This window comes from Scleropages formosus, chromosome 21 (genome assembly GCF_900964775.1).
Source record: "Scleropages formosus chromosome 21, fSclFor1.1, whole genome shotgun sequence".
NCBI lineage: Eukaryota > Metazoa > Chordata > Actinopteri > Osteoglossiformes > Osteoglossidae > Scleropages > Scleropages formosus.
Genome location: NC_041826.1, coordinates 16,005,437 through 16,077,525, shown reverse-complemented (window position 1 = coordinate 16,077,525; position 72,089 = coordinate 16,005,437). Strand labels below are relative to the sequence as shown.

The 72,089-nt window shown below is 41.9% G+C and overlaps 1 protein-coding gene across 1 annotated transcript; it reads left to right on the top strand.

Moving 5' to 3' along the window:
• Nucleotides 1-24,285: 24,285 nt before the first annotated feature.
• LOC108920784 (chemokine-like protein TAFA-5) lies at nucleotides 24,286-70,530 on the top strand. Its single transcript, XM_018729825.2, has 4 exons — nucleotides 24,286-25,244; nucleotides 44,331-44,480; nucleotides 62,940-63,067; nucleotides 69,476-70,530. Exons 1-4 carry the CDS (start codon nucleotides 25,154-25,156, stop codon nucleotides 69,482-69,484), a joined length of 378 nt encoding a protein of 125 aa, XP_018585341.1. The 5' UTR covers nucleotides 24,286-25,153; the 3' UTR covers nucleotides 69,485-70,530.
• The last annotated feature ends 1,559 nt before the right edge of the window (nucleotides 70,531-72,089 follow it).

The following is a 72,089-nucleotide window of genomic DNA, read 5'->3' as shown; positions in this document are numbered from 1 at the left end:
AAACTTCTTCTCCTCCCGAGTGCGATCGCTGCGTTAGGAGAATCGGAGCGCCCCGGGCCGTGCCGCGCCGCTCCAGGCTCCTGCGGGGTGAACGGCTCGAGCTGCGGGCCGCTCGCGATGTGATGCGCGGGACGCGGCCGCGATGCGTCCAGGTGGCGCGGCGCCACTCGCTCGGTCACGGTGACACTCGGCGGCTCCTGTTCCGCGTGCTGTCCGCGGCGGGGAGGGATCGGCGCCTCTCCATGGCTCCGCGCGCCGGGCGGACCGAGGGCGGGGATGCCGGCGGCCGCCCCACCACCACCACCATGTCCGCGACCCTGTGGGCTGCGCTCGTGCTCGCCGTCCTGCTCATCGCCTGCTGCAGTGAGTAGCGGGGCACGAGCCACACTTGCCCAGAGACACACACACACGCGCGCGCGCGCGCACACACACGCAGACGCACGCACGCGCGCTACGTGTGGCAGGTTCGCTCAGTGGACACGCTGCGGACACAGTGGACACACACCTGTCCTGAGAGATGTGCGCGCGCTTCCTTGGCTCTCCTCACTTTCTGCGCGTTTGGCGCATCATCATTCATTGCAGACTCTTGCTCGTATTTATGGAGTTTAGTATTCATTGCGTGATTTGTGTTTTTACTGTGTTGTAATTTCCAAATAAATATGCAAATTTGGGGCTGCAGCGTCTGTGCGTGGAAATGATCGAGACTGGGAATAGTGTTTTTGAGATATTGATATTAATAATTAATATTAACTGAAATGCAATATTAATGCTGCGGGGTAATTGCACTGTTAATCATAGCTGAGGGTGTAGTTCAGCTGTTGCATGGCGTATCCCCCCCCTCCCTCCTTCCACGCCCACACACCCCCTGACAAACACACCTTGGCTGGTCGCGCAAACCACACGCTGTCCTGGCTGGTGGAACAGGTCCAGGTTGGAAATGGCTGTTGTACCAAAGTCGAGCTACAAAGGACATTTAAATGGATGCATTCATACCTATTTGTTGCTCTTCCTGAGCCAGACTGTCAGTACAGCGACTCCAGGTTCTGAATGAGTGAAAGTCTCTTTATTCTAAGGGCAGGTGGGCTCTACTGGGCACCAGAGGACATTTGTGCCTGTGCTTCATGTGATCGTCTTACTACGGACTTCCTGCTCTCTGTCTCTCTCTCCATGGGACAGCTCAGTCTCCGCTAGGTGTCCTAATGAAAAACACTGTCCCCCGTTACCGTGCGACTTCTTCCCGTACCCAAATGTGGAGCAGTGCTCCGGACACATCGGAAGTGCTTGGTATAACTTAGTGCGTTGGCTGTCAGCAGCGCTCGAACCGCGGACTCATGTTTACACTGGTGCAAGACACCGCTTTACATGCCGTGCTGCTGTTTGCAGAGTCCTTGACTTGATTTAAGTGAAATATCCCTCCAGAGAATGGAAAACGTCAAGGATGCGCACATGACTCCGGGTGAATTCCTCTGACTAAATAGATATCGTAAAACAGCGTTCGGTGATTCTTTGTATTGGAGGAACAAGTTATTGTTATTAACTGCGATTTCATTCACACTTTTCTCCAACGTGACCTTCGGTGTGAGGTGTCTATACTACGCTCCTTGTAATTATTACCCGTTTATACAGGTGGGTAGTTTTAACAGAGTTATTCAGCATAAGTACCTCTTTCAAAGGTACTATAGTGGGAAGGGATTCGAATCCACTGCCTTCCAGTTTGAAAGCAACAGCTCTATCTACTATGGTTCCCATCGTCTCACTTGACACAAACTTTACTAAGACGAACAGTCAAGAGACGTTAATTGAGGTTGGCCTGTGGGTTGGCACAGGTACGATCAGAGCGGGTGGTTTCATCCAATTAGGTCCATGTGTAGCTGTAGAGCTCTTAAGGAGAGAGCGCTGATTGTGTGTGTCCAGATGATGTGCCCAGACCCTGTCCTGCTTAGCCATCGGACACTAACAGATATGTCCCTTTCCAACTTGAGTTTGTCTCTTTCAAAGACATCTCCTCTGGATCCTGCTTGGGAATGCACCTCAAGCTTCCCTGTACCTTACTTCTGACCTATAAAACACAGTAAATATCCTTTTCCATCAGAAGATACCCTGTTTGTTCGAGCCATCAGTTTATTCTCTGCTTAAAGAAAGGCCATCTTTCTTTTCTGGATATTTTGTTTCTTGTGGAAGAACATAGAGATGCTACGAAGCACCTTTCATCCTGTGAAAAATATGCACACACGCATATACGGTGCAGTACACCGTTCCCAGAGCTCAGCGTGTTCGCCGTAAATCTCCGTCACGGGCTTTGCCTGCGATGCCGTGGGAGTGCGCGCAGGGGGATCTGCAGCTGCGTCCTGCATGCTTTCCCCAGCCTAACTCGTGGTGCTTCCGCTCGGCGAAACGAGCTTCCCGGCCTTCTGTCTGCGAAATCCTTCTTCCCTGCAACGGTGAGCGGCTTCGCAGGGCGCAGGAGGAGATGGCAGAGGAAGATTTCCCCTAATTCCCAGCCCGTCTCCGGGGAGGGGGTGCTGCGGAAAACCAATCGATGACCTGATAACGTCCTAAACTGAGATTCGGTGATAGGTGTCCATCATCTCTCAAGTTTAGCAGATCATGTGAGAAGATCCGGCGATGACTCGCAATATTTCTATGCAGTGGCACCCTCATCTGGATGGCACTGGATATGCAGTTGTAACCGAATTGTGAAGTTGGAAGGCAAGATGACATCCAAGACGCATGCGTTTCTGTCTGCATCTCTCATTAGTGCCGTCGCATTTTAACAATGTGCCGACTGTGCTTGCCCTACCATATTTTTCCAGAGCTTCATTGTCTGCTTCTGTAATACGAGTCTGCCTGGGTTAGAAATGTAAAGAAGATTTTGTCGCAAGAGGAGCGAGTGTTTGTTAGCTTGTAGTTAAACAAGCGAGATGACTGCTTCTGATGCTTTGGAACACTTGGCTGTAGAATTGATTGCTGTCAATGAGGGGTGTTGTGGTGTTGTGAGAAGCTGCTCTGCTCTATTGTAGACACTAATTGGCCCATTGATCAAATGGTGCTTTTGTAAGACGTGATTCTTTAAAGAACGTTGCACACGGCTCCCCGGGAGACAGAAATGATTCCCCGTCTTCATCACGCGTGTCCTCGCTCGGGGATCCGAATTCTTCTGCACCTCTTTCTCTGAGCCGGTTTTTGCCCGCAGTAGATCATATAGCAGCTCATCTCAATACCGCAGTGCATTTCTGCACGGAAAGAGTGACCCTATGGATAAAAACACTCCCGTCCTGTAGTCATGTCACCTGTAGCTCACGCAGCAATCGGGTTTGTACGTGACATGCATGGTTCATTGACTGGTGAGGAACTAATTTTGGATTTCTCCATGCTTGTACAGCTGAATCAATGCAAGTTGATTAAACAAGGGAACTTCAGTGTACTTTCTGATCATCCGCACCGCAAAAAACACTGTTTGGGAACTGCGAGGTTGGTAATTTCTCATTTAACATCGCCAGGCTTAGAAATGGATGTTTTTTTTTTTTTGTCTCTGTCTTATTTTAATGAAACAAATACAGCCACTCATGCATACATATTAACATTCTGAAATTTCGTATTTAGTCTCCAGTGTGGTCAGAAGGGTGTTTAAAGTAAAAATGATTCTGAGTTACTGCCCGCATTAAAAAATGTTCCAGTGTAAATTCTTTATGGCTTGTAGAATGGGTAGAGCCGCTGCCTTTGGAAGCACCCAGGTTTCAGTCATACCTCCTGCTGTATCCTTGACTAAAGTACTTAGTACTTGCCCTAAATTACTCCAGTGTAAATTCCCCAGCTGTATAACTGGGTAAATAATAGTTGGTTTGGGGGGAGACGTCAGCCGAATGAATAGATGCCAAAGTTTTCAAGGAAATCTGAAGAGGATGTGCCATTTTTAAGAAAGTTTTATAACCTCTGAGAATATATGACATCTAATATTTTGTAACCATCAATTCCAAATTTGTTCAGTGTTTACATTATGATCCTTACAAATGAACTTCACTGATTCAGCTACTTCATATAGACTGATTGCATATATACCTCATTGCTCAGTAATTGATGAGAAATTCACAACAGCAGCGACATTCCTGGGACGTGAGCTGGTAACCTTCCGGTTAAAAGACTGGGTCCTCATCCGTTGTGTTGAAAGTAAGAGGCGGTCGGAATATTAAAATACGTAAAGTATGTAGCCTTAAGGGCAGAGTACTGTAGTTGTGATCATGGTTTTTTTCTTTGTTGTGATTTTGCTTGATTAAAATGGATATTTGCAATGATTAATTTAAAACAAAAGCTTTGTCTGTGCAATAATGTTTTTTTTTTTTTTCTCTTTTCCAGCATAAAATTAGTTATTTGAAATAGATGGGTTTTAGCATCTGAACTGTGTGTGTGTGTGTGTGTGTGTGTGTGTGTGTGTGTGTGTGTGTGTGTGTGTCAGTCACAAAGGGCTGCTTACAGGCCAGGCACCATGGAGAAAAAAAGCTTTGTTTAGTTTTAGGAGTGTCAGGTGGTGCGTTAGCGAGAAATGACCACCGTTAAACCAGGTCTGGGAGAACGGGACTGGCCCCGCAGGGCTCATAGCACATCTCATGAACTCCGTCAGTGTTGCTTTACTTGTTGTCGACTTCACCGTGTGCTTTTGATCACCTGTGCGTACAGTACATGCAGGGCCTCCACCACCTGTGGTAAGAGGCTTTCGGTGAGGAGGTGTGTGGAGCCGGAGATCGTGACCCCTGACCCGAATCAGTAGATGACCGCCCTGTTGGTATCAAAGTGGTCTCATGCTCTAGATCACAGGCAGGTACCTTCCATCACTCTGACTCGGCTCTTCACTGATTTAGTAGTAATCGTTCGGAGAACGGCTCTGCTGACTTGGTGTTTCAGGGATAAATTAGGCGCTGTTTGAAGTGTATTTTGAAACTTTCGTGCTTCTCTCAGAAAGATTAGCTGCTATTGTGCAGCAGGTGGCGTAGTAGTTAGAGCGCTCGCCTTGCAATGGAAAGGCCCAGAGTCTGCATCTTTGCTCCTGCTGTAGTAACCATGATGAAGGTACTTATCTTCAGTAATACAGTAAAAATGATGCAGTATAATAGACTCTATAATTGGTAATGAACTGTCAGTAGCTGAGTGTACTAAACTCAATGTGTGTGGTGCCTTGGAAAAAGGTAGCTAGATAGATATGTTTAAGTTTAGAAGCTATATATCGCGCCGTATTAGACGTGTGAATGCATTTTGATGAGTAACAGAATGGCAGATGATGCAGAAATGTATACAGGCATCCGCCAATTTATGGAATTTTTCTGTTACCAAGAAAGGTGCAGATATCGAAATTCACACATCGAAAGCCTATTTCTCATTATTTAAATGGGGAAAAATGATGCATTCCTAGCCCATCAAAAATTCCAAACCAGTTTTCCTAAATATCACTAGAACATTGTGAAACGCCTATATAGCTATCAACCCATGGTTTCATGACAATATCGAACACGTTTCACACTACTGCTCCAGGCTATTTTCCACTTTTCTTTTTAATTGATCAGGTCTACACAGGATGTTCTACAGCAATAAACCAAACAGGGATCCACTGAGCATGTCATTTATTGTGAACAACTTTCTAAAACTGCACTGCTGTCAAAATGCCTATCACCATCAGCTAAAATGTTCCTCGTAATTGCTCCGTCTCCACAATCATTCCATTAAATAACACACCCAATATGGTCGACGGACACTCCTGTGGAATTTCATACACTTTCAGTACTGCTCCATTTTTAAATAAACACTCTCACATTTCTAATACATCAACAAATGGCATGACCTGGATGCAGAAGCGCTATCTACAGTGCAGCACTGCATTTCCGCTTCACTCGCACTACACGCAACTTCCAGTTGTTTTTTTTTTTGGACACGCTTTGGATTATTTTTTTTTTTTCTGTACTGATTTTTTTTGTTCTGTAAATTGAAAACTGGATATCAAAAGCCGTTATCCGGGGAGAGCCATAATCCGGAATTTGGATAAAGAGAGTTCATAAATCGAGAGATACCTCTATATAGTAATACATATACCTAAGGAATTGAAAGCCTGTTTAAGTTGCTGATTAAGTCAGAATGTTATTGAGTACCCCTCTCTAGGTTCCCTCTTTTCCCCTCATTCCACCAGGCACACACACATATAGACACACACCTGTGGGGTCCTCCTCGGTGAAACAAACCAATAGTAAATGTGTTTGCGGGGGACTATAAACACGGGGTTTTATTCTGTTGAAAAAGCAATAGCTTGGAAGGAGCTTCATGGTGGCATTTGGAATTCCTGGAGGGGCACAAAAATGTGAGGGCAGTGCTCTGAGCCGCAGCGGAGGGCGTCTGCAACGAAAATGAAGCAGAGCGAAAAGACAGGAGAGACGAGACAAAGAGGCAAAAACAGATGGATGAAATTGCTCAATCTGCCCGTCTCCAGTTGAGGGAATAAACTGTTTTAAAACAATGAATAAGTCGGGAGGCCAGGAGGAGGACTTTAAAACTGGAAACAAATATTGAATTAAAAGAGACAGGATCATTTATCTTCAAGTGTGAGCAGGAGCAGTTCTCGCGAAGAAGAGCCTTACTGATTTGGTGGATGTCGGCGGGGAGTTAATGGCGTTGAAGCCGGAGACATTCAGCCACCGTATCGGTCGTAAAATGAACCGCGTACGTCCCTTATCGTGTTACAGGCCTTCTGTGCTCCTGTCAGTGACACGGCTTCCCTGCACCCCCCCAAAAACACACTTCCGAAACTGGAATTCTGCCACAAATGCAATATTATAAAACAAATAAAACATGTAAAGTACTGGCACATTAAACTTTTATGAAACTCTTTTTAGCTTATCACACCAGACATACCCTGGAGTGAAGTCACTAGGCAGTGAAACCCCAAGAAAGTCATCGCAGTTGCAGTAGAATATAGGTTGCATAAAAAAGTTAAAATGGTAGGTTATAAAGTCACTATTTTTCCATTTTTCTAATTAAAGTTTTAACAGTGTTGGAGGCCAGTTCTGTCCTGTTGTGCCATTATTTTTAATTAATTCCATTATGACCCACCTGCCATCGATTTGCATATCATTAAGGCTCATGTTGCATATGATTATGGTTTATGATTGAGTGTCACGATGGTTCACAAACACAAAAACAAACTGTAAAGAGAGAAAGCAGTGTGTCACCTTGCGATATCAAGAGCATTTTGTGTAATGACGGCACTGTGGATATTTTTACATTCTGACAGCACGATTGTGTTAATGATTGTTTTTGCTCTGTGGTCAGTAATTTTCAGCAGCTGCAGATGGTTTGAGGGCCTTGTCCAGGTCTCGGAGCGCCACCGTCACTGCGAATGCTGCGGATGACGTACGTCTCTATGGTTTGCGCTACGTATCATGGTAATGCTTCAAGGCTCCTTACATTTTAAGCATATCGACTGGAAATTACAGTGGCTTCCAGTATTATTGGCACCCACGGTAAAAGTTAACAAAAGAGCCGTGTAAAATAAACAGCACAGGTAAACTATTCTGCCATTAAAAAAAAAAACCTCTGGCTTTTACTCATGTACATTTATTTAGCTGATGCTTTTCTCCAAAGCGACTTATAATGTTAAGGTTACAGTTATCACAAGCATGCGATTATTTACCCATTTATACATCTGGGTAATTTTACTGGAGCAATTTTAGGGTAAGTCCCTCGCTCAAGGGTACTACAGCCAGAGGTGGAGATCGAACCTGCGACCTTTAGATGCAAAAGCAGCAGCTCTAACCAGATACGCCTCTCCACTCGTTCATATGTGACTAAGACGGTGTTTAATTATGGCTGCTCATCATTCTTGAGACCACTGAACTTCCAATTTCAATACCATTCTAGGACCAAATGACCACCTTTGGCAAACTCTTATTAATGCCACTTGTATTGGCTGCCTCTCCTTCCTGCATCTTCATGTATCACAGTTTGCAGTAATGACACAAGGGCTCAATTAACATAGACAATTCCACTGATTTACAGTTGTATTACCCTAATGAGCCTCGAAGTACACAGGAAGCGGAACCAAAAATACCTGTAAAGAATAACAGTTGGAGCACAGCAGGAGGTTAAGTGCAGCGTGCCAGGTAAACAAACCCCACCCCCCCACCCCCCTCCGCTCCCAATGGGGTGGGGCAGCAACTTGCACTTCCTTGGCCCAGAATCCTGCAGGTGCGGGTTGCTGTGAGTTGCACCGGTATGTATGTGTGAACGTGATGTGTGATTTATTTTCCCGGTGAACAACAATCTGTTTCTGAGCGCCTCCCCCGCCCACCTCTGCTTGTTTGTCCAGTAAACACAAAAAAAGAAGTCCATTTTGTTCTTCCTCTTAGTAATAATAATAAGTTACACGACTTTTCCTGTGTGCCCAAGTAATATTAACATTTATGAAAAAGCCTTTCGAGGAGAAGTCTGGAAGTGGCCTCACTAGGCCCAGTTCCACAGACTGCATTATCCCACAAGCTTTTATGGCTCTTATTACCCAAGGCGCTAGCGACCTTTTCGCCGTGCCCATTTTCACCGTGCCACTTCCAGCCGTGGCAGCCCAGCTAACAGCGGGATCTTCCCCATCTTCAATATGCCAGCCAGGTATCAGAGCTTAGCAAACGGCTTCACGTAAACATTTTCGTTCATTGAACACGGTGCAGGTATTGTAGTGAGGAAGGACCTTTACATTTATTTAGCAGATGCTTTTCTCCAAAGCGACTTCCGGTGAGCTCACGCACCTTATTCACCGCAGTGACTTACACTGCTAGATACACTACTTACACTGGGTCACTCATCCATACATCAATGGAACACACACACTATGGGTGAACCTGAACAGCATGTCTTTGGACTGTGGGAGGAAACCAGAGCACCTGGAGGAAACCCACGCAGATATAAGGGAGAACATGCAAACTCCACACAGACTGAGCAGGGATCGAACCCACATCCTCTCGCACCACCCGGGTGCTGTGAGACAGCAGCGCTACTCGCTGTGCCCTCAAGGTACAAGTGAAGGACATGGACGTGTAATGTAGACATTGGTGGAGGCTACTCTAAGACTCTTGAGCCAGATGCTTAATGTGCTTTACTTTTTTCTTAACCTTGCCGCACCTTTCTTACTAGTTTCGGTATCCTGTGATGTTCCAGGCATGAGGAAAAATTCTTAATTTTTTTTTTCTGAAATAATTTCACTTTCTTTCAAGTCTTGGAAGAGGAAACCTTTAAAGTGTCTGTTTGTAATGGAAATTATTTTAATTAAGTGCGCCATTCGTAGAGACTCTGTAAGCTATTACTGTTACTCATTTGGCCGGAGCCTCTCTTTTAAAGTTGACCTTAGGTATTAAATAGCACTACAAAAAGAATTTTATTACCGGTGAAATGTATTGCATTGCAGAAAAGCAATCACAGAGGTGAAATCGCACAATTGTTCGCTTTCAGAGATCCGATTTCCTAATGAGTTTATGAAAGCAGAACTCAAAGACAAACATTTCATAAGACCTTTGCTGCAAGAGAAGAGAAACAGAAAGAATGTTTTTGTTTCTCTTAATTACAGCTGCTTGGCATTTTGCTGGTTTTAAATGTTAATGAAAAATGTAGACTAATAATTTAAAAATGTATGCCCTGCTACAAAATTGAAAGTGGGGGAAAATGAGCTATTAGAGGAAAAGTGGTCTGTACTAAAGGTCTCATTGAGCACCGTGTCTCTGCAGAATCTCGGAAGTGATTTTTGAGACTTTGTTAAAAGTCTTTATTCATGGTTTTGGGCTTCTCACGAAACTCTGAATATTCTAATCTGCAAGCTTCACAAATAGAAACGAAGAGTGTCCTTTGGTCACATCTGGAGCTGAGACAGCTGTGTATGAAGAACTTCACCAGTGGTGGCTTTCAGATGGCTGCCTCATTGGCCGTCTCGTGGTTAGACCCAATACCCTCTCAATGCGGCATCAGTTCCAGCACCCTTTAACCCTCCAGAACATTGTCAGTTAACGTCGGGGAAGCTTCTGGAACTCCTTCCATTCAGCGTCTCAGAACCGGTCCTGCTGAGCCCACCTCTCCCACCACACCGCCCCGCAGCGAACCAGCTCACATTTCATGCCTGGGACTAAAAAGGCAGGGTTCCGAACCCAGTACGTACAGATGGAGCACCTGGGGTCTTTCACACGCAGGACGCACATTGGAGATGGCGGGCTGCTGTCAACACGGCGCCGGGCTCAGGGACGCGGACCGTGCGTGACGGCGGGAACCTCTTAGGCGCTCGTTCCGACAGATGCCGCGACTAACGAACCACAGAGATATTTATTCAGCTGGAGCCGCGGAATTCCAGCCCATACATTTATGCGTGTGAAGCGTGGCTTTGTTAGGCCTGGCAGGCAGCTTCTCCTGGGCTAAATCCTGCTCTCCGCACGCAGCCTGTGATAAAGTGCCATACCAGTGTGGTGACGGCGCTGTGTGAATCACAAGAGGGCCACTTCAGTTGGGAAATATGTACAGCAACACACCCAGAATCGTTTAATACCCGTTTTATATTTTCTTCCAGCAAAATTCGCGAACGTAAGCGTAATCTTATTAAACGAGGTACCGCAAGCCCAACGTATATTTTACTTTAATTCACGCACTTATCACAAGCAGCAAAACAAGGGAATGTATGTACGAATTATTTTGGAGAATAGAAATAGTGCCATGTTTTTTATAGGTTTCTTTGCTTTTGGATAAACCGAGGAAATCTGGTTCTGTATCAGTGTGAAATAAACATATGCATTATTCATAATGTAACCCCATGTGTAGGGCACACAGAAGTAATGTATTTTGATCCATTTTTCTATTAATATTGATGAGGTTTAATTCTTGAAGCAAATGTTTTGACATCTGTTGTCAAAAAATTTAGAAAGGAGGAGGCAATTTTGAAAATTGCTTTCATTCAAACCTAATCGGATTCCGCACACAAGGGTACATGTCAAAACTGTAATTGCTAACTGCTGTGGTATTTTTACAGAATATTCTAAAATTTTGTGCATTGTAATGTCTTGCATTTTTGAGGCGCGGTGTAATACATTTCCTAGACAATAATAATTTAGAAGAACAAATGCTTATTATAGGGAGCTTGTTGCAGATGGCCATCTGAAAGAAAAATTATTTTAATATGACACATGCACTGGTCTCTAGGTTGAATGCTGTACCCCAAAGAGAGCAAGCATAAATAAGCCATATTTCTGCAAAAAAATATTTATGAAAAAAAATTTATACTTATCTTGTGTTGCAGTTTAAATATTTTCACTGTTTATGAGGGAAATTATTTAAAGCTATTTAAAATTCAAAGGCAGGCTGAAGGAATACAAACAGAGCATAGTGTGATTTTGCCTAACTTTTTTTTTTTTTTTTTTTTGTCTGTGTATGTGAGTTTCTGCATGTGTGATGTAAGATACACATTTTCTTTTGCTGTTTTTTTTTTTTTTTTTTTTTGCCATTCGCATGATATCGCCCGCAGTTCAAAGATTTAATTTATATTAATTAGCGACTCTAAATTTCCTGTAGCGCGTGGGTGATGACCCTGCAATAGAGTAGCATCCCATCCAGGGTATACCCTGCTCAGCCTGCAGCCTTGTGTATCCAGGGTAGGTTTTGGACCACTGTGACCCCGACTTGCTCACTGACAACAGCTGATGTGGTGCAGTGGTTAGAGTTGCTGCCTTTGGATCGAAAAATTGCCAGTTGGAATCTCACCTGTGAGCAGTTTATTTCCCCTTAATTACCCTGTAAAACAAAGAATTGCCTGGCTGTATTGATAGATAAATAATAGTGGGTACTGTATCTTATCATTGTAAGTCGCTGTGGAGACCGAATGAATAAATGTAAATGAGCGAGTGAATAATTCAAATGTTGCTGTGCTTCCATCAGTTACAAGGCAAGTGTTGTGAGATTTCTTGCCATGGTGTAACTGTATGGTAAGATTGGGCAAATGACACTGAGCTGCAGAAATAATTATGTATCGTACAAAAAAAATTGGTTGAGATACTTCTTGAAATCCCTGAAATCCAGGGTTTAATTTAAACATCACTGGTAGTCTTCCACAGGCCACTTACCAAATTGTTTGGTGTTTTTTTAATCAAATGAAAGCAGTGGGTGTTTTCTTCTCACTATTTTAAGGGTTAGGATGAAAAATGTGGAGAATGTGAAAGTGCTCCTGAGATTGAACACTGGTCGCTCAAGTTTTTGGGGGGTGGGGGAGGGGGTCCCCTGCTGTGTTAGCCGCGGGCAAGACCAACTACACATTAAAACTGACAACGACGAAAGTACCGGGTTTCAGAGTATTGCTTAAATGTGGATAACACCAAAATTTGTTGCACAGTACTCATTGTACCAGAACCCTGATGCATTTTCAAGCGTAGACATTATCGCACTTTTCTTTTGGTAATCGAAAATTGCTGCATTTTTCTACAAATGTGTTACATCCCATGTCAGCAACAGGATTTCGAGTTCAGCCACAAGCTGGGAAACCAAAGCGCGAAACTCGTCAAAGTCCGTTAGAATATTCTACTTAAATACTTTAATTAAACAAAGTCTGACCGGTTTGGCTGTTGCATGAAACACAAAAATGGCAATTTTGAATGTTCCAAAAAAAGTCACAGTGAAACTCAACCGTCTTTCCACCTGAACAATATCAAAATGTGAATTGTGCGCACAGACAGAATCTAACTTCATATCCAGAACTGGAGATCTGTTTTTCTCTTTATTAAAGTCATCTGATGGAGCATTGATTCAAAGAGCTAGATCAAACTTTAAACTGAAAAAAACTTGGGAACGGCCAGTTTAAGTGTACCCTAAAGCGCTCCTTGGTGTCTGAATGACTCACTTAGTGTCTGAACTTCTATCTTCTTGCCTAGATTACAAATAATGGCTATTGACTAATCTCACAAATAGAAATTAATAAATGTGGCCCATCTTGGGATGTATCTCATACGATTGCTCAGTTTCCACCCGCTGACAATTGAAATGAAAACTGTAACTCCAGAAAAGTCGCCTTCATGTACAAGTACGGTATTTCCCCGTAACTCCTGTCCTCATACTGTGTGTAGTAGTGATTGCGGAACGAGGCGCTTTATTCAAAGTGTCGCTATTCTCCGCAAGACATCCAACGACAGCTGAAAATACTTGCAGCATGCGGAAACTGTACGCAGGAAGCTCTTTACAGGCATAGTGGATGTGCTGGGATTTATTATGTGAGACAACTCTGTTAATAAAATTGTATTTTATAGACATATATATGAGGAGAGTTAGACAGCGGATAGCAGCGAGGTCTCCATTGTAACCGCTGCTCCAAGCTTTCCCTGCTTAACAAAATCGAGTTAAGTGTGAGATGCATGCCAAACCGCAGCCTTGTATCCCCTGAATAATGTAAAGAAATTGCTCCTTTGGCTACCCTGAGAATCTGCTGTGGTGAACTAATTTAAAGAATGCTTTCAAAACCGTTATATAACCGTAATGGCCAAGATTTTGCTTTTGCATACTCCCAACTCCATTACTCCTGAAACAAATTGCAGGATCTGGAATTTGACCTTTCGAACACTTTGATTCATTTATTTTTATTTAGAATCCTTATTTTCCCACCCAATTTACAACGGCAGATTACTTTGTAGGTTACTAACGCCCTGCAGCGTCAAACCTTGCGTGTAGAGAAGGGCAAATAATACAGACCAGGCACTTCTGCACAAAGATTTAATCCAACGAAAGATTCACCGCTTAGGGATCATGTTGAGGTTTAAGATATAAAGAGACAGCTAGTTTGTGGTATATATTCATGTCCCTGTGTGCTTTGCATCAGGACTTAGAACCAGGACTCTTTTTTTTTTTTTTTTAAAAAAAAGAATATAGGGTAAATATATCCCTGCTTCCCCACTGGCCCAGTAAAATTCTGGTAAGTAAAAAAAACAGTGTTTTATCGCCACATTAACTGTCCTCTCTCACGCAAGCAGTGCTATGGTGATTTCTTGATGTGTTTCATGAAGTGGTTATCCTCCCTGTCAGTAATGTCTTTTGCCACAACAGTACTTCAGCCAAAGTATTATTCTGTGCTTGTTTTTTGGCCTCTGCTTTCCAAATTCTGTTGATTATCCTCAAGCTTCTAAATCTTTGAACAGATTGCCAAAAAATGATTCATTTTTATGCGGGCATGCATATAGATTATGAGATTCTTGCCGGGTGGTCTGGTATTTATACCGTTTTCTGTTACGATTTGTGGAGACCGTTAGAAGGGTTAAGAGAAGCTGTCATTATGGCTTGTAGTTTGTCATTCAACAACAGGATGAGAAATATTTCAGACATGTAATGCGTGTATCATTTTGCCCTACTTCTTCTGTTGGGGACGTGTGCTCCTGTTGAGTGATTGACTCTTCTCTCAGTGGTTCTCTGATGAGCTGCACAATCTATAGATCTGGTTTGACCAGTTCTCTCGTGGCTTCACGTGATACCATCGGTCCCGCATGTTTGGCGTCGCTCTGTAGGAGGTAGTGTCGCAGTAGGAGAAAGCATGGGCATAGCTAGGGCACAGCTCGACCTTCAAATCTATTTCACAAAGTTTATCAAAACATCTAATCTCATTTTGTGGATTTTATTATACGACTCTTAATGTTTGTTTTTTTCTTGCATGTATTTTCCCCCATTTGTTCCGCGCCGTTGCTGAACAGATGCATGACCTGAAGGAGATAATGAGAAAATGAGCAGAACTTTGTATAACGTCGCAGAAGGAGTTGTTGGCTCTGATCTGAACTATGACGGGGATCATGATCGCATCCCCAGCTCTACCTCTTTTTGACAAGAGTGGGAGAGCCTGGGACCTCCTGGTGAAAAAATGACTGCCGCATCTGCTCACAGCTTTTGGTGTCAACAAAAACATGTCCCAGAAAGGGCTAACATGCAGGGTTTCATCTGACCTACAGCGCTGATAAATCTGAAAGCTGGATTGCTATATGTAGTACACTGAGTGCATTTTTCAGATTCGGGGCTTTAATATCTTGATGCCATATATGGCTCCATCTCATAGATTAGTCTGTCAGTAAAGGTTGAGGGCCTTGGTGTTCAGTCTTTTGTAGCTTACAGTAGACTAGCTCACGCAGCTTTGCCACACTCTGTAATGAGCGGATGGTGTAGGAAGTCACAGATCCGCTCTGGAGCCCTGTCATTAGCATTTTCCCCGTTTTTAAGCATCTCACAGAGGCCTTTACACCGTTTTGATGCAGTGGGTTGTTTGTTCCATAGGAACCGAGGGGTCCCGAATACTCTCCCAGTGACACTTCTGATCTACTGGGCCATGAGGCACCTGGCCCTGTGTTGATAAAGAAAAGCTTGAATCTCCAAAGATACACCTGGTGCTGCATTGATAAAGGATACCCTGGAACTCCCAGCATGCTGTGTGGCCAAGGCGAGCTTGCAGATGATGGCACTGGCCAAATATCATGCTCTTGCATGGTGCGTAGAGCAGGCCATGGAGGCTTGATGTATCCTGTCGGTTTCTGAGCTACTTTCGAAGATGCAGCTCCACACAAACACCTCAAACTGGCCATGTTCTCAAAAATATACTCTTACCTTTCTTATCCAGCAGAATTAGACCAGGTGGACTGGTTTCCAAGTCTTTGTAGTTGGAGAGTGGGAAGAGCGAGGCCCTTATAAAATCCTGAAACGCATCCAGTCCTGTCAAGAAAACTTCATCAAAGTCTTTGCTTGGCCTTTCTTTGTGATCCTCTCCATCAAGTTGGTTCTCCAGTTCTGGCCCGATAGCGATATAGCAAGAGCTTTTTCAGCGATTGCCTTTTCAGGGCTTAGCTGATCTTCGTTCTCGGCTACGGCGGTTACACCTGCCTTGTACTTCATGTGGACTGGATACGGCACCACACTGGGCTGTCATATCCTCCCTCTTGAAATCGTGCAGTAGGTAGTGTCATATATCCCCTGAGCGCTGACAGCATTTGCTTTCATCACACAGCCACGTATGAGGAACATCACCTGCACAGCACAGTTTATTCATTTTCCGGATCTAGTAAAGTCATTTTTGGATTATACTGATAGGAAGAGAGGAAATAGTATAGGAACTGATAGCCACTGGTTCTGTTTACATTAACATAAATTTGTAAATGTTTGTCAATCTACTTTGGCTCTATAATGCAACCCTCACATTTGTTGCTTTGGAGGCATCCTGGATTTTGGCCCTGTATTCCGATGGTGGGTGGATAGTCACGGTTCGACAGCACAGCACTTTCACTAACTGAAATGGAAATGAAACGTGCGCTAGACCAGGATCCCATAAACCTCTGCCACGGAACAGGAAATGGCACAGTGGTGGAGTGCAAACTCGCCAAAAGAATGCAAGCCCCATAAAATATATGTAAATATTTGCACAGACAGCGAATTAGTCTTGACTGTCTGCGTAAAAATGGATTTACTTAAATTATGGGACTTTTCTATTTATTATAGGTATCAATCAGTGGGGCTTAGTGTAGAGTTAAGACGCCGAAAGCAGCGGCGCTACACAGTAGATTAGGACATGGATTTCCTCCTTTACGCCCCGTCCTCCAGGAACTCGCCAATTAATTTGTACAGCTCCGAGCCTCCCCTCAGCTAATGGCACATAACTGGCAAGTGGTTTTCAGGCAGGAGGGGCTGCTGTCGACAGCGCTCACCTCGTAGCGGGAGGGGGTACGGAGTCGAAATAATAATCTCGGAGGTGCTCCTCGGTTTTTACTGAGATGTAACATCATAGATTTTGTGCGGACATCAGCCCCGGAGTCTCGCAATTACTCTGAGTGTTCGTCTCTGGATGGACCTGAAGCGGGGGCAGGTGGGCTCGGGGGGGGAGCTGGGGGGTGGTTTTATCTGGTTTGAACTGACTGCCAGGCGAATGTGTTCCCAGCACAGATGGGGCCGGCGCTTTGCTCTGCTTATGGTTCTCTGCCTGCCAGCCAAGCCGCCGACCGGGGGAAAAATCTGCATACAAATGTGCTCTTAAAAAGGCAATTTACACATCAGCACGGTTTGTTTACGTTTCATGCATTACAGCCCGGGAATAAATAAATACATAAACAAAAAGCAGACTAGCATATTTGAGGCAGAAAAGTGCTGAGCCGCATATGTAAACGGATGGCACTCCGCGAGACACATGCCGTCCTCGAGAAGCGTTTCTCCTTCGGTTCCCAAGTCCAACGGGCAACTTATCCCCAAGAGCTCGAAAGGGTGGCTCCGGGCGCTGCGATTGCCCGTCCTTGCTGTTGAACGGCCCTTTCTCAAACGCCCTCTTTTCCGTCAAAGCGAGCGATTGTGACAAAGGAAGGATTACAGTACTGAGGCACGTGCCTCGCTGCCCGTCGGCCGCCGTCCAAATGACACTGGCGCTCCTGCGTGGCGAATGATGACCAGGGAAGGCAGCAGAAGGCTGTTAAAGAAGCACGATGCATATGTTGAAGCCGACTTCTTCGAGTCGAAGTGCCGATACAAGGCGATAGCAAGTCGGTGACCTTGCGAGTCTTGACGCTCCGGCTGGCGTAGATGAGTATTTGCGTTGTAAATCCTCGCTGCGTGGAAACAGAGCGTCGGAGACATGGCGAGGGGCTCAGTGTGAGTTTGCAGCTCTTCCTGCTGCTAAACTGAGCATCCTCTGGATTTTTATTACCGTTGAAGTGAAAGGCTTACTGGAGCATGTTGTCGCTATTATATTTACTGTATGTTTTTTTTTCCCCATGTTTTTCTCCTTCACTCACTCACTCACTCACTCACTCACTATTCATAAATGCTTATTCTCAGGTTGAGTTGTGGTAGTCCGAAGCCTACATCGGAAGCTCGGGTACCAGTCAGGGTACACCCCGGATGGGATGCTAGTCTATCAGAGAGGATCACACACACACTCATTCATTCACACATACACACACCAAGGGTAATTTAGAGTCATCATTTCACCCTGAAAGGCATGTTTTCAGACTGTGGACCGGAGCACCTGGAGGAAACCCACGCAAACCTGGGGACAATATATCAACTCCAGAAACACTGAGCTGGATTCAAACCCGTATCTGAACACACAGCGCTGGCATTGTGAGGCACCAGCGCTATCTGCCACAACACCATACGCTTAGTTCCCAAAATACGAACATTTGAGTAAGAAACTTCTCGCCAATACGAGCCTTTTTTCAAACGAGTGGAGAAAATGTGAGAGAAGCAAACAGAAGGTGAAAAATCTGTAGATGATCCTCTTCCTTCTACTTAATCCAGAAATACGTTTCACAAAAGATGGAGCGATGCGGTTATGATCATGTCATTCGTCAAATCCAGTCACTCAGTCCAGTACCACCTTTTTGCCAGTGTACTTTGCGTGAGTAGCTGCCTACAGAGCTGATGCCGAGCCCCCCGTGGGGCTCCGTTTTACATTCCACTTGCAAACGCTTTGAGTAACAAACCAGCTCTCGGTCTCAGTGAAGCAAGTGAATAGGGGATCGCTCCATGCCTTGATGTGTACGCTATAAACGTCACCTGCGGAAAAAAAACGGTCCGTGTGGCAAAATACAGTGAGAAAGTGCCGAGCTGATGGCACCATCTGTGCGGAGCTTCCACCTGGCTGTACCCTGCTTGTACCATTCTTTTCCTTAACACACATCCTTATTGAGGGTGACTTACTTTCTTGCTCCTTCCATTTTTGCACATTCGGTAACCCATTTATACAGTTATATATTTACTGGAGCAATTAGGACAAAGCATCCCGTTGATGGAAAGCAACAAGATTTAGAATCGCAAGGCATGTTGACAAACCCCGGGAACTAAAGTACTCAGAGATTCTGTCATTGCTGTGAGCATGTAAGCTTGGAGTGAACACACAGCGTCAGACACTCGAATGATGACGTTCCTGATTTTGGAAACTTATTGGCTGTATCTCTTTGAAGACGTAGGGCAAATCAAGGTTAAACGTGGTTATATGTCATAGGACTACAAGAATCACACGTGCGAGTGTATAATTTTTGCGGCATCACATACGTAGGATCTTCTCGTCATGTGGATACCAGTTGATTTCTTTAAGGACCGCTGCGGCTCCATGTTATATATTGCACAAGGTGGCTTATCGCTCGCACTGAAAGCCTGACAGTTTAAATTGAAGGCTACATGTTTATAGAAAAATTGAAACAGAGTGTTGTGGGAATTAATGTAATATGGGCTGTCAATCATGCCACGGGAGTGATGGAGTGACCAGTAGAGGCAGACCTTGTTCTGCTCTCCAAAATGAAATATCACACAACCGAATTCCCTGTGCTCCCACATCATGTTTTACATGCCTTTTCCGCTTTTCAGTATCGAGCCATGTGATTTTTTTTGTCAGAATATTTCAAGCATTTCTTTTGACAGTTGTTGTTACAGGTATATACAATAAGACAGAATAGATAATGTACAAAAAGATTTTTTGGCAATGTAGGTAAACAATGTAGGCAATGTGAATGGAAGTGGTTTAAGACAACAGATTTTTGTCCTTTTTACTGTACCTACATCTTAAATCATGTCAAGAATTTTTTGGGTAGCACGTCCAACTTTTTGCAGCTTAGCGGAATATAACTCTCTCTCTCGCTTTCAGTAACTGCTTGTCCTGGTTGGGGTAATGTGCCTCCACAACTTGTCCCTAGGCGCTTCTCTACGAATAGCTCCACCCTGGGTGGGACGCCAGTCCATCACAGGGTAGCCACACACCTTGACAGTATATCCTTCTAGAAAATCTACTCTTCTTCAGTTGAATGCGAAGAATACAGGCTGGAAACTATAGCTTTTAAGGCCTAATTTCAATTTCTGCCAAAATTAAAGTTATTTAATCTATTTTTCACTCTGCTAAGATTTTTCCATGTCCCCATGCATAATTAAAGACTATATGAACTGGGTTTTTGGAGCTTTCTGTTGTCTCATGAGCATTTTGTAGACAATGGAACCGTGTGCCGTTGCTTTTGTACTTTTTTCCCTTCACAGTGGGTCATTTGAACTTTGAAGTCTGGGATCATGAGGTTACTGAAAGTCTGTTTTTCATGAGTGTCAGTACTTTCTATTGCCTTGCATTCTTTGAGCAGAATATTAATATATTCCATGTCAGAATTATTGAAGTATATAAAACATTATCCTCATGCTCTTATTTCTAATGTGGAAGCCCACTATTATGGCTATATAATGGTAAACAGCCTTTCCCCGAGAGGTGCTGTACTATGTTTTCACCTTCCTCAAGGCCTCATCATACTGTGTTTGAGGTCCATCAATTCGAGGGTTGTGGTCTCCAGTTTTGTTAAAGGAAGGCCTGAGGAGGGCTGGTGTGGTCTTTTGGTTTTTCAGACATAGTTTTGCGTGTGGCTGGGCTGTGGTTTAGTGTAACCATACGACAGCTTGGGACTCAGCGTGGGGTCCTGTGATCTGGTCAAACTACATCATTTTGTAAAATGAAGTAATTACAACTGGCAGAGAATTTGAGGGGGGAAAGCATTATTATTTGCAATTTTTAAAGAAACAAATTAAATCCTCAGATATAAGTTCACCTTAAGTTGCAGCTGCAAAAAATCCTGACCTTGACCTACACCAAAATAAAACTAATTTTCTGTGCAGGCAGACTCTCCTGATGAATTGTATTTCAGCACAGAAAAATAAGAATTCAATTTTTTTCATAAAATATTTCATTCTAGTGCATGTTGCATGCAGCTAATTTTGTGTCAAGTGATAATATTATTGTGGTTTGAAATCTTTCAAATTTCAAAGAAATCTGTAAAAATGTAGTTTAAAAATATGTGGGGAAAAAGGAGTGTAAGTTAATAAGTAATTCATAACTGGAAATAAGAGTCATGATCTGCCAGATTTTATTTTGTCCAGGAGTAAATTTGGAAATAGTTATCTGCATTTCACCCCAAGAGAACATCACTACAATATGAGAGAACAGAACTGACAGAATGAAACGGAAGCACTAACAAAATATAGGCTTCATAATTGGAATCACATCCGAATTTAATTAAAGTATTCCCATTCTAATTTAAGGCAAATTTATCCAACCCTTTTGGCATATTCAATGTATGAAAGACCATCTGGTCATTAGAAAGTTTGAGAAATATTTGGTTCTGTGGCAGAAACTTTGTAGTTCAATTTTTTAAATATAAATAATAATATAATAAAGCTTGGAGAATGATTAAACAAGGAAACATAATCCAAATTAAAAGCATCTGTCTTTGTAGATCAAAGCTTCATATTTTATACAGAACAGAAAAACTGGATCAAACCGATACAATTACCTAAGGATTACCTTAACCCAGCACTTCAGAGAAGGGGATCCATGGTACTGTACTGCGAAATGCCTTGGCTCGCCATTAAATTTGAGTTCACTCCATTGTTTCTCTGAACACTCTTCTCCTGCAGCTCTGATAGAACCAATTTGCAAATAACTTGGCACGGGAGCCGTTTTGAAGGCCAGATCAGACCTGTAAACAATGACATTCTTTGGCTGGACTCAATTTTCCTTTTTCTTCTTTAATCCTCTGTCGTTCAGTGTTTATTCATCAAAGGTTGGGTTTCGACTGATTTCGAAATCAGTGACCATATGCAGCGGTCATTATAAACATATGGTTGTCATTATGCTACTTGACATAATCTCGTGGGCATCATTTTATGGGGTTTATCTAAATGTTTCAATGCCAGCGTGGAAATGTAATGTATTTCATAATCTTCCTCACATATGTGCCGTTGCAGCTCTCTTTGAATTTATTTTGACTGCCTTTTTCTTTCTACCTAGAAAGAACTGGGGAGAAAAAAAGGCAGTCAAAACCTGCACAATTTTTAAGTTCTCATTTCAAGTTTTCACTGACTACATGCCATAAAAAGCAGGTGCTTTATTACAAAAACAACTAAAATTAAACTCAACGACAGCATGAAATCTGTGCAAAATGTGGACTACAAATCTTCTGCAGCGCAACTTATTTTTATTACTCCAACATCTTCACCTCATTGCTGAAATATTTTTCTTTTTCAATGGTTATATTGTCATTGACTTTTCATATCTCTTTATTTAAATGGATAAATTCTCTAAACTGAGTATTTTGCTGAAATTTTTAATTGACATTCTTTTCTCTGCTCTGTGCTGTACAGTCAATGACAGAAGAATTCATTTACTTTGTCCAAGTAAAAGCTGAAAGTTCTCGTTCAGTGTAATTGCTTACAAACAATAATGCCTTTATATTTGAGCTGAAGCACCGACTGCGCACATGGATAACACAGCGCACTTCTCATCACCGGTGTAAGTGCAACCAACGAGGTATGTAGGCTTTTTCAGTATAAAATTAGTTATGTTTTTATTAAAAGAGTCCATGGTGTGCCTCTACATGCTGTTCCCATAGAAACCATCAGTTGTGTATGAAAGAGTAGATACTTTCACCTTGTGAGAGTTAATCAGATTTTGTTGTTGAAAGTTTAAGCAGCATTTCTTGGGTAAGACAAATTATTTAAGAAAAATGTTGTTTTTTTCCCAGAGGATTCTTTATTTGACCAGTTGCGACTGGTAATGAAGGATGTTTTTAGAGGGAAGTTTGGGGTCATTCATGGATGGGATTCTTCATTTGGCCTCTTCTTGGCAAGACTAATGGGCAGGATGTGTCCAAGAGACATCAGACCTTCCGCTGACAGTGGCAAACTGAAGAACAGGGAGTCGCATGGAGGACACAAGTTTAACAAAGGAGACCTACCACAGTAGCACAACAGGTATTAAATAAATGAATATTAATTAATGGACTGTACTTCAATGGTAGTTTCTCCCAAACCTCCTGGTTTGTTGCTTGTTGTCAGCAAGTGGTGTAGTGGTTACAGTTGCTCTCCAAGTCCAAGCATCCAGGTTTGAACCCCACCTCCTGTTACAGAGCTCTTGATCGAGGTACTCGGGGGATAGTTGATACAGTAAAAATTGTCTGGCTGGATTAATGAGAAAATCTTCGTAAATAGCTTAATAGCGTGAGTGAGGAAAAGCATCAGCTGAATTCACTCAATCACTTTCATTAGTTGCTTATCCTGCTCAGGGTCGTTGTGGTCCGGAGCCTACTGTGGAATCACTGGGCATTAGGCCAAGAGGGGTACGCCCTGGATGGGATGCCAGTCTTTGGCAGGGCACATCAGTCTCTCTACAGGCGATGTAGCGTCGCCAGTTTACCTGGACTGCATGTGTTCAGACTGTGGGAAGAAACCGGAGCACCTGGAGGAAACCCACGCAGACACAGCGAAAGCAAACAAACTCCACACAGGCCGAGGCACCTTATCGGCAAAATTAAAGGCAAATATGGATTAGATGCTGTAATGCAAATGTTTTCGGTGTCTGGGACGCTCGGTTAGAAAGAGCTCGAGGGAGAGGGAGAAATAAAGGATGCCAGTCTTCATGCTTTGGTCCGTAAATGTTGAAAACAAACGAAAAACACACCCCAAGCTTCACGTTTTCTCTCGGATGCCGATCAGTCCTTCGAACAGAACCTCTTTCTGGAAACGTTTTTATTTGCCATCCACGGCGTTTCAAAAAGCAAAACATCACCGCGCTGTTACCTGTGACACCTTACCTATTTTTGGCTGCTTTCTCTTGAAATATCTACATTTAAATTACCTGAGGTACTTCTCAGTTATGTATGTACTAGGCCTATGTAAAGAAAACTGTAAAGAGTTATTACATAAAAGTGGAAAAAAGTTCTCATAGCTGCTTTATGCAGATCTTTCTTTTTATTTATAGAAAAAATCTTGCTTTTTATTTGTGCTTCTTGTCTCGAGTCTTCCAGTCATATCACTGTTTGGATTACAAGGAAAGTCGGCTGAGGTCACTTTGTCACTGTTTACATTTGCATGTTTGCATAACATAGTGGGTAGTTTGTGTGGGAATGAGCGGGATACGCGAAAATCACCTGTCAGGTACAGGTGCAGGTACTGACAGCTACTGTACTTCAGAGCTCCGCGCGCGCAGGTGAGATGCAGCGCGGCTGCGAGGCGGTGCGTGATGATGATCGGCCGGTGGTGTTGCTGGATCGGTGGCTCTTCAGGGATACTGCGGAGGCAACAGATGAAGTGCTTTTGTTTATTACAATGATGCATTGTCTTTGATGTGTGGTGGACGGAGTATGTATGTGGCTCATAATTTCATGCAAAGCCTTAAGACGATTACTGCACCCGCACCCCCTCCCCTCCCCTCCCCTCCCCAGCAGCGCGAGGACACATTTTGAGTAGCTGTATGACGTCACCCGGAGAGCTCGGTGAAAGTCGCGTCTGTTATCTGTTGGGTTTTAAAGAAGAGGAGCGAGACCGAGGAGCTCGTGTGTGGCTACGGATGGGGGGCTGGGGCTGTCCGGACAAACCGGACCTTCATCACGAGCCGAGCGGGCGCATCCGGACTGGCGCGAGTCTGCTGCGGCAGCGCGAGGGCTGAGTTTCCCGGCGTATACAGGGGTTTTATTCTGACTTTGCTCGCAGAAGCTTCATGACTGAAGTGTTTTGGAACAGGAATCTCCGAAGCGAAGTGCTGGAAATTGGAAATGCAGCGCTGAAACTACGCCGGGCAAGCAGACGTGGGACGTCTAAATACAGCGCGTGCTTCAGTGATTTTTTTTTTTCTTTCCCCGCGAAGGGAAAAAATCATGAAGACGTAGTCAGTGGTGTTAGAACGGAACGTCAGATCTGCGCGTTGGCTCTCACGTTAATGTGAACTCGACTTTAGTTTACGCTTTTACGTTCGGCGGACGCGGCACGATCGTTAGTGTGTGTGTGTGAGTGAGTGAGAGAGTGAGTGTGTGACACCGCGCGCACACCTCGCGGATCTGCGCAAACGGAGCCGCGCGCGGGGGGCTGAAGGGTGAAGCGGTCGTGACAGTTAGACCCCAAATTCCAGCAGTTGGAGCGACACCACGCAGCGCCCCGCACGCCTGCTGAAGGATAACTTTTCACATCTTTCCGCCCCCTTTTTCCCCTTTTCATGGATTGTCGGCTTCCCCAGCGCCCCGTGGCTCGGGGGTCCGCGTTTTGTCGTGCGGCTCGTTTCGCGGAGACGTCCACGCGTGGGAGCGCTATGGGTCTGCGGTGGTTCCGCTGAAAAGCCCCTCTGCCTCTCGCCTCCACCACCATGCAGCTCCTCCGCCTCGCGTGGGCTTTCGCGGGAGCGGCCCTATGTTGTTTCCTCATTTTTCTCCTCCACGCGCACTTCATGAAAGAAGGTAAAATGTTTATTGTTCATTAATTAATTATTGTTAGCTGCTTTTTCCGTGGGAGCCGAGCTGCGAGGGAAACGCAGTGTGTCTCGTCGCACGTTAGTTACCACGGGAGTTCCAAACAGACTGTTTCTTCTGCCTTGTATCCTGTGCCTGCGCAGTCTGCGCTGCGGTGTTTTATGGACACACACATACAATACATATATACACACACACACACACCTGCCGTGAGCGTTAATGCAAGACCTCCGGTATAGGTGTCAGTCGCAAACCGTTTACATGATTAAACAATAAAACAACTCAACTGTGTAAATCTTGCGCGCAGAGAGACTGACGTTTGTCTGAAGGTGTAGGATGCGGCGCGTGTCTCAACAGGTTTACACCTTATCACCTCCTCGGCGCGTTTTTTTTTTTTTACTCTAGTTTCACCGTAGTTCTTTACATTTTGTTGGCAATGACCGTTAAATTTGAAGAAACTGGAGGAAGTAAAGCGAGGCTGAAGTCCGAGAAGCAGTCTTTCGCAGGCGGCACGCGGGGTCGCCGCGCTGCTCTTCAGTAGATGGCACCAGAGCCCCGCTGCCGCGCGACGCCGAGCTCGAGCTCTTAGCCTCTCACTCTCATTGGACACATTTCTAGTTCTTAGACAACACCCCGCCCCCCCCCCCCCAACGCGCACAAGCCGAGAAAATGTTTACATTTATGAATAAAACATTTTATTTGCCCGTTTTGCAGTATTCCACTCCTTCACCCTAAAAAATGTTTGTCTCAATGTTGGCCGCACATTTAATATGATCATGAAGACCCTCCATTTTGTTAATCGTTTAAAAATCACAACTCTCCCGCTTTCCCAGACACACGTCCGCTGTTATTTAGAGCACACGTATGAAAACTGGCCAGAAAACTGCAGTTCCAAAAAAAAAAATCACCATAACTTACACAATGCTTCACTGTAAATGGATTTTACTTATGAGGAATTTTCTAGCGAGGTTACTTAAATATTTTAATTAAGACACAGATAGACATTTTCAAAATGCTAAGTTTTGTCGTAGTGACCGGAGGAAAAAATATTGCAATGTCTGGACTGATTCATTATATTTTCCTCTGTGCTTTTGACTTTAAAATGCAACAACTCAAACAGTTAAGAGAGTGTTTCGCATTGATTTAGTATTTGGATGCTTTTTCACGGAAGTTTGGAGGGCAGTTTGGTTGGTCCTATTTAACTCGCTCTGAGAGGTGTGTGTAAAAACACCGTCGGTGTGAAACGTCACTACGTCGGTGATATGAGGCGGTCCGTCTCGCGCCCTGGGCGGGACAAGGGTCGCGTGCTGGAACGGCGGAGGCCGCTTTTCCCGCGCTCTCAGGGGCCGCCATGTTATCCCGCCTGCGGCCGCCTCCCCGGTCCGCCTGTGCAGTAAAAAGAGACACTTTTGTGGGTGGTGGTAGGAACATTCGCACAGATATTATACTTTCTACACATGTATTATTTTAAAGCAACTCAATGGTAATTTCTCGAGTTGGCAGGATGGCCTTACGTGGGACCTGTGTGGTTTTCCCTGCCAGCCCCGGCACTGACGTGGAGCTGAATCATACAGCCTGAACCCATGCTGCTGGATGCATCCTCTTTTCATTTCATTTGATTTCTTCTTCTTTAGCACGCACAGCCCCCGCTCACATTTTAAAGGTCAGCCTCTAAAAGAGGCTCCCTGCACTCAGCCCTCATCTTTCAGCTTTTAATATGTGTTCTGTACACAGCTAAACATTGCACAACTCCTCTTCACCCCCTCAGTTTGGACATTACTGCTTAGTTATTTTAGGAAGAAATATTTCAGTTCAGTTTCCTCTGTATGAACCTCATGTTCGATGGCCAATTAATTGGCTGTGGAATTTGTTCACTTTAGCGCTTAAAGTCAGTTTGAGTCTGGAGGTTAGTGAAATAGATCAGGGGCAATAGTGGGAAGTTAGTATGGAAGACATTGAAATACCACTTAAAGTCTGTTTTGTTAACCATTCTGTTAGTATACGTCTGTATATGTAGAATATGTTGATGTTCAGTATAGTTTTTTTTATGGCTTATAAATACTCCCAATTAGTTACTGATTTGTTTTGCTGTCACCCAAACCAAGAGATTGATTTTTTTTTTTTTTTCACATGACAATTAATTGTATAAATTTTGTATTTTATTTTGAGGACTTATAACCTTTGAATTGAGTCTTAGTTCAGCCTCAGAATTGTGGTGCTTTATTGTCTTTTGTTTGACTGGTCATCTGGGGTGTCAAATGGTCACCTGTTGGGGGGCTAAATGTAAATCTGCTTCTGGGACTTACACTTGCCACCTCTGGAAAAGGTGCAGGCCAAGGACACAGGAGACAAAGTCACCTGACAGGGAAACCATTATTGTAGAATTCCTCATTTTGTAGAGTGATTCTGAGATATGTTTATGGCTTTATCAGGAAATCAACTGTGGAAGCTGTGGAAAAACAATACGGACTATCAGAACTTTGGTCACCAACTGCGGCTGGGGTGAAAACCACAAATGTGAAAAGTACTTTACTAAACTGGAAAAGGTAGGAATTTCTCAGTTGTGTCTGTCTGAGTTTGAATAGGAATCTCAACTGATGAAAAACCCACCATCTGAAAAGAAAGGGCCTTGTAACAATTGAAAGGTGCCTTCCTTGAGAAGCTTGCATCCAAAGCATACTAATGGCATAGCTGCAATTACTCTGTGGATGAACTGTGGTACCAGGGGTAATTATGTACCACTGGCTTGTGATACTCAAGTATTGCTTGTTCATTACCACTTTGCACTTAGGGCTTCGAATAGATGCACACCAGATGAAAGGAGGAGTCAGTATTTAGCTCTTCAAGCCCTGCTTCAGACTGCAGTGACATAAAGATAATGTGTTGCATTCAGATCAGTATTAAGTAGATAAATGCAAGTTGACTGTTATTGTACTTAAAATCCCTTATTGCCACACAGCAGCTTAGGTAACTGAGGCTTCTTCTCAACAACTGCTGAAGTACAGATAAATCTGTAGAAAGCTGAAAATTACGGATTTGTTTAAGTGCAAGCAACATAAAATTTCCCTATTTACTTAGTAATGAACATGCTTGTTTGGAGGAATATTTCTCCTTAAAGGGAGCTTGACATATGATAAAATTGATTAAAGGATATATGGGATCAGACAACAGTAAGAGAGCAGCTGTGGTGCATACTTCACTGAGAGAATACTGGATAAATAGGGGGTATGAGTGCAACTCAGAGCTATGGGACACAAGTGTGATAGGATCTGTTATGAAGCATTCCTTCATGGCAGCATGGGCAGTGGTTAAAGCCACAGTAGCCACTCCTCCAATCAGTATCCATCAATGCTCATCCGAGCACGCTACGAGCAGAGTATTGATCCAACTATCCAACTATATGGGTGATCCTGGCAGGAGTAGGGAGTCTGATCTACGGGCGCTATAGATGCATAGGTTGGTAATTTGTCTGCTTGTCTGTCAGCAAATGGGAGGACGTTTCCCAGTCTGGCTAGTGTTGCTCCTCTTTATGATGCTTGTGGAGATGGTCAAGCTTTTTGCTGACAAGACATTTAGAGCAGTTTCAAAAGGGCAAACCTTGGCATTACCACCTGACCACTGAAAACTGTCCTGTCTGCTGCGTATGTCAAATGTGCACCGTTATCAGTTCATAGTTGCTTGAAACTTTGTTTGGCAAAAAATAAGCTATATTGGAATCACCATTAAAATTCATAGAGGTTATTTCAACAGTTTTTTCAGGCTGCTGTGCATAATGTTGAGCTGCATGTCATTTAGGAGATATTAATGATCATAACCAGGGCAACACTGGCCTTTGTCTCAACTATCAGCATGCGTCAAAACCAATTTAAAGCTGATCGTTATTTTTCTGGTCACAGTCTGAAGTGAAACAAGGTGATCTTCATTCATGGCAATGCTACACAATGCATTTTGTGATTGTTGTTCTTATTTTCAATTTAGAAAGAATTAAAAGAAATGACATTTAATGAACATCTCATAACAATGAATGTCACATTCTCTAACTCCCTCAGCTTTAAATAAATTGCATGCCGGCTACAATTTAATCACAAATGAATGCAATTGGAAAATACACGCCTCCCACCGTGGGAAGATGAAAGGCAATATCTTTTACTAACATACACCCTCACTGACTTCATAATTTCATTATTTGTGATAATGAACAGATTTTGTTTGCCACCAAAGTTTGTCACAGAGTAACACGGCACATCTCTATTAGTGTGAAGGCACAGTTACTTTTTCAGAAAACACTGATTCAGATGGAAAGTGAGGCCTATGGTTATTTCTTAGAGGCAAAGAGTAATCTCATGCAAGAGATTAGTGAGTGTCTTGTGGTGAGTTTGTTTGTAATAGGGCAATAATGCAGTTAAATATGTTCTGAGCTTGGCGAGAGTACCAGGAAAAAAGCTTATGGATTTTTTTTTTTTTTTTTTGGACTACTTCCGTGTCGGTGGCACGGGTCCTGCTTTCTGGTGGGTCTGGGGTTTGAGTCCCGCTTGGGGTGCCTTGCGACGGACTGGCGTCCCGTCCTGGGTGCGTCCCCTCCCCCTCCAGCGTTATGCCCTGTGTTGCCGGGTTAGGCTCCAGCTCCCCACGACCCCGTATGGGACAAGCAGCTCACAAAGTGTGTGTGTGTACTTCCCTGTCTTCATAAGACTTGGGTGGATGTTTTGAATGTGGTTTTTCTTCTTGACTACAGGACAAAAACTGAATTTTGGAATTTGGTTTGGAAATACATTTTAAGATTGTTAATAGCTGTTCCTTAACATCCATTTATAACTGTTTAAACCAGTGAAAAATCCTTCTTCCCACAAGCCTACAAAAAGGCTTAGTCACTTGCTTCATTAACATGTAGCACCATAAAACAGGATGCATTAGCCTCTTGGGAAAGACCTGCTGGTTACAGAGGAGACGGGGTATGTTTTTAGTTCCTTGTGAGTGAAAATAATGCCAAAATAATTTCATGAAAGTGGGGGGAAAAAAAAATCAGTGAAAGTAAAATAAAAAAAAAAAATCTGCATTTTGTAACTAAAGAATCCATTACAAGATTATGGCTTTGCTTTGCTGCTGAGGGGAGCTCAGGTATCTGGGAACACTTGTTATCCTGGCTGAGCTCAGCAGCTATGCTGTTTTTCCTCCTCATTGGTTTTTCTTCCTTGGATCGTTATTTCAGACATCCTAGAACTGTGCCTTGTGCTGCCATGGGTCAAAACGTGGATGGTATGGTGCTCCATGCTATATTATGTTTTTATTTGAAAAGCGTTAAATGTGCACCTTTTACAAGGTGGTTTACAAGGGTGGTGATTTGGAAGGTTGAGTTGATGTTTAGCCATGTTTGGAATGTGTGTTTCCTCACACCTGAGAAAATGCCTGTTGGAAAGTAATCTTAATATTCACAAGTTATTCCATTAGTAATATGGATCACTGCACAAGTTACTTGTGTGTTTGTTCCCTTGATTGTATATTTGCTGTCACTTTATAATGCATTATAATATAATAACACATTTAAAAGACATATGGCTGCCATTTATCACAGGATGTTCATTTTTAGTTGGGGAATTTTCTGGAAAGATTGGGGAACATATTGGGTTATAAAGTGAGCAAACATAATCACTTTCACAACATGAGTGGACGACAGCTGGGGTTTAAAGCCTTCTGCCCCATATTGTCACTTCAGCAAAGTTGCCCTGTTAATTGACGGATGTGAATCATTCACTGATTGGACACATCAGTGACAGGAGCCTGGGGACTGCATTGGCTCCAATCATCCAATTGTTAATGGAATGATTCTCACTTAAGTGTTGCCACCTGGGTTCTGTGAATCCATGTGCGTGTGTCACTACTGATAACTGATAACAGAGGCCGAGTGGGTGGGCAGGTCCAGAGACCCATTGAGTAGATCAGAAGGTCAGGATGATGAATGATTACATGATGACTGTGGCAACCAATTGGATGGACAGGCACACTAGTTTTTTTTTTCTTTTTTTTACTGCTGGGGGGGAATTTACTGTCTATACTTTCTTCTAACTGAAACATTCAAGGGTTGCCATAGTGACAAAGAATTTTAAAGAAGATAATTGTAGAAGGCATTGGAGGGTTTTAAAGTCTGTGCTCTGCTTTTGTGTAATGAAACAAGAAATGGTCTTTGCAACAATTCTTGCTTGGGCACCCAGAGTGGATTTCTGGGAGCTTTTTGTCATTGTGCTTCTAATCCAGCAGAGCTGTGATTTGCTTAGAAACACTTCTCTGGACTTTGAGATGCCTGATTCTCCTCCCAGAGACTATTCATAAGCACCCAAAGTGCTATTACACAAATAAATGTTAACTGTGCAAAATATATTTACTGCAAAATCTGAGTGGTTTGAATGTCACTTTATGTTGCATGATACCAGAAGTAGAATTACTTATTCTGCATGTATGACATTAATTTAATGGCATAAAAATGGCACATATTCTGCCCCTTCTCATCTCAGAGCATTTTTATAGACAAGTGCTTGGTGATACACACAGAAATTTAATGCTATTAATAATGCTCCTTGCTTTATTCCTGTGTAATGCTCATTTTCAGTCATATATGTCAGATGAGAATCATGTGGGGCAGCAGGTAGGCTAGTAGTTTGATTCGGGGTAAAATCCTGCCTCTTGCTGTAGTACTCTTGAGCAAGGCATGTATCCAAAAAATTGGCTCCAGTAAAAAAAATTACCCAACAATGAAAAGGGGTAAATTGTTGGAGGTAGTTTATCACCGCAAGTCACTTTGGAGAAAAGCATAAGCTAAATTAATACATTGAAATATGGGTAGCAGGCCACATTAGTGAAGACATTAAGTAAATACTTTGAAGAGACAGTGTAAACATGAGTGTGGTGAGAGGCAGAGGTGGAGGAGAAAATAGTGCTGGTGAAAGTGTGTGGAAGGGAGTACGTGCAGCCATAAGGTGGGGGTTGGTAGAGCATGGGCCGAGCAGTATAAGCCTGAAAAGTAAGAGGTGCCTCCTGGTCACGTCTTCCCCTGATCTCAGTGCAGTATTTGCATAATCTCAGTAGGCAAAGAATGGCAGCTGCAACAAAGAGTAGCCCCTGCATCAGCCAGGAATGCATTCTTTTGTGCCATCAGCAGCCTGTTCACCTCCTTTTACTGAATTCTGTACTAATGTCTACTGCTGCATCGCGTATGACCGCGACTCCTGTCGTAGCACGGGTTTGATGACCAGACTGAATTTCAGCCCTGTTGAGCACGAGAGATGCTTCTGATCCTGGGATGGCTGTAGCTGTTAATAGCTTTGGCATTCAAAAAACATTCATAATGTATCAATAGTACAGAACTAAAGCAATTAACTTGGAACTGTTACACAGACTTGCCTCATGTCTTTTGTCAGTTGCATGTGACATTACTAATGCATCAGTCTGTTCCACAGGCAAGGTTTTCTGGGGAAATTTACTCATTTACACTTAAAAAAGATGCATAATGAAAGGGTTGGTTAAATCGATATATGGTTACCCTTTTCGTAGTGCTCCTGATAAAGTACTGGTAGAGGCCTGTTGCACCCTTCAGGAGATACTTAGTCCGAATTGAAAAAGTAACAAAATAAAATGTGCTAAATGTGTGTATGGTGGTGAAGGAAGGTTCTCAAGTCTCAACAAATTTTTTTGTCTCTGCAGCCACCCAAATAGTGCAAGGCTATCTCAGCAGCATGCTTCTTTTTGAGTTTGACACCAGACAACAAACATGCATCAGAACTGTTGGGAGCGTGGTGTGGTCCGGATGTCACGCATCTGTGTGGGTAACAGTCGGTGGAGGCATTACTGAACAGAGTCCAAGCCCTCTGTGTCAAAGAGGGCATCAGAGCTGGATAATAGGCTTTCACAGTCTGGATTTTGGTGTTTTTTTTTTGGGCTAGTAGATGAAATGCAGCCTAAATGAGAGAAGAGTAATGTTTCCTCTCTCTACCTAAATTTGTATCCAGCATATTGAGGTAAATTCTGTGCTGCCTGCCAAATTGGTGATAGTTGCTAATAATGAGGTTGAATACAGCGGATTCTCTCTGTCTTACTCATTTTGTCTCCTTTTCTCTCTCATTTTCTGTTTTTCTGGAATAATAACCAGCTTGTCTGGTAAATTGTGAGACAGCATGTTTCATGTCTATTCTGTGCCCACTCTCTGCCCTCCCGAGTGTTTGCTGAGAGGCGTATTTTGGACACCATTATTATTACAGATTCCGTGAGTGCCGGCTGGGCTGGAAGAAGTGGAGGCACACTGCAGTTTTTAAATTTGTGCAGACCAACCGATTGTTTGAGGTGGGGGTCAGGGAAGAGGTGAGAAGGGCAGCAAAGAAGGAGAGCTGGTAGTTCTGCCAGAATTATTTTGCAGACAGCAGTGCAGGAAAAGGATGGAATTATGAGCTATATCAGCTGTAAAACAGCCCAAAGGCCTGAGATTCACTTTGAAGACAGGGGAAAAACCAGCAACTAGTCTGAGGACGAACAGCGTCTGGATAATTGGTGACGGCTATTAAGATGACTATTGTTACAATAGTCTGGACAAAGCAAGGCAGCTCAAAGTATGCTACAGAGGAGGGTGATAGTTTCTCTCTGGGAGCTCATGAATTGAGAAGGCAGTTCTTCAGTCTCTTCGAGATACGGCTTTGCAAGTGCAGCTGTTTTGAAAATATCCAATTAATTGGAAACAATGTCAAGCACATGAATGGGCTTTGAGATTAATAGCTTTTCTGAGTTAAATACAAATGTATGTATTCTGGCCATGAGTGTTTATAGCCTCTGCTGTTTCACTCATGTAACATTTGGGAATAGTCCAGAAGGCTTTCATTTCAAAGATACTGATCATCTGGACCCTCTAGATGACTCCCCAGAACTTTACCGATAGAGAGAAGCCATAGAGCTTTTATTAGAGATTGATTTAAACAGTATGTAAGGAACTGGAAAACGACACATAACATATTGTTGTGCCATAAAAACAGAAGGACATTAATTACAAAATTGATAGCTGATGAAAATGGAGGCATTAATCCAGATATTTGAGTTTGTCAGATTTGTCTGTGACTACTATACTATTCATTGTGTCAATATTTATATATCTGAATATCTCTGAAAATAATTTATGTATGACATTTCATGTTAGTATTTTTGCGATAATATTTTTATTTTGTCTCTGATTGAAGCAAAAGAGTGAAGATAAGTTTTTTTTTTTTTTTTTTTTTTTTAAAAACATGGATACAAGGTAACTCGAGTCTCTAAGGAACGGGAGCAGTTTCAATGCTACCATCCTAATTGAGCCAGGTGGAAATCAAACTTTGTATCTGATTTGGTTTGGATATTACATGCCGGTCCTTGTCATTCATCTGAGACTGAACTATCGTTAATCTGGTCAAAGTCACTGTTATCCTTCATCGTGGCCGGGCTCTTTGTATACCTCCGCTTTATCCTCCAATGGGCTTTTAGTGGATTACTGTCCATTTCATTAACCAACTGCCAAAGTCTTTTGTGTTTGTCTGCTGAACTGCTGCCCTTGACAAAAAAGTTAGATTTCATCCAGAAAGAGATTTTGTACAGTTTCAGACTACAGCCCGGTGAAAGAGTGAAAAGTGTTTCTATCTCTCCAATGACTGAACCTAACAAATAAGCTGTTAAAAGTGTTTGCTAAACAAGTAGCAGTCACCTCATTTTTATTTGAATCACAACTATTTAGTCTGACAGCTTTCTTCAAGAATTGTGTTTCTGGCCCAAGCTTGCTTAGTCTTGTTTTATCTTTTAGAACAGAAATGGAGTCTTATATTAGCTCCTGGTCACTGACATGATGCCATCTTAACATCCCCTGTACCTTTCCAGGCACCCAGCTCCAGAGCTCAGTAGCTGCACTGGGCATGATTTAAATTAGAGGCTGACCCATGTTAGCATGAGGGTAAGAGAGGTCGCAAGGAGACGGAGCGAGAGAACGGAGGGTGGCGGTGTTTATCATACAGCTGAACTGCGCCAAGGCACCCTGCACATGAATGAGAGCGAGATTAAAGCAGGGCGCTGGGGTGTGCATTCAGGCACTGCAGCGGGCGGGGGCACATCACCTGCATGCCAATGAGTCTCCTGTGAATGGCCTCATGGACTCCCACTCCAGCGTGACTACAGTGATGCCGATCGTTGCGTTGCCACGTTACACGTGGCCAAGGGTGGAGAAAAATTGTAACACATTTGCTTAGCAACAGAAGGGGACAATGCAGCCAGCGCCACATGAAACCAGGAGAACTACAGGCTGAAGAGGCAGAGGGGAAAATTACTCGCATAGGGTTATGAACAATAGAGTGAAATTTTATATGAGGCTATACAGGGCTCAGTGACAAATGGTTACAAATGTAATGAAACATGGGTAGATCAACTCACCATGACTATATCAGAGTAAGAGCCTTCATCAAAAAGCAATAAAGAACTTTTCTGAAAACATACCCTTTATTCCAGGGCAGTTATTCTTTTAAGATATATAGTATTGCAGTACATTAAATTGGTGGCTACAGTAATGTTAAAAGTGTGTTAAATCACTGCTGGAAAACATTGCAGTGTTTAGGCCTTGTTATGCCTTGTTTTGCAATTACAGTGATTGGTGAAAGATTTATTTTTGTCTGCTTGCAGCACAGTGTTAAACTGTAGTTAGTAGTCAGGGATGGAGAAAGTGTGAGAGCTGTTAGGGACACTAAGCAGAAGCTGCTGGTAGGTCCTGATGAAAGGTGCACTCAGGGAAGGCAGTCTGTGGTCCACTGTGGACAGCAGGGGGAGCCACAGAAACCCCCAGTGGGTTTGCAGTTCTTGGGAAGCCCTTCTGTCCTAAAGATGAATGGCTTTTGGTTGTGGTTTAATGTGAATGGCCACGTGTCTTATACAATCAGCAATGGCACTATAAATATTTTTAGCATGTGTCTTTTTCCTTCCTGTTGTGACACAGCAGATATGAGATATTTTATTGTCATTGTATGCAGTGCAAAACAATGAAATTTTGTGTGTCTGCCCTCAGAGCAACAGCAGCAGAAAAAAAGAACAGTTAAATAAATAAATGAACAAATAAGAATTAGATTGAAACAGCACACGTGTGCTGCTCTCTCAGGTCTTTCAGTAAGCAATAATCACAGAAGACCAGTGAATGGAGAAGATTGAATTTGAGCCTGTCAACAACATTGTCTTCTTGTGTTCACATGAAGCAGAGGACTGAGAGGAGATGAGGGTGGAGATCTGTTACTGAGGGTGACAGAGGATGTGAACAAGAACATGTTTCCTTTCTCTGTGACTCAGAGAGGGAGACTTTGGGAACAGTGGGTTACAGAAGTGTTGAGCAGGTGGTTGGTTTTTTAACAGGTAACAGGGTGAGGTTGAAAGGCAGGGGGTTCATCTCCTGCTTCTGGGCTCCTGCTAATACATGTCAGCCCAATGCTGAGCAGTTCTCCTTGGCCAATATATGAGGGGACAGGATAGAGGAAGAGTACACTTGATTTGGAGGGTACAGTGGAGAATGTGCTGTAGAGTGCATGATTTGGAGCATGGCCAGGTCTATTTGAATGCATTTGCAGGAACAGATTGTGTCGCAAATGCTTTCTCTTAATGACCCTCTGGATAGATATCTGTGTCCTCTCATGTATTTTGGGTGGTGAGTTGATAAGGCCACCTGGGAGGAGCACCCCACATGTGTGGCGTAAGCTTCCCACTCTGTTTTCCCGTTTTAACTGTGTGAGTCATTACTATTGTGGGGTCATTGCTGAGTTCAGCCTGTGCTTTTATGGTAATCATTAATGACATATCTATGCTGGACAAATGAAATGTGTTTAATTTTTTAACTAAAACTCAGGGTCTCAGCTTCATAGAATCAGAGACAGTACATGGAGAAATTGCAGATATGTCCATGTACATAGAGCAAGGGCTGAAGGTTAAAAGATTACAAGATATCACAGGTGTGATCATGTAGCACTTTCTGATAACTTTTGCCCATGCATTCCAGAATTCCTTAGAATTGTCATGCAAATCAAATGTAACTTTTTCAACTGGAAGGAATTTAAACATTTCAGTCATCCACATATTTACAGAGGGAATTCCTGGTGTAAGCCACAATGTTAAAATATATTTTCTTGCTGAGTATGTAAGAGTAATTACCCTATGTACCATAATATCACTGAGAATGGTGTCTGTCAGTTGTAATTTAATAGGGAATTAGTTCTGGAGAAATCAGATTTTTTGTTAAGGGTTTTTTGAATGGTTGCGTGAACCCTGTTTTACTAATCTTGGATCTTATCACATTCGTAGAATAAATGTACCAAAGTGCCTGGAGAGGCTTTGCATTTCAAACACAGCTGAGGTGTCCCTGGAAACATCGTGTGAAGATACAATGGAGTGAAGTAGATTCTGTGAATGAGCTTGAAGTTTTCTTCCTGCATGCTGAGGGAGGTACAGATAGAGAAGACTTTTAGCACATATAGATGACCATTCATAATTACTAAAGACAGGTTCCCAAGTCTCCCTTAGTGTGTCTTAATAGCCAGTACTTACACTTGATAAAACAATGTACAGGTGGTTCTCAGCTTACGATGGGGTTACGTTCCGCAAAACCCATCGTAAATTGAAAATATTGTAAGTCAGAAATGCATTTACTACACCTAATACACACCTCTGCGTGACAGACTGGGAATTGCGGATCGCTGCTGCTGCCCAGCATTGTGACAAAGTATCGCACCGCATATCGGTTGCCCGGGGAAAAAATCTAAATTCAGAATTTGAAGTACTGTTTCTACTGAATGTCTATCGCCAGCTCACCATCGTAAAGTCAAAGAAATCGTAAGTCGAACCATTGTAAATCAGGAACCATCTGTATTATGCAGAGATCATACTCCTTGAGTGTTTGGCCTGAAGGGGGAGCTCTGGAGTGGGCAGATGGTTGTCTAAAGGGGTGCTGGGTATATTGTTTTTATTTGGAGATCAATCAATGGCAAGTTTCAACTTCCAAAGACAAAAATTTTAACCTACACAATACAGACTTCTATAAATATCTGCAGTTACCTAATTTTATTGTAGCCCAAGAAAAAATAGAATAGACTACAAACAGAGTTAACTAAAGTTAAACATCTCAGTACATCAAACAACTCTAGGGGTAAAATGTGGTTAGATCAGTGGTTATTAACATTTTCTTTGCCACAGATCCCTTTATATTTACATTTATTTATTTAAGCTGATGCTTTTGTCCAAAGCAATTTACAATGTTAATCTCTGTACAGTTTTTTTTTACCCATTTGTACAGCTGGGTAATTTTAGTAGAGCAATTTTTAGGGTAAGTATCTTGCTCAAAGGTACTACAGCTAGAGATGAGATTTGAACTTGTGCCCTTTGGAGCCAAAGGCAGCAGCTCTAATCACCACACTACCAGCTGTACCTTTAAGAATCTAATGAAATATGTGGTCCCTCTCCTACAGAATTTGCATAAATAAATTCTGAGAAAATATTGCTTTGAAACTAGATTGCCTTCACATAGAATTATGTTATAGGTAGTACTAGCAGAAGGGGGTGCGGTGACGCAGCGGGTTTGACCAGGTCCTGTTGTCTGGCCGGTCTGGGGCTTGAGTCCTGCCTGGGGTGCCTTGTGATGGACTGGTGTCCCATCCTGGGTGCGTTCCCTCCCCCTCCAGCCTTATGCCCTGTGTTGCTGGGATAGGCTCCAGTTCACTGCGACACCACTTGGGACAAGCAGTTTCAGTCAATGCCTGTGTGTAGTAATAGCATGGGTAATGTTGGGAAATTGCCATCAACTGAAATTTGACTCATGGTGACCACTTCTGTGGTTTTCATGGTACAGTAAGGTACAAAAGTGTATTACCATTGCCTTCTTCCAATCTATTTGGATTTCAAACATGGGTAGGACATGCAGACTTCAGCTAGATTTGAACCTTCTCCTGAACACACAGTTCAAAGGGCTATGAGTCATCAGGATTACTTGCTGTGCTCTTAGTAATACTATAATATTTTTATTATTTTATTTTCATTATTTATATTTTATTTAGTTAGTGTTCTTTCAAGCAAGCTTATGTTTCACTGCCCCATAGACCATCCGCAGAACCCCAAGGGGGTCCATGGACCGCACATTAAGAACCCCCAGTTTACAGAATAACGAGACTTTTTTTTTGGTTATGCTTGAAAAAATAGACAAATTTATGAAATTTTAATGACAGAAATTTTTGACAGTTTCAAACCACAGAAATCTTGCTGCTTCCTTTGTATTAATTTAGCATATACAACAGATGTGTTCCAGAATCTTCTCCTTGTGGTTTTTTGGAAAATGAGATGGTTCTTGGAAAGACAGTATGGTGTTAAGGAGAGGCTTCCGAGTTGTCTTATCTTCAGAAACACATGTTGACATTAGAAGGATGAATGATGCTTATTGAGAAGAAATATAGGGATGTGGAATTGAAGATTCCGAGCCCAGCTACATCTGTTAAGACATAATATCAGTCATTTTACCCCATATTCTGCTTGGAATTTCAGGGAAGAAAAGGAACATCCCCTCATCTTATTGGTGGGCTTTACAGTGTGTGAGTTAAACACAGAGGGGCTTCCTGCAGAGGTGTTGTATGGATCACAGGCGAGGCTCTGTGCATTATCGCAGCGAGAGAGCACTGTAGTGGAGGCTAAAATGGATTACTGCCCCCTGCATCACACAGATAACCTGAGGAGCAAAGATTGCTCTTTGATGCCGCAAGCAAGCAGGGAGCCGTCTGTCCCGCAATGCTGCGTACAGGTCTGGTGCAAGGGGAATGTGCGGCGGATGCAGGGTAGCCCCAATTCATCACCTGGAGGTGGGGAGAATGAATAAATACAGTTCATGGTCCCCTTCCTGTTAAAGAGAGATGTGGGATCTCTTTCAAACTGAAAGTCACTCAGCATCATCTGGCAACCTTTTCATTATTTTTTGGAAATATTTCAAAAAAGAAGGCATAATCAAGGCCTTCAGCAAACTCAGGTGGGCAGGAACCTATTCTACAAGCAAGACGTTATAGTGTTGCACACAGCAGCAGACTGGAGCATGGAGAAGAAGCAGAATGAAGGAGGGGGGCCAATCTGCTCCCGTCGTCAGCTCCCACAGAGAGCAACATGGGAGATTAAACAGCCTTCATCGCTAGGGCACAAACCCAGATAGCTCCAGAACGCATCAATCTGTCTCTCAACATCGGCCTGTGGCTAAAAGCAGTGTTGCCAATATGGCTGAGTAGCTGTGGTCAGCTCTATGCTCTGTCGGACATAAATGTCTTATCCGTGTGCGTGTTTTAATTATGTGGTACACATGGAACACGTGTATAACCGATTACAAGCCGCAACGTCTATATGCATCACTAGGAATGTATGCCCTCATTGTAATTTTCATCTGCAGTTGAATTTGAATTTGTGTGGGTTTTCTCTTTTACTTCTGGGTTTTAACTTTCAAAGGGCCTGTAGTGTAGCGGAAACCTCATGCAAAGCTGTGAGAAGGAGAAGCTGTGCTATCAAAGCCAGGCTGGTGCTCTCACTCAGTTCATACAGTAATTCTTAAGAGCTTTGCTGCCCATTTCACATGTACACCAATTCTTAGTGAGAAGAATTATAAAAGTAAGGCTGAGAGCAGACAGAGTATGGGGGGGTCAGCTGGTTCTGGATCTAAAGGTCGCAGGTTTGATCCCCACCTCTGATTATAGTACCCTTGAGCAAGATACTTACCCTAAAGTTGCTCCAGTAAAGTTCATGTCATGTGTCATCGACTCGGGTTTGAGTCTTGGTGACTTGATGGACCAATGAATTAAAAAGGGCTCGGTTTTGTGCTAGTCTGATGAGATTCTCGAGCGTCTGCCCTGTCATCATTGTAATTGCATCGATTCATCTCATTGCTGGTCTTCCTCTGCGCCTTGTACCCTCGGTCTTTCCAGTCATGACATCCTTCTCCAGTGATCTTTCCCTTCGAACCGTATGACCGAAATATGACGAACACATCTTCATCAGTTGCGCTTCAAGTGGCATTTCCGGTTTGATTTCCTCCATGATTGACTTGTTGGTTCGTCTCGCTGTCCATGGCACATGCAGAATTCTCCTCCGACACCACATTTCAAATGAATCAATTTTTCTTTGGTCATGTTTACGGATAGTCCAACTTTCACAACCATACTTGACAACTGAGAATACGAGAGTCTGAGCTAGCCTTATCTTTGTCTGCAGTCTGATGTCTTTGCTTTTGAAGATTCTGTCTAGCGACTTTATGGTCGACTTGCCCAATGCCAAACAACGTAATATTTCCTGAGTGCTGGTTGAATCACTGTTCACAAGTGCTCCCAAAAGATTCATACTAGAAACAATTTCAATTTCTTCTCTATCAAGCTCGAATTTATCAATGTTATCAGTTGACACGATCTTGGTTTTCTTCATGTTCAGTTCTAATCCCATCCTTTGACTTTCTTCCCTGATTTGGAGTTTCTTGTTCACTGTCCATCAAGTTTTCTTGGCAAGATACAGAAGTAGATTGCCTGGCTTTTCTTCTGCGCACTGTAGATTCAATGTTGTTGCTGTTGTCACATGGAGTGTGATCTTCCACCTCCAACACTGCCCATCCGCTGCTGCCCAGATGGGTGGAAGTCACTTAGTCTGGCACCTCTGCTAGAACCTATCCGTCTTGGGTGGCCCTTCTGGTAGTCAAGACTACCGACGGCATAGCTTTCAGCTTCACAGATGCACACAAACCCCAACAGCATGGCAAGCTAGGTTTCCTTGTTGGGGTAAAGTTACCTAGCTGTATAAATGGGTAAATAACTGTAATTTTAATATTGTAAGCCCTTTTGGAGAAAAGCGTCAGCTAAATGAATAAATGTGAATGTTTTTGGAGTGTTTCAAGATAAATAGTGTAAAAAGAAGAATACATTGTGTTCTATTATTTGAACTTGGGGGCACGGTGGCGCAGCGGGTTTGGCTGGGTCCTGCTCTCTGACGGGTTTGGGGTTCGAGTCTCACTTGGGGTGCCTTGTGACGGGCTGGCATCTCGTCCTGGGTGTGTCCCCTCCCCCTCCATCCTTGCGCCCTGCGTTGCCGGGTTAGGCTCCGGCTCGCCGTGACCCTGCTCGGGACAAGCGGCTTCAGCCAGTGTGTGTGTATTTGAACTCATCAGACTATTCAAAATAATAAAGGAATCAGAAATAGTACTGGAAGATATCCGGTGGCATACTTGCCAAAGACATGGTTTTGAAGACCTCTGGTTACAGTGCCCGGCGAAGCCTTACTGTAACACCCTTCACCAAAGGATTAGTGGGTAAATTTGTGAGTTTCTTGTCAACTAAGCAGTGGTGGTCCCCATGTCCCCTGCACCCTATGCAACATTGACAGGTACCTTTACTGTAAATGCCACTCAGCAACAGTTAATTAACCTCCTTAATCTTGTGTACTTTAACTAAAGGACAAATTAAATCCCACCATTGACCTCACCTGCTGACTGTGAATTACAGACCTGGGTGCCAACGGGGAGTCCCTTCAGGGAGAAGGCCAAGGTGCGTCCCCAATGGCAGCAGGTTAATTAGTGAATAACACGAAGGTCAGAGGTGCCCCGAATCGACTCCTGAGCCGTGGCTGTCACTGGAGCACCCACTGGCCTAAATAATGGTTAAACACATTGTGCAACAGACACATTACACACAGCAAAGTGACGCAGTTGCACGAAGCCCCTCGCAGACAGGCCTGTTCACATTTGGACTCTTTGCCTCAAGAGTGCCGTAATGAATTGGTGTGCCCCACGAGACATTTTTCAGGGCAGGCAGCTCTTGGACTGTGGCTAGATTGAGCTGCCAGACGAGTGCTGTCTCAACAGTTGACACCTATGTTTTTTTTGTATGGTTGTACCAGGTTGTTTAGGGTTTGGTGCTGTTCCATGATCAATGAGCCTCCGGCAGTATTTTATGAATGGTGGTTTATAACATCTGCAGGATGTCCTGAGCCAGCAATTCCTGGCCTGTGACCATGGAGGAATGATTCACCATCTGTATGATGTGCTCCAACTGTGCTCAGACACTTTGCAGAGTGAGGCTCTGGGAGGTGTTTTTGCACCACTATTGACACTTCTCAAATGGTTTCGTTAATGTTCCCCTTCCCCTTTTTTTCTTGTCATTCGCTTGGTCTCAGTAAGTTAAGTGGCGATAATTGTTGTGGTCCTTATTGTTCTGCATCTTTATCACTGTTAATACAGTACATATGATAAAAGAGTAGTAATTCAGTAGTTGGGAGTATTAATCTAACCTCATTTCGGTGAATGTGAATACTCTCCATCTTGTCTTAGAGTCCACTGTAGAGCTCACAGCTGATGTCAGAAAGGTTGCTAAGCGCCGTGCTGCGCACTGGTGAGCGTGAAGAAAACTGTGCATGCAGAAGAATAAAGGTTTTTAGGTGTTTATATATGTTTTAGATGACTGGCATCTAGAAGTTGCTATGGGTTTGATCAAAATACTTCCCTTGTGAAATTCTGTTTTTACAAAACTCCAGTGCTGCAGTATTAACCAAATTTTGTGTACTCTACATTTATATTTCTTCATTTTACAAAGCTTTTCTCCAAAGTGATGTACATCAGAGAAAAATTCAAAAAGTGCATTACACCAGCAGAACAAGAGATCTGGATGTGGATGCGTGATTCTAGAGTGGAGTCAGTTTGTCACAATCCAACATATGAACCAGTGTATAACACATGAGTAGCTGCAAAATCTCTTTTGCAAAATGTAATTTTTATGTAAATAAATACAAATGTAAATTTTTTTTTAAATCTATCAAATTTGATAATATTGAGACTACGTGGGTTTTTTTTGGTGTGTTAAATATTTTCACGCTATGGCTGTTCTTTTTAGTATAATTTTGTGCTTGGTATTTTTTTGATTGCTGATGTTTTATGTGTTTTTTTTTTTTTTTTTTTTTTTTGCTTGGTCTTTCTGTATAATGGGTTGTGGCCCTCACACCCATGTGGGGTGGTGTCTCTTTTGGCACAGGCTGACCTATTGCTGTTTGTGGCTTCAGGTCAGCTAGCAGCGGGGACATGCGAGATCGTCACTCTCGACCGGGACAGCAGTCAGCCGCGGCGGACAGTTGCTCGACAGACGGCACGGTGTGCATGCAGAAAGGGACAGATCGCCGGCACCACAAGAGCCAGGCCGGCCTGTGTGGACGGTAAGAGCCAAGACTCTGCCTTCTTGGTATGAGGAAACATTTCCCTCTTACCTGCCCCCTCTGAGATAATGTGTGATGAACAGCAACGGTGGTCAACCTTGTCCCAGCAACCGTACTTCTGGCTCTGATGAAGAGATGTCTTCCTCTGGAGATAGATTTCAGCTTTACCTTGTGGTTTAACATTTATGCTGGTACCATGGTTCCTTCTGTAAAGATTTTGGGCAAACCTCTTGGCCAGACTGTGGTCACACAGTGTTTGGCTTATGTTTGCAGCAGATGTACAACCGTTTTGGTTCAGCTCCTGGAGTGGTGATCACCACATGTCAGTCTGGAACATTCAGGGGGGTTCCCCAAAATGGTTCAGTAGGACTGAAGTACCTTACCCATGAGAAAAGACAATGATCTCATACAAGCCAGTGGTCTTGGGAGGGCAGACTTTCATGCACGTGCATTTCTGAGCTGTCTTCACTTCTTCCTTCTCCTTGTCTGATGCCAGGTTACTCTCTTGCGTTGCTTCCTTACTTTTCCACCTATCTGTTTGTCTGAGCTGAGATTGCACCTGTTACATCTCTGCTTGAGACTTTAAAACACATGTGCTGACTTGTCATGTCTTTGAAGTGTTTTTTGCACCAATTGCGTGACCTTTTCTTGTCTGGAGCCCACAAGGTTCATCTAGGCTCAGCAGCTTGTGGCACACACTGTGTGGGAGAGGAGGGTGGAGGAGTTGTGTAGCAAGCCGTGAAGGAGGGGTTTAGTGCAGCCAGGTGGAAAAACAAATGAGATTTCAATCATTTATAATCTTCTGAGCTCTCGGTATATGGGTAATACCGTGGGAAAACTTGGTCCTTCATTTCTTGTGCTCCATCCCTGATGGTCATACAGGACAAACAGTGTAGTCCTTCCCTGAGTATCATTGTGGCCCTCTGCACACCCTGCATCATCCCTGGAGGTCCTGAATGGTAAACAGGGGTGAACATTTCCCCTGTCAAATCCATAAAGCACTGGACAAAAGAATAAATATCAGCTACATTTATTATCCTTCAAAGAAAGAGGGTGAGATGATGTTATTATAGAGTTTAGGCTGCTTTTGTTTTGTGTTTGGGTTTTGACAAAACTGTCAACAGGCTTTTGTTAGGATGGAATAAGGATTAGGTGCATCGCTGTTACACAGAAATACTTCTTTAAGATGTTTGATTAATATACGGTATATACAGAGGTTGATTTGTGTAGAGCGTGTATAAGAAGTAAAGCATGGTAGTTCAATGTCATTCATTGGGTGTGTCTAAATGAGCTCAAGTGTTGCTTACCTACAGATTTCCTTTGTCTATACTTGACAACAGTAGTGTCTATCCTGTTCGTCACCCATACCAGAGGGACGGAGACAGTAGTGATTTCTGTTTAGGAAAGAGAGGGAAAGAGTAATAGAAGAGGTCTTTTTTTCTTGGTGAAGTACTGCATTCCCTGCACTGATCAGAGGGACAGTTGAGGGTTGATGTACCATGAAACAGCTCCCACTTGAGAAGGGCAAAAACACAATGTATTACTTTGTTTTGCTAGATTATTGACAGTGGTGAAAGTCCAGGGGCCTGTGGAAGACTTGTCATGACACCTATGCCTCAGACAAAGAGGAAACTGATGTCAGATCCATATCCTATTGTTTCATCAATTTCAGTCAGTTTTGATGAGGCTCATTTTATTAGTTGCTCTTATTGACTAAATTTAGTTGTGCAGATAATCCATTTCTGGAACCAGAAAGGCTGATAACAGCTTTGTGAATGATATAACCATCAGTGTTAGGCCATCTTTAGTGATGAAATTATTAGGGGATACAAAAAGCACTTGTGGTGTTCATTGTATGGATGTGTTTTCAGCCATAGAATTTCCATGGTTTCTTTTTCCTCTAGCCATCAGATGGGTTGTGAGAATACAGATCACCGATTATGCCTGGACACAGAATCTGTCACTTGTTACTCTTCTTATGGGACAGAAAAGGACCTTTATTTATATCAACCAGCACTGCTTGATTGTACTAGTTTGATCAACAGGTAGCACAGTAATTAGAGATGTCATGTTATAATCTTAAGGCCTCTGGTTTAATTTTTTTAATAATTTTTTTTGTTACTGTAGTACTATGTAAAGTGCTTGTCCTGAATTGATACAATAAAATTACCCAGCTATTAGTATGGATAAATCATTGTAACTAAACTCAGTATAACATTTGACCATTTGTCATGGGGAAAGGTATCTCCTAAATGAATAAGTAAGTGTATTTGGTTCTGAACTGAGCAAATGTAAAAGTGTTGTTTTTTTCTTTTTCTTTTTAAAAAATATCAGTTGTCAAACTTGGACAGTTTTTTTTTTTTTTTGTTTGTCAAGGTTTTCCCCATCAATTTGTTTTGACAGCTAAACTGACAACTGATTTTAAAAATAACCCTTTCTGTAGAATTTTTTTTTTTTTTGGAAACAAATTTTTACCCTTTTGTGTAATTTATTTCAGAAACAGTTTTTGCCCTTCTCATTTTTCATACGCAGTCTATATTTGGAAGCATGTTGAACTGTGCTGTCTTTATTGAAATTACCTACACTGCAGCTGTATCCTACTGTTGATGAGTCTGGATGTAAAAGTATAACATGTGCAGGTGTTGAAAGGTTTCATAACTGGTAAGATTTGTGTAGTATTAGTTGTAATCTGTCTGTCTTTGTATCAACCACCAAAAATTAATTACGTAAAGAGGTTAAAATATCTCTCACCTGGCATCATTATAGTCCATATTATGGGTTAATGCACGTATTAATATCTAACATGTTCAGTAGATTTGTGTAAATGACATGGTAAAGAGAAGAATCAGTTCACATCTGTGTACTTTTAAATGTATTCTACCCTTACTAGTTTTCATCTGTGAAGAATTAAGCTTCTTTCTCAGGTCATATGTTCTGTATGTATTTTTTTTTTTTTTTTTTTTTTTTTTTTTTTTAACTGATCAGATTTCCTGATAATTTTGACCAGTGCCAGCGGTCACTTTCTTGGAGTCTCACTGTTTGGACTGAACAGGGAAACTGTTAATGCCTCTTCATCACAAATAAAAAGACTACCTCTGCTTCCTCTGGGAAGCCAGTATGAATGAACAGTTCGTGAACATTAATTTCAGCACCTGTGAACCACGGTAAAGCCGATTGCATTCAGGGACATGTTCTCACTTTGAGTCTCCACCACTCCCCTGACATGCACCCCTCCTCCATCACTCCGAAACCTCTGAGGCTGGTGACAGGATCCCACTGACATGTGGGTGCTGTGGGTGCGATCACACACAAGCTGTTTGCTATACCGTGTGCCCTGTGTTGTTAGCACTTGCAATGCTCTTTTGGTCGTAGTAGTTTGCACCTCTTGCAAGCGTGGCATCTATTCCGAATGGAGTGGGAACATGCAAGATGCTTCCGGTGGTAAAAATGATAGCTTTTCCTGACCATTGGATCCTTTCAAGGTACTTATTTTTTAATGACCGTTTGGTTTCAAGTAAATTTTCTCTAATGCATTTAAAAACTGATGAAAAAAATTTTTTTTTCTTCCAAAATAATTATTTAAATTGAGAATATAGACTGTAGCAGTATAATGTTGGGTTTTATAATATCATTGTGTAAAAAAATTTTATGCTAAATAGTATTTTATTCATAATTAACATGTTCAAAATGTTATATGTTAATACTATGGTTCACACTGGTCCCGGTAGAAATGGGCAGGACCTTGGATGTGTAGTATGTGTCTCACTAGTCATTTCCACTGATACACAGTTGCTGGTTATTCAGCAGTATGTCAAACAAAATGACACTTGATAGCTGCAGTAATGGAAGTGAGGAAACGCTGTCTCTTAATCTGGATACAAATGCCTTGAAGTGCTTGATAGGCAAAGGACTGATGACACGTTACTATGAACATTTGATAGATTTCTTCAGACGGGAAGAAAGGGATGCATGCTTGTCCTCAAATTGTTTGGAAAATAAATGCTCTCATACTGATATTATCATATGCTGTACACAATAGCAGAGCAGGTCCCCATGCATTTTCAAGCAGTAAACATTTGATGAGATGGTGTAACATTTATAAAGATCTTTTTGTATTTTGATGGTGTGTGTTGGTTGTGTGTAACCCCTGAAGCAATAATTTGATTTGTGAATATGAAATAACACTGTTTTGATGGCTTTTATAACCCTCATTAAAATGATATGACAACAGCTGTCTTGAAAGGAGGCATTGCACTGAGGTCCTCTATTGTTCTTGAAATGATGAATCATGTAATTAGGTGGTCATATTAGCTATTATTCTTTTTACTATCAAGATAAACTCATTATGCACTTTTTTGCTGTAGGTACCAAGCATTTGTTTTCGTCGCTTTTGGTGATTGTGCTGCTTTGTGTGTTGTCTTGTTCTTGTGAAGCAGACATTTTAATTTACTTTCAATTATTTGCTTTTAACTTTGTTTGATATTAGATGTACTCAGGTACATCTACAGAATAAGAAAATGTTACTTCCTTTACAAAGGCAGCACTTTAAAGCAGTGCAGAATGTTGGGAGGTACAACAACAATCTCATTTATTTTGTGTTATTTACCCTGAGATGTTCTGAATTTATCATTATTTTCAGTCTGTTCAGTTTATTCATAACAAGTCCCTTTCACAGAGACTAGTGACCTGTTCATGCCTGCAGTACATGTCGAGTGTCATTCTGTTCTCTTTTATGAGACAACAGAGCTGCATGGAGAAAAATCCCCCCCTCAACACTGTCCAGAGCCTGTCATGGCTCTGAGAGCTCTTGAACGAAGAGCTCATAACTGCCTTGTTCCTATCATATCTCCTGGTGCAAATGCACTATGAACGATTTTCAGTATGTGTATACTGCATGCGTACATGTAGCACAAGTGTGGAGTGTCACTCAGATTTGGAAGGCTGTACATGCTAATCCAGTAACAATGACTGTACTGGAATGGAGCCCTGTGGTGTCTTTCTGCCCATTCTTTACCCAGTCAGGCAGCTTAATGACACATCGGTGTGTTCCATGTTAAGGAAATGGCTTGCAGAGCTAGAGTATTCCTCATTCCACATGTTGCCAAAAGCACCCCTGGTAACGTAAAGATGTGTGTCCCTCTCTTGATGAGTGACAGTGTCTCCTTTGGAAAGACCGTTACCTAAAAACATGTATTTCAAGGTTGGGGAACAATGGACCATTGCAGTGTTGACAACGGAAAGATTCCAGCTGTGAGACAGACAGGAGCAACTGCATTCATCTGGAACAGTTATACCTGTCATTGATATTAGTGGTTCATTTGAACTGGGCTGGAGTAGTATTAATGAGCAGCATGCTTGTGCCTGAGGAAAGCAGCAAGACAAAGAGAGGGACAGCCAGACCATTTTTCATTGGCTCTTTAAATTATTTATTTGTTGGGTAGATGTTTATGCGGAGAGCAGCTTGAAGCAACTTCTCAAGTCACTTGGATTAAGTACACTTATGAAGGGCAAAGCAATGATGTTGCTCTCAAAAACTGAACTTGTAGCCTTCTTATCAGAAAACCTGGCCCTTAATCACTACACCACCCTCTACTAAATGTCATGCAACTCAGAAGGTGTAGCACCATACAGCCCTTTACATTTAGTCTCAAAAACCCAGTGCCTCTGTAATACTGCTCACAGACTTGTAGTTGGTTGTGTATATGTGTTATTTATCACAAAGTGTTACATAACCAGGCAGCTCAACTGGAACAGATCTCATGTTTACAGTACTGTCTAATCTCACATTAGGTTTTTATAGTCTTTGTATGAATTTTTTAAAAACATTGAGTTTATGTACAAGGTGTGTAAGTTACGCTGATGGGAAATAGACCATAGTCTTGAATCTAGCTCAGGGTGTGCATGTTCTTCTCATGTTCATGTTCCTCAAAAGAGTGGAAGAAGACAATAGAAAACCACTTGCGAATCCTCCCTCACCTTTGAAACCTTGAGATTGATCACAATGAAACTAATTTGAGTCAGCAGCACTTACTCCTTCCCCAAACCTCTACAAATTCTGTGAAACATCACAGGGTTCTTAGTTTTTCACTGATTTGTCTATAGCAGACAGGCCTATTGTCACATTTTTTCCATCTAGGGTATTGACTGCTATGGTGCCTCTTCTTGACAAGCTTGAGATAAGAATGATAGCTTGCGATTTGTGAAGAACTGTTTTCCCCAAAAATGATGACCAAAACCCATGTTTCTTGTGGAAGAGAACACCAATTATTTTAGGATTTATCCTTGTATAATATATTTTGTTGGAAAAAATACACCTGCCACTTTCTGTCAGCCTTAGGCCACGTTGACAAAAGCTGTTCTGCCATCCGTTTAAACTTGAAATACCACAAGAACCCGAATGACCCTCATTACGCCCTTTTTGTAAGTGCATTTGGAGAAAACACGACAAAGTTATTCTGGCATTCTACTCCATTGGCAGGTCCATTTCACTTGGGGTCTCTATAGAAGCGAGATTGATTGATTGGTTCATTTGGGTTGGAAAAGTGAATTCCCTAAACTTGCTTCCTTGGACTCCAGTGACAAATGAACTATCGATCAGCTGTTTACCAGCCGGACGGTTGGAGAGCTGAGCATTCATGATCGGCCTCATTATGAATGGTTTCTGACCTAACGTTGCCTGGCAGTTGGATCACATCCGAGGGGCATGGTGAATTATTGGCTTATGAACCATACCTTGTCAGCTATGTCACCGCAGTCTATAATCCAGGTAGCACACAAACCGAGTCAATTCGCACAACAGGAAGTGCAGTAAGCTTCTTAAACCTAGAGTTAATATTTGCTCTCTTCTCCTTACAGATGGATCATGGCTAATCTTTCCCCCACTGATATTTACCCTGAATTGAAATGTCTATAGAAATGTACTAAAAGACTGTCCATGCTGACTACCCCACATCATTTTCAGTAGACCTGGAATGCACCCGATTATCAAGTGATTGAAACACTTCTTCACTTACAACAAGTCTCTGTTTAGCATTCACTGTCCCCTGAGTTTTCTTTCTGTAACCTTTGATATTGATTTGTACTGATTCTTTTAAATGTCAAGTGCTATACCTTGACAGCCACGGTGTACCCGCAATCCTCAATGTGTTAAGTGAGTATCTCTGAGGACGTTGTAATGTAAATGATTGCTATCAGATATTGCCGTCTTGTTATGGACACATTTTGTGGTTGTAATAAACATGTCCCAATGAACTGCTTTTTCTGACATTTGGATAACATATTAATCATACTGCTGTAATTGCACTGCGCAACCACTGATGAAACTTGGTTTTGTTTCTGTTGCCATTTTGTTTTTTGGAAGAAGCTTAATGAATATAGTAAATTACTTGCATTTGTTGCATACGGCATGTAGTTGTCAGGCAAGAAATGGAAATTTCACTCTTATCAGGGTGGCAAAGTTAAACTACCCACCCACCAAATGCAAGCAAATTCCGGAGTGCTGGCTGTCTAGAGTGCATAAACAAACATCTTTCTTAACATATTTTCTCTTATTAATTACTTGTGTTTTTATTTCCTGTAAATTATGCCCCTCAACATTTTCATTACAAGTACAGTCCTTGCTTGGTTAACATCAGAGTTAAGGACCAAAGCTCTTGGGTAAAATGGCCCTTCTGTAGTCCTATGACAGGAACTATTTTAATTATACTATTGGCAAATGGAAATATAGCTGGATGCAGTTGCTGAAATAACAGATTACACTTTAAAAATAAGCACCAGAGCTGCAAAATGAATTGAGAAACTAAAATATATGTGACATGGAGGAGCACGGTCATGCCCACCTCCTGGTGCGACTAGTCCTTAATAGACTGACAGAGTGTAGGAGTCATTGGGCTGTGAAACTAAAGTCTGGTGTTGAGGCAAATGCTGCTGAAATGTCGTGTTTTGTGGTTTTTTTTCTGTTTTTTTTTTTTTTTTTTTTTTTTTTTTTTGCTGCATTTATTTTGCATTTAATAAAACACTTCAAAAGTCCACCCCGTACCACCTCGTATCTGGTCACTCTCCAAACATGGTTTGTTCTTGCTCAGAATTGTTTAAGCCCACCACTACCTCACAATCAAAATCTAAATAGTCCTTAATCCCTCAATTTATTTACAGGTTTGGTCTTCTTAAAAACATCAGATAATGCTATAGTGAATTTAAAATTTGTTGTAGGGCTTTATTCTGCAGCTCATGCAATGCAGGGTCTAAATGCTGGACAAAAGATGAACATGGTACAGGATACACCGCAGGAGAACAGTTAATCTTTTATTAACATAAAGTAAGATTAAAGTTGTCTTCTTTAACATGACAAAACGTAATATTCATCTATCCCCTACTCGGTATGTTGTGCTCGGAGGGTGCGGGGGCGTGGTGGGTTGGACCGGGTCCTGCTCTCCAGTGGGTCTGGGGTTTGAGTCCCGCTTGGGGTGCCTTGCGACGGACTGGCATCCTGTCCTGGGTGTGTCCCCTCCCCCTCTGGCCTTATGCCCTGTGTTGCCGGGTAGGCTCTGGTTCCCCGCGACCCTGTATGGGACAAGCGGTTCAGAAAGTGTGTGTGTATGTTGTGTTCTCCCTGACACATTACATAATGCCATGTGTCACCTCAGGTGCTACGTGAGAATGAAACACAGTACAAAAAGGACAATGAGTTTCAGAATGTCTAAAAATTTTTTTAACCTAAAAATACTCACTGTATTTTACTGCCTGAGAGGAAGTGACTAAATTATTACAAAAAACATGTTTGTCAACATTTGGTCGCTTTCAGTTTTGCAGTCAAAAAATCATAATACAGAAATGCACCTCCGTTTATTTATTACACAGTTTATGTAAAATTTCTGGATATAGCATTAACAAAACCTCGAACATCTGTGAGATGATGCCACCCACATTCTGCTTTGTGCCACCCTCCCCCACTTTTCCCTTTTCCCCCTTTTCAGTGTTTTACTGTCAACTAGTGTCAGAAAACTGAAATACAAACCGTTATTTGTTCTGTAGAATTTTAGAAAAGTGCTGAAGAAAATCCATCCATCCATCCATCCATCTTCCTCCTCTTATCCGGGACCGGGTCGCGAGGGCAGTAGTCCAAGCAAAGCCCCCCAGACTTCCCTCTCCCCGCACACCTCCTCCAGCTCCTCTGGGGGAACCCCAAGGCGTTCCGAGGCCAGCTGGGAGACGTAGTCTCTCCGACGTGTCCTGGGTCTTCCCCGAGGCCTCCTCCCAGTGGGACATGCCCGGAACACCTCACCAGGGAGGCATCCAGGAGGCATCTGGAACAGGTGCCCGAGCCACCTCAACTGGCTCCTCTCGACGCGGAGGAGCAGCGGCTCTACTCCGAGCTCCTCCCGGGTGACTGAGCTCCTCACCCTATCCCTAAGGGTGCGCCCAGCCACTCTGCGGAGGAAACTCATTTCTGCCGCTTGTATCCACGATCTCATTCTTTCGGTCATGATCCAAAGTTCATGACCATAGGTGAGAGTAGGAATGTAGATCGACCGGTAAATTAAGAGCTTAACCTTACGACTCAGCTCCTCCTTTACCACAACAGACCGGTGCAATGACCGCATTGCTGTGGACGCCGCACCGATCCGTCTGTCAACCTGCCGCTCCATTTTTCCCCTCACTGGTGAACAAGACCCCGAGATACTTAAACTCCTCCACTTGAGGGAGCAACTCCCCCTAACCTCACCCCCTAACTCCTCTCCAACCATATTTAAAAATAAATATAACCGGAAATATTAATGTCTTCAAATTTTTCTTTTTTTTTCATATACAGTAGTCCCCCTTATACACAGGGGATATGTTCCAAGACCGCCAGCGGATGCCTGAAACTGCGGATAGTACCGAACCCTATATATAGTAATGTTTTTTCCTATAGAGGAAAAGAAAGAACACACATTTTCGGAACCGCTTGTCCCATACGAGGTTGCAGGGAGCCAGAGAGGGAGGGGACACACCCAGGACAGGACACCAGTCCGCCACAAGGCACCCCAAGCGGGACTCAAACCCCAGACCCACTGGAGAGCAGGACATGGTCTAACCCACTGCGCCACCGAAGAAAGAACACTAAGGACTAATTCCCAGGTCCTCATAAGTATTGATTTTTTTTTTTTTTTTTAATGTAAAAAGTAAAAAGAAAAGGGTTACTTGAACACAAGCACTGCAATACCTCGACAGTCGATCTGATAACCGAGACGGCTGCTCAGTGACTAACGGGCGAGTAGCGTATAAAGTTGACCGCAGGTAACTGAAGCCACGGAAAGCGAACCCACAGATTAGGAAGGGCTACTGAATACCTATGAGGACAGCCCCTAAAGTGAACAGTAGTGAACATGGTCCAAAAATGGCGTAGATCTAAAAGTGCTTCATCTTTATGTGTGTATGATGTTAACTGAGCAGTGGCAGCATTCCAGCCAAGTAACAGAAAGATAAGTCCTGTACACACATACTGGCAATGCATCCACTCATTAATTATCTATTAATATATTTTTCTATCGGCTTGTCCAGTGCAGAGTTGCAGTAGCCTGGAGTTTATCTGGAAAGCATAGGGTGTGAGGATAGGTACGTCCTGGATGGGACACCAGTCTGTCACAGGACAATCATACACGCACATTCATTTAACAAATGCACCCAAAAAAAAAACAATTTAAAGTCACCAGTTTGCCTGACGCACATATCTTTGGACTGTGAAAGGGAAAAGGAGGCCCAGCGAAAAAAGGCAAACTCCATACACACTGAGCTGCATTCGTCCTATATCCAAACCCACTATGAGCTATGAGGCACCAGCACTACCCAGCCTATGACTGTGCTGCTAACTAGCAATAAAGAGACAGAGGATAATTAGATTGCACGGCAGCCAACTGTGGATATAGAGACCATGGTGTAAAACTAAATGGAAAATGAAAATATTGCAGCTTAAAAACCATTACCTGCCAAAAAATGTGGCAGGATGACTGAATAGTTTTCACCTTGATCTTACTTCAGAGCACTTCACTGTTGTACCCTTAGCCATGTTAGACAAGGACTAGGCTAAACTCCTCATTAGGTTGGGAACAAAACATGCAAGACAATGTCAGCACTGGCATGTGTGAAGCTTAGTACAGTATTAATGTAAATATATAAATAATCTCCTCTGCAGTGAGAGCCTCTCATTTATTGTCTCAATAAACGCTGTCAGTTGCTCCCAGTGCTGGTCATCCGTCAGAGCCGGCCAGCTTTAACTGGGTCAAGAGCACGGGGCCGTGAGACCGGCGCTTCAGAACAGCACTGGGACACAGCTGGGACCAGAACATCACTCACGCCTAATTGAGAACTAAAGAAATCAGAACCTGAATGGACCTCAGTTAAAAGTTCAGAATAAGTATGAATCTGCCCTGATCCCAGTTCGGTTCTAGCAGCAACTCTACAGAGCGGGTTCAAAGAACATTAACCCTGCGTGGTCTGGTGGAAAACATTTTTTATGCTAATGTTTCATGGTTGGCAACATTGATAATTTTCATCTTTACTGTACCTTCCTGAATCTATGAGTAGATGGAACGCCAAGATTTCTTCAATCTTGTCTCTGCTTGTGTTGAGTGAATGGATTATTTTCCCTTCAGGAGTGTACAGACACTCCACCGTACTAACAAATGTATGGTTTAAAGATTTATCATTTTCTACTTCTGGAATAATAGTACGAAATCTCAAGTAATAATAGTTTTATAGAGGGCAAAGAGAAGTGAGTTTTGTGGCAGGTCGCATGATCATAAGGTGACAACAGTGTGTAACCGTTTATTCATTTTGTTTATTTTCATTTATCTCTCTCTCTCACACACACACACACACACACACACATTGTCTGATACCGCTTGTCCCAAGCGGGGTCGCGGAAAGCCGGAGCCTAACCCGGCAACACAGGGCACAAGGCTGGAGTGGGAGGGGACACACCCAGGACAGGACGCCAGTCCGCCGCAAGGCACCCCAAGCGGGACTCAAACCTCAGACCCGCCGGAGAGCAGGACCCGGTGAAACCCTCTGTACCATCACACCCCCTCACATTTTCATTTATTCATTTTGTTTATTTTAACATTTAAATTTTAAGAGTTTATTGTAATATTTTATATTAGACTAATGACCATCTCTGTAGCGTGTGGTGTATATACTTTCAAACAACACTGTCTGTCAGTTTTTTCTACTGGGGCGTTTAGGCATCCCACTAGTCTAACCAGGGTTAACGGGCATCAAACCTATCAAGCATAGTTGAAACAGATTGTCCAGAAGAAACATTGAGGATTAACAAGTGACATGTGAAACTACCAAAATATAACCTAGCTTTCCAAAAGAAAAAAACATGTGTTTCGGCATCAAAACATTCTTTGACAAAATAATTTATTTTATTAATGTAATGCTTTAGAGTTAACATCTGTCAACAGATGACATTATTTCATATGTGAGCATCTTTTCACATACATACATTTTATTTATACAATCTTCATAAAAAAGGCTAATTCTACGTTAGCAGTCCTGTTTCCTATAATAATTTGACATTTATATCCTTGTATATCATCTTGAGTTCCGGTTAAAAAGGATAGATTGTCCTCTGTAAGTTGTATTTTCACTCAGAATTGTAGCATGTGCCTTTTGGGGAATATATTTCAAACAAGTTCTCTGCAGTGCGCAAAAATGAATGGCTAGATCTCAGGAGGATACTAGAATTTACAGATGACAAATTGTCCAGGAGGACAGGGATAGAGAGAGGAGTATACATGCATTTGAGCGTTTCACAGTATGGAGATACAGATTCTGAGCTCATGGCCCCAGCATCCGCTCGAGTTCTATCGAAGTCATGGCTGTGTTAGGGAGTTATGGTCCTCGTCGATCTTTTGGTGGTAGTTAGCAGCACCTTTGTCCTCTAAGGAGAAGACCATTCACCTGGTAACACAGATGTCTCAGTGCCATGCAGGTACTGCATACACAGACTTACCCTGCCTTCAAAGGTAATGTGTTCCAGGAAGACTTTTCCTAATGCAAACTTTCATAAGTTAAAGACGTAAAGAGTTAATCTTGCACAGTGTATTGGTTTCATTGTTAAAGTTTTGATGCGTTCCTGAGCAGCCAAAAGTGACACCAGTTTTTACTAAAATATGATCAAATCCAATTCAGGTGGACACAGTCACTTCAGTTATCGTTACACAACCTAAGAAGACAATTTCATTCATTAATTACTCTATAATACACTGTTATTATATTATTAAAATTAGTATATAATGTCATAATTAACATATAATAATAATAATAATAATAATAATAATAATTTGTTTCTTTTCCTGCACTCGTTCAGCTCTTTCCTGGTTCCCTTATATAGTGTGCGTTAATGTGCACAAACTAAACATACATACGTAAGGTATTCTGTGTTAACTAAGCTATTAAGCTATTCAGCTTTCGATGTATTAATTCAACCTTTAATGCAAAAAGACAAAACAAAGCAGTAAAGACAAAAATAATGCAAACAATGTAAAACTGACATGGTGTCTCACAGCACTGAGCTGTTTGATTCAACATGAATTTGATCCCCACTAAGTGCCAACAGCACAATCAAGGTGAGTTGTAATGTTATGTATATGTTTAACAGTGTATTACTGCTACCTGGGGAAACTGGTTTGCGGTAATGTGGTACGCATTATTCTTTTCCTTCCAGTTGTACATGGAATGCTCAGGGCAGTCGCTCAGGCAGCTGGTCTGTTTGTAATCTGGATTTGAGGTTTATGAGGCTTTTGCCAAAAAAACTGTTGTTATTTATGCAGCAATTGGACTGGAAGACCCTGAAAAATGTATTTTGCTCTTTATTTTCACATTTGCACAAATTCACCCCGTGGTCAAGGTTTTGAGTTGTGATTTATTGCTAATATTAATATCTCTTACATTTGACAGATTAATACATCAAACCATAATTATTAGCGAAAAGGCATGCAGATATTTTTCATCTCTAACTAGTTTCTAGCTCCACTTGGTTAAAAAAAAAAGTGTATTTACTTTTAAAAAAAAAATGGGAATTTGTTGTCATTTTTTGGAAGTTTGCTGATATTCATATGTACTGATCACATTGTAAGCAATGCTAAAAGTGCCCTAGCACTTTGTAAATGTATGCTAAATGTTCAGGTCCTCGTGTGGTCTGCTTTGCTCGTGACTCCAGTCTTACACGAATAGTGACAAAACATCCAAGACCGTCACACTCAGCAGAGTGTGATACATGTACCATTAAACTGAATATCTTACCAAGGACTCCCAGATGTTGACACGATAGTGATTCACAGTATTGCTGTTTCTCAGTGTGGGTGCAGTGCTGTTATTCCTCTCTTATCTCTCCAGGATGAACTTCGTGCAGGTACCTTCCTGGAGGTGTATTAGATTCACTTTGTTTTCATTTCCAAACCGCTCTCGCCCTAAACTTTTGTTTTAACAGTTTGTATTGAAGCAGCTCAACAGGAAGTTTGTAGGTAATGAAGAAGGCAGCAGTTCATGGGAACTGATTAAAGTTTTATCTAAGGGGTTATATGCCCTACAAATGCCCCGTTTATCAGTGATGTATAACAGTTCCTGGGTTCCCATCAGATGTCTGAATTAATCCCATTTTGGGACCCACAGTGGATCTGTAGGTCTTGTTTTATAGTAAATTGGATTAATAATTGGGGCTAACGGGCTATCACAATCGAATTGCCAGACTCGGAACACTCCGGGAGGATACATTACCTTATTAGTTTGGCTGTATAACATTTAATTTTCTTTATCATCCTCACCCGCCGTATCAAATCGTAATTAAGCAGAGGACATCAGAGGGCCATTAGCACTGTGGAAATGACTTGGCCTCCTTTTTATACATTTACCCGACAGCAAGTCCTTGGAAGGCGATGAAAACAGACCTTTACCACATTTCAACAGTAAGATGCAGAAAGTGGGGTTTTTGAAGGTTTTGTAGGTGAGAGTAAACATTCTGGATTTCAAGCTCATTGAAAGTGTGAACTTGACAGCTGGCATTTATATAAGACTGCAGTGCTCAGCCTTAGCCACATATATTTTAGATATTAAATGCACTGCAGTAAACCTGTATCCTTTTGGTAGAGAGAGATGATTATGAATTATAATTACTAATTTCTTGACAAATTTAAAGCTAAAGAAGTTGCTAACAGTTACTTTTTTTAAGCACTCTTTTTTCAGCAACTAAAGAAAACATATTGATAGTAAATCAGATGGACAGCATTTGGGGAGTTATGTTGCAGCAGTAGGTGAAGCAGTGGTTCGAGCCATGTCTGGCTTACTGGTTCTAGGACTGGTTTATATTTACATTTATTCATTTAGCTGATGCTTTTTTCCTAAAGCAACTTACAATGTTAATATACCTACAGTTATTTACCCATTTGTACAGTCAGGTAATTTTACTGGATCAGTTTAAGTGTAAGTACCTTGCTCTAGCATACTATAGCTGGAGCTGAGATTCAAACTAATGACCTTTGGATCCAAAGGCAGCAGTTCTAAGTGCTACACTACCAGCTGTCCTACAGCTCTAGGGTCCTTGATCAAGGCACTTACCCTAAACAGATACACCAAGATTACCCGCTATATAAATTGTATACTTGTATAACTGTATCACTGTAAACTTGATAACAGTGTAACATTGTAAGTGGCCTTGGACAAAAGAGTCAAATAAAGGTGAATAATAATGTGCAGGAAAACTGGTATTGAGGTTTTCTGAAGGGTTTTTCAATCGCTTCTGACTAGAAGGATGTCTCATGAGTAAGTGATGGATGACTGTCTGAAAGGCACTAATATGAATTGATATTGGAGTATGTGTATGTGTAAAGCATCTAATATTGCTTGGAAACATGTAAAAGAAATCTCGCTGAGGTGGTTATCAGCTGATACTGAGGAAGGCACAGCTATTGCTATTGCCTGACATGTGGCTAAATATATGGAGATATATTCATATAATATCTAACTTGGCAAGAAATAAATGAAGGCTTATTTGAATAATTACATAATATGTAATTTTGCAGATGGAATTTACCAAACTCCTAGAGAAATTAAACTTCGGAAGTATACACATGCGCTCTGATTATTTTGTTTTTTTTAAAAAACTGTTTTTCTTTTTTCACTCTTTTATTCATTTAATTTATTTTTTTGCAGTACACCTGCTGACCAATATCATAAGGAAGGATGTAGCTCAAGGACATGGTATTAATAATCATTTAGAGCTGCCCCATTTCCGCCGGAAAAAATAATGCCAAAAGGCTTGCTGGCATTGATGTAAGGGAGTAAGAAAGATGGGTTCCAGCATATCTTGACACTTTGCTGCTGGAGAAAATGTCACTTGGCAGATCTATGCTTTGAATGAGGATGTGTTTGGAAGGCAGCTATATTCTGCTTTGAGATGTATCTATGCATGTCAGGGCTTGTATGACAATCTTCGTGGCTCCTGTTTTTAAATAACCTATTTCCTTCAGTGTTCTCATTGTTTTTCAGTTTTGGCAATACCTAATTTTTTTTCGAAATACGTCAACTGAATATGTTTTCAGTTGGCTCATGCATTTGCTTACTTTTTTGTTTTGTTTATTTGAAAAAGCCATTAAGGTTGAACGGGGGCTTTCTTTACCCTTATTAGTCTTGTTCTGTGCGTGTGGGTTGAATGTTTGATTTGATAATTATGCACAGGATGCACATTCCGAGTGCCGTGCTCTGGAAATATCATAGTGTCTTAGCCGCTGAGTGGACAAGGGTACAGTGCGAAGACATATTGGCCACTATCAGATAAACTGCCTGCAGTTAAACGTGATTATTCTTTAAATTCCTTCTACATTTTCTGTTTTAAGTTCTTTATACTCTCCTACAGAACTCAGAACAATGTGTTGGATTTAATTGTATATCCCTTGGCAGTGTTTCAAATTCATTTTAAATGCTTTATTTGTATGTAAATAAGGAGAACATAAGAAAACGTAATAGCGGGAGTAGGTTGTTGAGCCCACTTTATTTCGACACTGATTAGTTCAGTAATTTGCATAGTCTAGTTTGTGTAAGTGTGAAAGTGTTGAGTGCACCTGTGAAACTTACAGAGGTGTCCATGTCTATCAAAAACTCTGAAGAACAGCTGTTATAGACAAAGTTGATTTATTCCTTCTCACATTGCACTCAGTATAACAATTAAGGCCACTAACTAGTTGGATGCCTGCTGTGTGTTTACTGCAAAGGTTGTATGAACTCGTCATTGTTTTTACGCTGTACGTGTACGCCTCTTGTTTCTATGCAGCACACACAGTATTTACCCCAATTATTATTCTTTGTGGTAAACGAAAGTCCACCCCCACTCCTATGCGAGAGAACTCGAGTGGATGAGTGCCCTAGTTTTTATTAATAGACATCCATGCAACATAAGATATAAAACACAATTCACCTTATTGGTAGGCACTTTGCTAGACTTTGCACAAAGATGTGCTCTTTCCTGGTTGATGGCATGATGGCAGTTCATGTTCTGTTTCCATCTCAGTGATTTAGGACTCTGAGCTTGCAGCAGGTGGGCATGAGTGTCCCACCAAAACCTTGGGTGTAGGGGCATGGACTGGCCGCAATGCGGTGAGAGCACAGAGTATCCCTGTGGGACCCCAACATGATCAAGCCCAAATGTAAAAAAACAGAAGCTATTCTTATTTAATTTTTTACATTTATTCAAAACCATTTACAATGTTATCTCTATTATACAAAGCTCTTTGTAATTAGTTCCAGCAGTATAATTTTTCCATTTTTAGGGTATGGAAAGTAACAGTTGATGTAGCAGTTAGCTCTGCAGCCTCTGGACTTGGAGGCTGTAAGTTTGAATCCCATCTCCTGTTGTAATACTCCTGACAAGGTACTGTCCCTAAGTCACTCTAGGAAAAAATTACCCAGCTGTGTAAATGGATAAATTGGTATAAGCTGCTTTGGAGAATAGCCTCAGCTAGAAGAATAAATTCTCATACTTTGCTCAGGGGTATTACAGTAGGAGGTGGGATTTGAACTCAGGTCCTTCAAGTTAACTGCGCTAACCACTGTATTACCTCCTTCACTTTAACATTCTATCCTACATGCTCTATTCCATCAGACTCCTAAGATGCAGTTCCACACACTGTGAGAATTACAGTTAATGTTGCATGTGGGAATCACTGCAGAGGCAGATGGAGGTGAAAACAACTGGACATTCAAGGTGACATTTCCAGCATCTTAAAGAACATGAACATGAAGATGTCCGCATACTCCAGATGGACTGCTACTATCACACCACCAGCGTGTCTTGTTGAAAATGATCTGAGTCAGACATGAGATGGTCTTGTGTATGACGTTTCCTGCCTTTTCTTTTTCTTTCTTTCTTTCTTTCTTTCTTTCTTTCTTTCTTTCTTTCTTTCTTTCTTTCTTTCTTTTCAGCTCGCATTGTCAGGACCAAGCAGTGGTGTGAAATGATGCCCTGCTTGGACAATGAAGGCTGCAACCTGTTAGTAAATAAATCAGGCTGGACCTGTACTCAACCCGGCGGCAGAGTTAAGACCACTACAGTAAGTCTTCTGACCCGTTTTAACCATGCTCCGCCATGTTTGTGTGTCCTTCTGCTGTTGGCACACTGACCTCCCAGAGGTGAGTGTGCTTGAATGTGTCTTAAATAAATTACCTGTTTCCCTATGGACGTGTTCAATATGCTCTTCTGGTTGAGGCCCTTGCATGGGAGCTACCGGAACACATGGTCACGTTCTCATGTCTCACAGTTACAGGCAATTTAAAGCATTCCTTTCCACCACATTTGTTACGCATTGCTCGATTTGCTTCTGCTCCATCTTTGCATGTCAGCAAATGAATCTCACTAAGTGTAAATAATCATTAATTCATTGGCCATATTTTAGTCATCAGCTAAATAACTAGTGTCCTCCTCCTTTTAAAAGTCGCTTTTGCATGTTTAATTTGTCTTACATTTTGTAAGTGTGAAAGTCAGAGGTTTCACCAGCAAATCCTTGTTAGGTTACATTATGAATTAAATTAGCTTTGTGTTCATGGAACCCCACCCTTCGCAACCTCCCGGAATCACTACTGTACTGGCTAGGCATTTACAGTTAGAATTCTGTCTTTTGTAGAATTGCTAGGATGTTTCACATGGCTGAAAATGGAATCTATTAATCTATTATACATCATAGATGCAAGGTATATGAAGTAAAAAAAAAAGTGAGGGATGAAATGGGTTTTTATTACCTTTCTTGTTATTTCTGAGAACCTGACAAGTATGTGTGCCTGCTCTGTATGGAGCAGTCCGCTGGCAGTCTAAACAGTGAAATAATGAAATATGTCATCTCTCAGGCCTGCTAGTGGAAGTCCAGGTTTATGTAAAGACAGGCCTCCTCTGTTGTACTCTGGTACTGTTGCGAATGGGTTTTCGTTGTGTGGAACTGCCTGGTCCTCGGCACAGTTTGCAGAGAGCAAAGCTTCAGTCAGTGAGTCAGACATCGAGTAAATATTTGCACTCCAGTGCTTTAGGGCTCTTCTGGTGTCAACAAGGCATGTTCACAGTGTCCTAAGAGCAGAGTAAACAGGGGGACTTACCATTCGTGTTTAATAAGTGTACATCTTCCTAGAGAACGTTAGTGTTGGCTTGTTGGTAGCACCCCCAAAGAAGGATGGCCGCCACCTCGCTAATGTTTGTTAATAAGGCCTTAAGGAATAGGAGATGATTCAGCTTGGCCGAGCGCGAGGGATCTCTCATGGTCTTCTTCCATATGTAACGGGCCCCTTGGAGTCCTCTGAATTGGCAGGTCTGCAGCATGCAGCTTGCGTGGGTGGATGGCATCACATACCACGTTCCTTCTCACTGCCTGTCAGAGACGCATTGTCTATGGGCCATCCTGGGTCCCTGGTCCACCGATCCCCAGTTGGGCCTGACAAAACTGCTTTGTGAAATGGGAAAATCTTGATTGCCCCATGTTGTGAATGGAACTTTATTACCACGATAGCAAGGATAATTCAGCTTGTTATGGCAGAGTGAAAAAAGCTCACGCTGATGTGTGTGATGTGATGTCTTTAATTCGGCACGTGTTTGCATTTTATTTCCAGAATTATAGAGCTGCATGCCTCTTTCATTATTTGGATTTGGTCTTTAGTTAGCTTGTTTAATGAGGGATTTGCAATAAGAATCTAAAGAATGTACTCCTTAGCTTTCAGGTCATCAGTAGTTTAGTGTTTCTGCTGCTGTTAGCATTTCTGTATCCTTCCACAGACAATATATAACTAAGTGGTGGTTAGCTCGGTTTCTTTATGAGCACCGATTAGTGCAACTTCTCCTTTCTAGCTTGAGACAGCATCATTTCCAAGTGTTTTATGGACTCTGTGAACCGAGAATGATCAGTAACGTTCTCTGATGGCAACGTTATATTTGTTTTAAACAGCCCATCCCTGTAACCCTTATTTCTCTGTAATTGCTCGCTGCTTTGTTTTTCCCGTGGGTAACAAACGTTTTTGTGTTTAATTGTACTGGTCGTCAGTTTATTGGCAGATTAAACAGTTTACAGGGCTGTTTCTCTCCTCATATGCCATCCCTGGAAGCTGCGGAATATTACGAGAGAGCACAATAAAACGACAGCTGTTTGAACTGTGAAATCACCTAGGGATATCTTACTATTATCCTCCCTGTTTAACTGGATGACGATTTAAGTGAATGTGCAGTTTCCTGCTAAAATACAGCAACAAAATCACTTGCTTTTTTGGTCTTCATTAAGGTACGGTTACCTTTGCTGGTTTAAGGTTATATGAATAACTTGTAATATAACATGGAGATGTAATGCTTTATTCAAAATATCTCTAAGGTATTGATAGGTTTAGTAGCATTAGCACTTTAGCCTGCGTCACTGAAATTGTGTCAAGATGTTTCCCGTTTCCTCTTCTTCGAACTTCTTCATCCTTAGAATTGGATATCTTTGAATAATTGCTACAGTAAACCTGTAAAGTAAAATGTGCGTAGCAGAGCCTTAAGGTTGCGCAAATGTCTGTGCTCCCTCTGTGTAATTCATTGAATTCTTGTAAGGACTTATTTTAAGGAAAAAAGCTCTTTAATGAGTCCTGCAATTCAGACACCTAAGATTCCCTCGGACCTAATTGTTTATTCGATGACAAATAGACAGAGTAAAGCATTGGGTTTCACCCTTGTTCCTGTTCTTTGTCAAAGCGATGCATTTCAGATGGACCATCAGCCGTGGTGGCTTAATCAGTGTATAGTGTGTGAGTGTATGCATCTTGGTGGTGCTCTGTGGCCTGCGGTAAAAGTTCCTTCCCTCCGAGCCAGTCAGGAACGTGCCGGTGCCTCGCGAGGATGTGCACAGCTGACGGGAGGCCCATCGATGCCGTCTCTGATACCGCCTGCTTGTAATTGATCCCTTTGGGCCGTTCAACACTCCAGGACACATCCAAGTGCGGGTTTAACAGAACCGCTACAGGGAGGACAGCTGCTCCAAAGTGCTACATCACACTGCCCATTTCCAGCAGGAGAGTGATACTAGACTGTGTCAAAAATGGTCCCTGCAGCAGTCTTTCTTTGGGGAATTTAGGAAAGCACTTTTCCCATGATACGGCATGTACGCATATCATTCATAGACCATTCATGATCATGAATTCATGATCCATTTTTAATACCTTTAAAATATTGATGTCTACAAACCTAAAAATTGTAAGTGGCCTTTGACAAAGGCATAAGGTAAATAATAAATAATAATAATAATAATAATAATAATAATAATAATGTACTAGTCTTGTCTTCCTGTAGCTATTCCTTCATATTTGTTTTGCGTAGCACATGTTTATTCACTGTGAATGTTTATATTCACAGAAACATGCAATTTTGTTTTGTAAAACCAGTTTAAATGGACAGACAGGGTTATGACCAAGCAGGAACTGATGGAAAGTGATTCACCATTTACAGCAGTTATTTATCCCTTCAGAGTACATCCTGTTCTTCATTCAAGAAAACATGTTTCCTGGAGCTTTTCTGGTATTACAAGCAGTTAATGGTGATATGAACATATCTTATTGTTTACTGTGTTAATCCATAAAAGTATTCATTGTGCCTCAGGCTGTCATTACAAATCCATACATAAATTTGCAAAAAATACAACTCTGCGTTTTCAGGCACAGTGACGTGACGAAATTCCCTTTTTATAGCAATACAAACATGGCAGAGATGGTTGGCAGCCAGACAAAATCCAAGAATGCACTTATTAAAGTAGTTCAGATGTGAAAAACACATCAAACTTCATTGTGCTTGAGCCAGAATGACACATTTAGGTGCAGAGTGTTATGTTCATATCCATTGTGCCATGCCAGCTCTGGGGGCTGGGGTATGGGGTATGGATAGGGTAATGGGCTAAGCCCTCTAACACACCTAAAAGTGTGTGTTCTGCAGTATAGCTGAGTGCACATAGTATGAGGAAATGCTGCCAATGCTGCTGTCTTGTTAGTGACTTTTCTCCCATGTTGCCTTGCATGTGGAAGCACAACCAGCCTTACAATGCTGCAAAACCGTACTGAAAAGGAAGAGATCAACTTTTCTAATTCACTAACACTTTTACTGCACTTGTGGGATTATTTATTTGGTGAAACACTGAAACCTAGTTGTTTAAATGGAATTTGTGTTGCTTTGACATTGTCTGTCAATCTCTGTAATATTCCACTTAAGATCATCCGCTTGTTTCAAGTTTCATTCTAGTTTAAACTTTCAGAATATGACAGTTATAGTTTCATATAGCAAAGCTTACATTCACTGTAGTTATTTTTTAAAATGAGCAAAATGTCACTGGTTGATGAAGCACCTTAGATGAGTTTCACCCATGAATTTCTAGAAATACTTGATTAAACTACCAGATTTTTATGCGCGGTAAGTTTTCCTTACAGACAAATGAACATTTGTGTGCTTAGTTTTAATCATTTGTGTCTGACTAACTTTGTTTGACTGCAGTTCAGCTGAGGTGATTGTGTTTGCAAATATTTAATTCAGCAGGGAATGTAATGAACTCACTTCTTTAAGCTTTGAGTGGACAGATGAATTTGTAATTGTGATCCTTTGGAAGTTCTTAAAGTCATCTGCACAGCATGTTTTGATAAGCCTCTCAGATCTGACATAGATCACAAAAAAAAACGAGTTCTCCTTCACAGTACAGCATGTAGGAGCTATTTTTTTTGGTTGTCACAACATAATATTTTTATTCATTTTAGAAATTTATCTGGCTGAGCTATTTTATGGTAAGTGATGCAGAGACCCTATAGTTGTCCGATACCCATTCACTGTCATGTCAGGTTGGATAATGTTTGAACCTGGAGCTACGTTTACCTTCCTTGATCGCTGTGGGAACTCTTGTGCAGGTCTCATCTTTAGCTATTGTTATGCACTGTTACCTTGCAGCTCCATACACCAAATCAGCCTGATATTATCACAATGGGAATATTTTGCTTCTTTCTTCTTACTTGCTTTTTCCTGGGGCAGGTGGTAGCATAAGTAAATTTCTGTGCATCTGTCTGTGAAAGGGTGTACTCTGTGACTTTGTGTGTACCAGACTGTGGCTGCTGCTTCATTCATTGACCCCTTCACTATTCTATTTCATACATTGTTAAGTCATGTCAGAATATTGGGCAAAACTTTCAGAGAAAGCATAGTAATTTAATACGATGCATGATTCCTTTAGGTAAATGTGATGTAATCCATTGACACTGCGATGAATCGTTGAACAGACTGTGGTACAGAGCGCACAGAAGCATAGTAAATATGAATCGTGTCAGTGTAATAGGAATTGAGGAAATCGTGCTCTTACAAAAGTGTAATTTTTGCATTTTGGACAGAAAATTGCTTCTGCTTTTCATTTTCTAATGTAGGCCAAATGGGTGTAAAGAGAAGGAGATAAATTTGCAGAAAAGCTGTTTCTGCAGCTTCAAAAGCTGTAGAAGCTCTAGTAATGGCATTAACATCACTACATGTTACAGTGGTGAAAGCCTAATTAGATGGGTTTGTCATTTGGCAGGAATATACGGTGCCCTGGCAGCACTTGGATGCTTTTAGTTCCTGTAGATGTAATAGAAAGACAGGAGATGCAATGTGTTCTGGGTAAGGGTCTGTGGAAAAAAGGAGTTACAGTTTAAGTAAGAAAAGAGTGGGGAAGTGGGCTTGGGTAGCCAAAGGAACCCCTTATTCTGATTTCCTGGGAATTTGAACGAGATTCGTGGAGTGCATTGTTCTTGGCATGACTGTAATTAAAGACAAACGTGGTTAGTGCAGTAGGCCCCACACCACCATGACCCTGCAGTGGACAAGCGCTTATGGACAGGGGGTGGATGGATAGATGCATAAATGGGATGATGAATGAATAGTTACCACAGGTACTGCAAGGTATTACTGCCTTATTGTCTTAAAAGAGTGATGCTACATTTGCAGTGATGCACGTCACATTAGTTGTATAAGAGCAATATATGGAAATATTTAGTCATTTTTTTGTTCTCTCAGCTTTGTAAAGGAGCTGTGAAATAATTAAATACTTTTTAAATGGTATTACATCAATTACAGGTGTTAAGAGAAGTTAAATCTACTTTTGTGCTGAGTGTAATGGCTTATGGGTATCAGAAAAAGGAAGCTATAATTTATTTGACAATTAATCGTTCTTGCCTTGAATGTTTTTAAAACTTTTGTGCAGGTTTGAGGGATATTCCAAATCACATTTTATATTAATGGTTGAAGCATTTTAAGACATTTTTAAATTATGACTGAAAATTGAAATGATTTGTTTTAATGTCAGAAACTTTCCGTACAAAAATTTGACTGTGATCACTTTTATCATTGGGTTTCAATGAATATGGCATTCCTTGCATGAGTATAAGGAGAAGATTGCAGGGTCTTGTTCTGCATAGATTTGTTTGCTGACAGAGGCTCTTTTTTCATTGGCTGCCAGGTCTCCTGACGGCGGTAGGAATACAGACTTCTCTGGAGGGGCTACAGGACGTATTCCATTTCTCCCCACAGCCCGACATCACCGCCGCAGATCATCTGTCGTCTGTCATTGGCTTGACTCATCCGTCCATCTGTCTGTCTGCACTGCGAAATGGACAGCATCCCCTTGTGCCACAGTGATTTCCTGACTGGGACGTACACCTGGGTCATTCCATTCTGCAAGAGGTACTGCCACCTGCTCTCTCATTCAATGGCTGGACTTTACGCTGCCAGAATTGGAGGAAGTGCAGGACCCTGAGGACCTGTGGCGCGTGGCCGGACCGAACGTCCCCATCTCGTGTGCTGTGCCTTGGCTACAGCATGCCTGGCGCTCGCAAGGGGTTTTTATAGACCAAAGAGAAAAGCGTGTTTTATGTGGACAGGATGGGACTGGGTACAATGCAAAGGGAGTTTCAGGAAGTCAAACACTGAGCTGTTGTGAAGCAGCGGAACACTCTCCGACACACCCAAATATAACTGACCATTAGTGTGCGGAGAGATTTTTTTTCATACAGGAGTTATGTGCTCAAACTGAGTACGGAACTGGTACATGGTGGAAGGTATACTTTTAACACTTGGCTCATCTTGGACTTATTTCACTACTGTACTTTGATCAAATAATATTATATATATTCAAATATATATAATATTCTGATTCCCATTTTAGATAGCTGTATTTGGACAATTTGCAATAAGCATGGTTGGTTACAGCAAACCATTTATCATCTGATTAAAAATCAAATAGTACTATTGGTTTTGGGAAAATATCATTAAATGTATTTTGAAATGCCTAAAGTTATATATTTAACAATTTTATATGTGGTATCTTTGTAGAAACCCTTATTTAACATGTGGTCATAATGCAGTTACAATAATTGGCCACTAGGGGAGTTGTGTGCTAGTCCTGTGGGGACTTGGCCTGCTATTTGCTCTTCTATTTTTTTATCCATTCAGATATTTTCAAGTGCAAAACATGACCAACCTTACCTATATATTAAAAAAAAAAAAATAGACACCAGACAGAAAAAAATATAACAAATAGCCTTTATACTCCATTAGTGTCTGGAGCCATGAGATGTTTGCTATTGTACTGTATAGATGTGTGAATTACCAGACTTTTTTAAAAAATAATTTTCTGTTTGTTGCACAGCACCGACCTCAGAGTAATGATACTTGAAGGGAGAAATTTAAAAATGACATTTCCATCCAATTATTTGCTTCCATTCAAGATTGAACATAGAGATCAATATATACAATTTTAAATTACTGGAGCAAATATCACTTGCTAAAATATGATGCTGATATCTCTGGAGAAACACAAAACCAACATTCACAAATGTAAGTCTCAGATTTTGTTTGGTTTCGTTTTTTTCTATGTTGTGTCTACTTTTTGATTTATGAGTGCGAGAAGAAGTGCTGCCTTTCATTATGGAAGGAGCATTTCTTTTTAGCTGCTTTTGGGCTCTTCTTATTTAACATGGCACGTTTATGTGCAAGTAAATACACGAATACAGTACATTCATAAATGTGCCAAGCCAAGTGTTAGACTGAGGCAGGTATGTAACAGTGTAATCCGGTACTTTTATTCGCGAAAGCTACTAAAATAAATAGAAACATTTTGAAGTGTAATGAAAACTTAAAAACCTTGAAATGTGCAGCAATCTTAAGAAATAGATCCTGATTTTTTTTCTTTTTTTTACTTCAGCATGAGTAGCTTAAAGAACAAACAGATTTTTTTTTGGAATTGCGTTAACAGAATTAGTGTAGTGCAATTTTTACCATTAATGACCTCAGAGTGAAAAAACGACCCCTTGTTTTCACCAATACGTTGTGAAGTGTGTTGAGATGCAGGCCAGACAGGCAGACTGGTGCCCAGGGACAGTAAGGTTTTAGCTGTCATGTGAATGTATGTGAGAATAGGAGGCCCTCTTTATCCCATGGAAGGCTGTGAAGAGTAAGTATTGTCACGGAGCAACTGTGCAATGTGTTGAGGAAGTTACCAAAAAGTACTGCTGTAAATGCATTGAGAAAGCTGGAAATGCTATGGTAAATATCCAACTGTGTAAGTGGGGAATAGTGTAATAAAAAAAAAAAATAAAAATTAATAACAATGTATTCTCTTTTTCAATTGTATTCCTCCTTTTATCTATATCACTTGTCACTCATACTTCTCAGTTCCTTTGTGGGAAACACATTTGTTTCTGTTAGCAAGGTATTCAGAACATGTAATACATATTCTCTTTGGTGTTTTTTTTTTTTTAAACCTTTATGATTTTAGAACAGAGTCCAAAGTTTACAGAATCAAAAACTCTGTCCTATGTAGCTTAATAGTTTTACTTCTACTGTGTATTTGTTTGTGCTGTTACAAAATGCTAAGTTCATTTGCTTACTGTATAATTGTAGCTCACTGCACTGTTTAATCTACAAAGGTCATGCTGATAAAATGAAAATCTGAAGAAAATCACCATCCTTAACACACAGTAGTGTGTGATTTGAAACATGTATAAATATTTAATTAATACTTAATACTTTATAATGCAGGGGGTGCGGTGGCGCAGTGGGTTGGACCACAGTCC

What these genes read in the sequence shown, in the direction of transcription:
- LOC108920784 (XM_018729825.2), top strand. Translation starts at nt 25,154, where the DNA reads ATGCAGCTCCTCCGCCTCGCGTGGGCTTTCGCGGGAGCGGCCCTATGT. An exon ending in CGCGCACTTCATGAAAGAAG is followed by an intron (nt 25,245 to 44,330) that starts GTAAAATGTTTA and finishes TTGTGGCTTCAG; the next exon opens with GTCAGCTAGCAGCGGGGACA. An exon ending in CAGGCCGGCCTGTGTGGACG is followed by an intron (nt 44,481 to 62,939) that starts GTAAGAGCCAAG and finishes CTTTCTTTTCAG; the next exon opens with CTCGCATTGTCAGGACCAAG.